Raw genomic sequence first — 72089 nt, 5'->3', positions numbered from 1 at the left:
TACTTAGACCCAGGATTGTTAGCATACAATACCACCCGACCTATACCCCCTCCCAACACACACACACACGCACACACACACACACACACACACACACACACACACACGCACACACACATACACACACACACACACACACACACACACACACACACATTCACTAAAGGCACCCCTAGAAATGACAAACCCCAAGAATTACCTGGTGCGGCCTTGAGAGTGCCAGGTAACAGCACCTGCTTTAAGTAGATTTGTCAATATTTGGCGCATTCATGTTGTGGAAAAACGAAGGAAGGAGAATTTCGACTAGATTCGAGAGAGTTTCGCCATCGTATTATCATAATCTTATCCCAGTCGAATGTACGGGAGCGATGAGAGGATGTTGATCACCGGTCCTTTGTACAAGATTATTCATTTATTTCAAAGAAAGTTTTACTATTAAAGGCATTTTTTTTTAACCAGAAATAGCTGAGGTTTTTTTTTTTCAAATGCAAACAATTTGCAAGAAAGCAACATTGAAAATTATGTCAAAATCGGATTAAAAATAAGGAAGTTATAAAAATGTTAAATGATATATGTATCCCTTCACAGTTTTCCATTGATCAAGTAAAAAAACAACAAGAAAAAACAATAACTGACGAACTTTAAATTCAGTTTTCTGCTATAAACGTGTTAAGCCTTTTATTCCAGGTTGAATATTTTCAAAATCACTATGAAAATTCGGATATCATCTAAGGCTGTTGCATAATTAAATTACAAAACAACAATTACAAAAATTTCAGGATATTTTACAAACTATTGATACGTGGATTAAGACAAGTTATGAAGTGATGATATCATCATCATTTACATTTACATTTTCAGAAGTTTCATGTTGGCAATAATGACCGGTGTATTAAACTACGTTTCAGAATGTCTTCTTTCTCGTTCTTTTTGATACATGAATTAAGGAGAATGATTCTCTACCGCATCATTTGAGACAGGGAAAGATGACTATTGATTAGTAGACCTATAGATGTGCATTTAACATTTTGATTTATGTTTTGTTGAAAACGAAGAAAACGAAGAAATAGAAATAGATGAGTATATTTGATTTTGTTGGTGGTTAGAGCGCCGACCATGCCGACAATCTCTCATGCAGGCTCGTGTGTTCTATACCGATATGAGATATTTATCTTTTCTGAAATAAATGTTTAATTTTTCGCTCTTATATATGTTTGTGTGTGTGCGTGTGTGTGTGCGTGTGTGTGTGTGTGTGTGTGTGTGTGTGTGTGTGTGTGTGTGTGTGTCTTAATTGCATTGAAGTTGCTACTATCTGGATTCTTACTGTGAACCCTCTTCAAAGTCAACCATGCAGGAAACACAAAGCATAGCAAAATTAAAAAAATATATACGAGATGTTTGGTATTATTATCATTATACTATATTGAAGTACATGAATGTATAAGTATTAATGTTGCTCGTATTCTCACAAGACCCAGATCAACTAAAAGTCTTCACTACCTGCAGATTCTTATTATGTCATATTATCAATACAACCTCGTCAAGTCACGCATAATCATGGGTCCTTCAACTCAAGAAATCGCACTCTTTCTTGAGAAGCAAAAGGCCGTAAATGTCATAGACTTTGTCTCATAGCTGTATGTATTTTCCCTCACGAAGAATCATTGTCAAACCTGTTGGTAAACAAACATGAGATTTGCTATCGATTTCTATCTCCGGGTTGATGTCTGCTTGATATATTAATCCCAGGTATGTTCCGTATGGGATGGCACTGATAGATAATTTGCTAAGATGATTTATTCAAAGTCCGTATGCATGTACTAGACTATTTTGCCTTCGACTTGCCCTATAAACAATGATTTATTTAGATGAATAAACTGAAAGTCAAGGTGATGGATATGCACGGTTGTTTTGTAGCTCGTATAATCATCACAGTATCAGAATAATGAGTTCCGACAATTATAAAAATAGAAGTGATCATGCGGTAATGCATGTATAGTCGTATTATCATTATCGTTATGATTTTCATGGTAGCAGAATAAGAGAAGTAGCATGATTAGCAGCATGTACTATGATTAATGATGATGTGGGTTATGTATTGTATGTTTAAAGCTTATCAGTTATATAAGGTGATTACAGAACTGCTGGTCAATATATTAGGCCTATAATCATTACTGAACAACACACCAAGATGAACAGAAGACAAGTCGTAAATGACCCAGGCCATGTGGTGATGTGCCATTTTAGAGAGAAGGGACCGCGCGTCATATTATGATATTATATATCATATATATTATATATTATCTATCATATTGTATACTATATATTATATAAAAGATTATACTATATATTTTGTATTACATACGCCATGTGCTTTAATTTGCTTCTCGTTGTGAACTTTTCTACTGCATGATAATAATATACCCATGATATTAATTTATATATATATATATATTTGGTCTATAATAAGTGCCACTCTGATAGTTGATAGTGGAAATCTTCCCTCATACAAAGAGATAAAACCAAATTCATGCGAAATCATAATATTTTGTTCATTGATATTCATGTTTGTGTTATGCAAAGTAGTTTGGGATTTTTTTTCATTCAGATAATTTTTTTCCTGTTAAGTTTGAGAAATGATTTTATTAAAATTTATTTTGCCATTTTTTTCTTATGGAAATTGCTATAGAATTATTATAAACGACTACTTGAAAAGCAGCTAGCTTTTACACTTACAAACCTAAAAACCGCCCCCAAAACAAGCTTTCAAAGATCCACACGCATGTTTGCTACCTATTATATCTTATGCCATGTATTTTGTTCCTACCTGTTATAATATCTTACGCCATGTATTTTGGTTAGCAGATGTCAGCTGATTTCAACCGAATCAGGGTCAACTTACATAAGAAGACTAAACAACTTCAGGAATGACATGCTTCAAACTGTTTGCCTATAGCAAAGAAAAAAAAAGTGATGAGAACGACAATTTCCTTAATTGACAATATCAGTGTCTGTATTTGTATTTGAACTGTGATTAACTTGTCATGAGTAAACAGGCGGCTTGGTTTACGGTGTGTCTGATGTTCAAAACCATAGAGTACACTGTGATTGCCTTGTACTATTTTAGTATATTCTGTTACGACACGGGGCTCTCTGTATGCGTGTGCGTGTGTGTGCGTCCACGAGGGCAAGTTCATATATTATCAGATTCTGGCAGGTTACTAACACTAGTGTTTATTCGCCACATGTACGTGATCCACTGGCTAATCAGACATCATTCTTTGGCGGTGTCACCTCTGTGAGCAAATCAGTGTTGAGCATGCATGCGACTTTATCGCCTAATATATCACGCGGAGAAGTCATGATTTTTTTTTTCTGTCGTTTTTTTTTTCTTTCCGTTGTTCTGTTTTGTTTGACAGTCATACCAAAAGGTTATTTTGATAGATCGTCTGCCGGAGTTCGAGTATGTTTATGAGCTTACTTACATCAGTCAATGCCATGTATTTGATGTTTGTGGTATGTATATTGAAAGGAGCGATAAGTATATCGCTCCTCGATACCTGATGTCCCATCCACGTTTGCTATTGATCATCCATCGATTATCATCTTCATATCACGTGTTGGTGAGATACAAGACGTAAGTTGGAACAATGGAGGGTTGATAGTTCACTTTTGGTTACATCTTGGGCATGATGTTGGGTGATTCTATCAAGTGGTGAACTCATCTGATGACGATTCATGGTGGCCTCATCTTCGAAAGGAAAACAAAAGTAAACAAAAACAAACCAACAAACAAACATCGTCGTGGGTCTTTTAATAGGAGTTTACTCGTCCTATAAATACGTCATAATATGCATTATTATATAGACATATCATAATTATTAATGGCAATGTGGAGAAGGTAATGGGACGTCCTTTAAGTCAGTGGTTATCATGAAGTATGTATAACAAAATCAAATGTAATCACTACATTGGAATAAGTAAGTTTTCTTATCCCATTGGAAGTCAACTTAAAAGAGATTTGAATGCTATAAAAATACATAGAAAGGAAAGAAATACATTTCAGCTTTGATATTGAGCATGCAAATGGTTTCAGCTTTAAGTCTCCCTCACAGCATATGCCTTCTGGTTCCACTAACGCTACACACGAAGCCAAGAGCAGTTATAAGTAACAGATGTGGGTTTTTATTCTATTTTATTTTGTATTTATCGGTTTGATTGGTTGGTTGGGTGTTTTGTTTTTGTTTTTGTTTTGTTTTCTTTTGGGGGGCATTTGCAACCATGTAATGAAACTTGGCTTTTGCGCCTCCACAGAATTGGTTTCTCCTCGGCTTGCTCCTCCGTCCAGATGTAGCAAAAGAGTGGAGTAGCAGCATTCTAAATGTATCGCATAGTAAGTGTTGTAATACTGCTTGTTATTTTGGTGATAGTAGTAGTATAGACATAGTGGTAGTAGTGATAAAAGTACTTCAGTTAAGTTCAGTTTATTTCTGCATTCCGTTTTCAATAGGATATGTAACAGAATAAAATTGTCATCAATTGTATGAATTGTTGTACAATCATGCATCAATATTGTATGGAGTACAATCGTATAAAAGAACACATAAATAAAGAGGAAAAAATATAAAGTAATGTCAATTATAAAAGTACTGCACCATATACGAGAGGGAACACTTCGAATTAAGTTTTGGGAGAAAAGGAATATATTGTCATCAGTTCAAAACATCTGCTGTCTTGACTGGTTGTCAGTCAAAAATCGTTTGAAAAAATACCTCATTAGATAATGAATTCGCACCTGGCTGTCTGCCAGAGTACATTTCAGAACATGGTAAAAAAAGAAAAACAATATCGACAGTATACAAACAAGGGGGATGTCTGTCAATTACGCTGGAAGATATTATATCATTATGCACAGATGTACCGTTATAGCATAAGACAAGTAGCATAAAGCAATTCGATTGTTCAAATATGGTACCTATAAGCGACTGTCTCGACCAAATATTGTTTACATTGTGGTGTAATGAATCAGTATCAGATATCATCTTGTTCATAAGTTATGAATATCTGGAAGCGTAATCGCAGTATCAAATTCTTGACATATTAAGAATGCTGATAATTATTATCATTTGTGTGTGTGTGTATATCGTTATGGTGGTTCCAACGATTATACTTATGGGCTGCAAATCCAAGTTCTGAACGCAATGTGTGCCCATGCACATTTTGATAATTCGTCTATTATACGAATGATGATATCCAATATGACACATACCTAATTATAATGATCATGTGCATGTTTGTCTGTATGTTAGTACCACATGTTCTTTTTATTTGTGTGAACGAACATACACTCGAATATTAATATTTATTGCTTGGCCAAGTACCACTGTGCATATAATCCTTCAAACATCAACAACAGTTGCCAATTCACTCTATGAAAAAAAAAAATAGGTTCAACTTCGCACCTTTACGTGTGACACAATAATTATTGTAGCACCTTCGAGTTGCACCTTTGAAGGCGCTCACTGGTCTGAAAGGTGCAAAGTTGCACCCATAAAGGTGCTTCACTTTTGTGTCACAAGTAAAGGTGCAAAGTTGAACCCCTTTTTTTTTAGTATGCGTTTTTTTCTCTCGGCAGCTTAACGTCATGATTCTTTCATTGAATGTAAATACGATGAAGAGAATCATGATGTAACCGTTTAACCCTCTCACTACCGAAGGCAATTTACTTGTGTTCAATGTCAATGACTTCTGGTATAATGGTCTTCCTGAGACAGCTGTGAGGGGATTTTAAGTGCAATTCCACTCCATGTTCAAGTTGACTAAAGGTAATAGAGTTCAGCAGGCGATATACTTCGGCATGGTATGGCGAATGATAGTAACACTTTTTGCGGATATTGAATACTTTCATACACAAAATCATAGACCAGTAAAGTTCCCCAACCTAGCTAAAATTGACTAAGTGCAAGAAATTCTTTGCAAGAAAAGTTTTTACTCTTACAGTAAACACACGGCACTTACACGTGTTACAGTGCATTTTGGAACTCGATCATGATTGACCCAACATTTCAATTACACTGGAATATATTGTAGTCGCATATAGACTATGATGAGGACTCATACTGAAATGTCATCATGCATGTTATCATGCATGCATACATGCATGGTTAAAGTTTTAAAAAAAATGTACAAGAAATAAATTAAGAACTTTATGGAACCGTAAATTTCACGTTTTCACCCATTGATATACGGGCAGCGATGAGAACATCACCAGTCCTCATAATTTCTTTCATTGGTTTGTATCATGCAAACTATTTATGAAACCTATACTTTAATCATGCTTAATGGTCGATGATTTAGCATCGCACTTAAAGAGTGTGTACAGTTCTGGTCGAGGAGAGAATTTAGCTTTTAACATTTTGCGAGATATTCAGAAATCACTCTATGATATGAGATGCCAAAGAGCATGCAATTCTAAGGGGTATCAAAAGTTTATTTGATTGGAATCGGTTTTGAAGTGGCCGAAATATCCAAAAACAAGGTTAAACAAAGAGATCCTGATAAAGTTGTGGCATGTAGTCTTTTATTATTGTCACTTTTTTTGATATCTCAGCCATTTGAAAATCGATTTTCATCAAATAAACGTTGAATCCTTCTTAAAGTTACATACTCTTTCATATTTCAAAAGAGGTTTCTCATTATCTCACTTAAGATTGTAAAAAAACATGAATCCCCACCTCAACCAGTACTGTACAGCTCCTTTAATGTTCATGCGAGGAGTTTACCGATGCTATCCAGCTAGGCCAAGAAAAATGCTTAACTTCGAATTAAAGGACAAGTTCACCATCATATACATGTGGATTGAGTGAAAGCAACAATATTAGTTGAACACATCAGTGAAAGTTTGGGGAAAATCCGACAATCCGTTCAAAAGTTATGAATCTTTAAAGTATCTGTGCAATCACTGCTGGAGGAGAAGACTACTACAGTGTATGATGTCACATGCGTACAACAATATAAGGAAAATAAAAAGAGAATTTCACAAAACTTGACTTTTTGAATAAAGTGCACATTTCTTCGACATGTTACTGACGTATGTTAGGGGTAATATTATTTCCCCTGACATCTGAAAGAGAGAAGTCGAGTGTTCTTTTATAATGTGAGAAAAGTGAGAATATCTTGAATTTTCTTTATACTTGTCTTTCTTTATATAGTAAAACTTGTACTCATATGACATCACAAGCTATAGTAGTCTTCTCATCCAGCCGTGACTTATGAGCAGAAACTTCAAAAATTCATAACTTTTGAACGGATTGTCCGATTTTCCTCAAACTCTTATCGATGTGTTCTACTAATATTGCTGCATTCACTCAACCCACATGTCTATGAAGGTGAACTTGTCCTTTAAACAGTTTTACTCATCTGCAGGGCTTCACGATTCAAGATACTGTACCGTACATGGCTCGGAAGAATCATGCGACACACGCATGCGCACAACGTTACGCACGAATTTGTGGATTTGGGACTCGTGCGAGCCTCTGGAACGCATCTTTTCTGGAAGACAAAATTAATGTGATCATTGGAGAGGGATGTTTTACAGAAAAATAAGTGCAATAAAGTCGTTCGTAAGTCCCCAAAACATCCGCAACTCCCAAAATCGTGCGTATATTTTGTGCACAACTTTAAATCCTGTTTCCCAGAGCTCCAAGTCCTGACATGCGTAAGTCTCACAAGTCATGCTTAACTTTACGCATGGTCTATTATCTTACTTAAAGTTTATAATTACATAAGTCAGTCTATAAAGGCTAAGATTAACTTTGTAAAACACATTCTAGTAAGCCGATTTTAAGCTATAGGATTGACTAGCGCTATAAGTCGCACTTACCAAGTGCGATCTTTTTATGTAAGTGAAACAGGCCCAAAGGCTTTGTTATCAACTTACAAACTCCTCCATCATGAGAGGAGCAGTACTTGTTGAAATAACAATCATACAACAACCCCTTGCAGTAGTACCTTGCCACCGCTGCAAGACTACCCATAAATTCTCAATACAGATGCATGTCTATAAGCGGCATCTTCTTTTCTCGTTTTCTCCCATCGTTATGAGTCTTAGAGGTCCTGAGTTCGAATTCCGTTCGTTGAGTTATAGGGCCTGAAAAATATTGAATAACGTGTTTATCAATATTGGCCATTAATTAACTTTCTTGTGAGCACATGGATTGCGTTGGCTATTCCCCTGCAGGGGACCTTGTAACTGTATAAATAAGCTGATATCTCATTTACGCTCTTATCCTGGACATGCACTTTTCAATGTAGATATACACTCGGTACCTGAATAATCAAGTTCGCATACATAGGGCCCTATTCCAGCTGTTGCTGATTCGGACAAGCGTCGGGATGTCAGTCTGTACATAGCAAACTATCTTGCACGATATTGGGAACCACCTTTTTTAGGTATAAAGATATGCATATCTATTTGATATTTTTATGGTATAAAACAATCTAAATACTATGCTGCTGCTTATAGTGTCCACTCTCAGATGAAATATGGGAGAGGAACTGATGCATAAGGGTACTGCAGTTACATACAAGTAATGACATAGGACCCTTCAACAGCAGTGCTAACTTCTAAAGAGACTCTCCCTTTAAAGGCCCTCAAATCGTAATTATTCATTTACCTTTATCCATCTATATGCTCCATATGTATAAACAGTGTGTTTTGACATCATCATAAAGCGTACTCAATTGCAAAATTTTCTTTCAAAATGTGACGCAATAATGATGATTTCAGTTTGTTTTATTTGTCCACTTGTACAACTTAAAGAAAAAATGATTGATAAATCACAAATTAACAGTACATAAGTAATTACAAAGTCAGTGATAACTAAATTCACTCATTTATAGACTCGCCCCATGCATTAAACAAAAGTAATGGATAAAGGTCAATTTAACTATTTTCTATAAGTAATAACAAAGTCGGCGATAACTATACAGTAAACTTACTACAACATACAAACATTATGGAACATGAAAGAAACATTTACGTATTTTGAGGAACATGGTTGAGGAGACCATCATCATTGAGCACAAGTGACAATGCTTGATGAGGATGATGGCCTCGGAGTAAAATAGTGTATAAGAAAACTAAAAATTCTAATTGGAACTGAAGAAGCAATGGCAATGATTGAAAATGACGAATGCTTGTATCTAAAGACACTGTGTAGATATACCAAGCTTGCAAAATGGTACACTTTGACACGCAAAGTTTATATAAAACAGCATTGCATAATAAGCCCTTATACTTTGATCGATCCAACACTAGAAACCTTGAATTATTTGCACATTACTTAATGGGCTTTAGTCGCCACATTGTTTCCTAGAAGGGGGCTCACACCGAATTAATGGTTAAAGGCTCTTTATTGCATAATGTATAATATCTCCCGAAGCCATAATTATATATTATCATATCCCATCAAACATGCCATGCAGTTGGTTTCTTTCTTTATCACTGATAATTCAAAAGTGGGGCGAGGCATATTGTCTACGAAAGAAAGACGAAAGAAACTTATAGTATCATGCAGAGACCAGCAACAGCATTATGACCTTGCCACATTGTATGTCTGTAGGGTCCTACTATATGTAAGTGGATAACCTGTAAGTGTCCCCCTGTTGGCACTTCAAAAATCAAATTAACAATAAAACATTTAGAAACACGATAAATTCAGTGTCAAAATGAAAATTGTTAACCGTTTTCTTTATGAACGTCGTATGTCACAGAACAATTTAATAAATGGCACTTATTGTGATAGGAACACTCACGCACACACACACACACACACACACACACAAACACACAAATCATAAACAATAAGGTTTAAATCTTGAAAAAAAGAATCCACAGTAAGTAAGGTGTAACGGGCGTCGGGAATCAACTCAAACAAGCGAGATTTGACAATTGTATATACGCATTATACCATAAACCAAATGCCGCGACTTCTTTTTGATTCGATCAAAACAATTCTCTATTACAAACATGGACCACTAAAATGTTTCCTAATTTTGAACATGTCCAAAATGAAAAACGGCTTCAGCGTATCTCTGCGAATCCCTACGAATAGCTGATAAATATACACATAACGTCAAATATGTTACAAACTATATTCTATCATAACGGATGCGAACATAATTATCTTCACATTTTCAGTTCGTTCCGCATTCGTGGCTCGATACGCTCTAATGTGACGGGGCCTTTAAATTCACTGAGATAAGATGATGTAATGATTACAGTATTTATTAATCCTTATAAATGGTGCTTGCTTCAATCCACGTGACAGCGAGCCTGGTATTTGGCAATGTATAATAGAGTTGAGTTGAGTTGAGTTGAGTTGAGTTGAGTTGAGTTTATTAATATAACATACATGTGAATATGATAACATGATAACATGAAATTCCATAGGGTAAGATACAATAACATGAATATTTTGTATGAGAATACAATGATTTTGTACAAAGTTCTTACAGCTATGCAAGCATATTATTTTACATACTTATATTCATCTTACATAAGAATACATGTGGTATAATAGATTTAGTTTCGTTGTGATACATTTATCACTGAAAAGGCAAAGAGTATGAATAAGTATATGTAATGTAGACATATGCATAGACAAAGGTTCTGAAAAAAAAATAGAAAAACATAGAAAAACAGGAGATAATGTTGTTAAAGGGGGAACCAAAAGTTAGCACAAGTGCTAGTCGAGAATGGTTCTCCCATTATAAACTGCTTATTGCAAGGTCTCCTCTTTTAAAGTAACTGTACTATAAAAGTACATTAAACTAAACACTGAATATTCTTTTCATTGTTAAACTTCATTTAACAAGTGATTTTTTAGGCTTCTTCGAAATGAAGATCTTGTTCTTTCCTCTTGCACGTTTTTGGGCAAACTATTCCAAAACTTTGACCCCACAAAAGATATAGAAAATGTACCATGTGTCGTTTTACATTCAATAGAAAAATGTTGTTAAAGTGCATTCGATATAAAACAATGAAACGTTTGCCCTGCCGAAAAAGGTCACCTGGTCTAATACAGAAGTTCATTCTTTGTTTTGACATGAATTCCATAAATATATTGGGACGCCGGACAAGCTTATGCATTATGCCGCTTTAAAAACTTGTGAAGTGTCTCTCCTAACCAACTGTGGTAAAGGTCATTATTTTGTACCAAGATGAACACATAAACTGGCTCATAGTTGTCCAACCACGTCGCAGTATAAGATGATGGCGCTGTTGAACAGAGCTAACCAGAGCCTTCAGGGGCTAACACGAGCTTTCTGCTTTGACACAACGAACCAACGAACAAAGTTCCCGAGCAAAAGAAACGGATTCACTCTTCGTGCATACTAGTCTAGCGGGCGACGTAATTTTAGCCTAAATCAGTGATTGGCAGTCAATAGAGGGCGCGACGATGTGGAAGTCAAGTTGGCTAAAAATCCGTCTAGTAAGAAACCTCCGAATAGAGGCGTGGAACCGGGTGTGGCAAGACAGTTGTCAGTCGTCAACTCTCGAAGTTTTATTGGCTGAGCATCGGATGTCAATCAAAACACGTCGCAGAGCCCGAAGAAATGCTAGTCTACTCTCCTAGGTATACTACAGATAATCTTTCAATAAAAATACAGTTTGCCTGTCTCTTTCAGCTTACTACAGTATTTTTTCACTCTTCTCCATTCTTTTTAAGGTGTATTACATCTTACCTTACTTCAAATAGAAAAGAATTATGGTAATCAGTGCAACTGACTTCAGTTGTAAATCTATAAGGGTTTTGCATGTGGAAACTACACCCAAATTACTGCCGAGTGCAAACCTTCAATTATTGGAATAAAGTCTACTTGATATTTACTTTAATTGTACGTTTCGGAAATGTGTTTGACATCACTACTCTCCTTTGTTATTTTTAACCTTGAGTTATCATATATTTTTGTATTAAACTTTGTATAATATTTGTTTAACATGAATAACACTGCCGTCAAGACATCAATATCTATATCGGAGCACCGTAGACTTTAAACAGGCATTTTCTGTCGTGTTCACGCGTGATCACACTGTCACGGAAGAACTCGTCCGCGGTATATGGGCGTCCAAGGAGAAAACAAAGAGCAGCTGCGACACAAAAAGATTCCTGCAAAGCCAAAGGCACAGGTGGAATATGGTGCATTCTTTGCAATCATGAAATTACGAGATGCCATCTATGTGGTCCTGGCAACAAGTAAGGAGAAACCGATTCAATCTGCTTCACATTTCTTTACACATGCAAATGATGACATCTTTCTGACCATTTCGAATGCATGCCAATGCAGCAAATTAAGGTAATCAATGTGGTTGATGCATATACACACACACGCAAAGGAAAAAAAAGAAAGCACGACCTACTTTACGAAACTGAAGCATAACACGCACGATATGTGACCATGGCCAAAGCGCCGGAAAAGACAAGTGATGGTAATTTTTGATCCAAGTTCACGGTTGTCAAATCAAACATCCACGAATAATTTTTATACATGCTTATATAGTTGGTAGCTCATGGTAATTCCTTTACCTTATTTTCCTGGTTTTCATAGTCTCAGAAAGTGCTTCGAGGGACGTTATACATTGGTTGAAAAGTTAAAGTATTATTTCCAGGTGTACAGCAGGTCAACGTGGTATCACAAAGTATAGACATTAGGTAAATGTTTGGAAATGCGCGAGCGCCAGCGGTATTTTTTTTATATTTTTGTTGAAAGTGTGAAATATGACTAGGAAGTATAGGCGTAAATGGGTAAAGCATACTCTTTAAATATGGATGCACCTCGAGTGAGCATGAGGACATCTGAATTGGAATTTTCAAAATTGTTGCTCTGAATGCAGTGACGAACGATTTCAGATAGAAACTTCGCTTGCATGTGGAGATTCACCATTCTCACTCCGTAGATGTTAAACACGATACCGCTTTTACGCTTCGTGAAAGACCCTCTTTTCTCTTTTATCAGCACACTAACTGTTATAGTTTTCTTATCAAGCTTTATCCACCATGATTTTCTGCATCTATTCAACCAAATATCTGTATAAATAACTTGCGTTAGTGGTCAGCGCACGAAAGCCAGAATTTTTATTGCTTTGATGTACGTTTGCCTGAAAAAAAGACACTTTTCACAATGTCCAATTCAGCTGACAAAGAAAGTGACTTTGTTCGAATAGCGAAACATGGAAATGCGATCCTCTCTAAAGCTATAGATTCTGTCCAGCGACACATACATCACCAGTCATGATGGAATTGCCTCAATAGAGTAAGAACTTATCGAGTAATAGATATGAAGTGAAACCTTGCATTCTATATGTGTGCAAATAGACCGACAACTTATCTCAACGACTACTGTAAAACATGCTGTCATAAAACGCCAAGAGTCGTTTAATGACTATGGAGAAATAGCATCAACGATTTATATTATGATCATGGTGAAAATGACTTAAGTCTATGAGAATCATTATAACATATCAATTTGGGAGATGAATATATTTGTAATTTATGGATAAATGATGGAAATTTGTGACAGAGGCGCTGAAATGCTTTCTGTATTGCCCTTCTTTTGAGAAAATAAGGTTGCCTGTGACAAGTGCTTTTACCACCATAACGTGCAAGGCGAACGGGTCAGTATAATAATAACAGGACTACAGTCTAATTATCCATACAACAAATATTTCATCTCAAGTGGCCATGATATAGTCGAGATAGCATTTATATCAGAAAGCAAAGGGGATCAAAGTTATGTTGGCTTTGAGAAAAGCAATAAGGTTGTTCAATCTTGCTATTTTTGCTCATATTTTCTAAAGTGGAAATTTATGCCAATAGGCCTACATTTTCAAATAGGCCTATATTGTGTAAAACATGTTCACTCACGTGAACTAAATTCGGTTTGCAGTTCAGTCATACTACACATAACAGTGTGATTAGTTAGTTTTAATTCTACCAGTGGGTTGCAGTTTGCTCCAGTGCGCTGGCCTTGAGTATTGAAGTGCATTGTGATCATAATTCATAATAATGTTGCTTATATTCCCTTCAAAAACAAGAAGACCAATTAAACACGGTTTTTATTAAGATGCGAGCGAACCTTGACGATAAGAGCAGATGATTTGAAAGGAGTCCTTAAAATTATAGAAAATGTTATCGAAATGCTGTGTATCCAAGACAAAGAGATGGATGTTGTGCACAAGACGAAATACTTATTAGTAACAGTAAAAAACATTTAACGAGGCAATGTAGATTATCAAAGGCATTGTTTACCATTGAGAGTAGTGATTTAAAAATGTTCAAATTATCATGTCAATTTTGATGCTGTGCATAAAAAAGCCCCAACCAATAAAGCCTTTCTCAATAAACTATAACTTAACACGGTTTAGTCTAGCTAAATTTTTTATCATAACTATTGTACCCAATTTGTATATTCAACAATACATAGTACTTAATTTTTACATTTGTCGTTTCTATCCTTAATTCAAATTTTAGGGCTATTTTGAAGCACTTAAGCTGGGTTTTTGTTTCATCTGGACATGGTAAGTAATGCCTTTAATTCAGTAAAGTTTCTTGAACTTGATCTACTCCCGTATCTAGTCATCATCACTGTCACTATTCCCTTCTTGTGCATCAGCATACTCGTTCATAGGCCAAACATCTGAGCCATCTTCAGACATGAGATCATCAAGTTCAATGTACTCTGTTGATAAAAGCTCAGTTTCACTTCTTCCCAGACAAGTGTAATGAGGTGTCCATGTATACTTCGCTATATCAGCACATGAAAAGTGATACCTCCTGAGAAATTCATTCTTGGTCATATGTACATTGCATTCAGTGATAATTTTGTCTATGATGGCCTGGGGCAAGTATGAGGATTTGTCGTCAGTGCTCATAACTTGGCATTTGCCACCATTGAGCCTCATTCTCCAGTCGGATGCCCATTTTTTTTTTCAGTTGAAATAAATCTTGTAACTTGAGATAATCGCGCTGAGACTTGACTTTTTTTAAATTGGTAGTTATCTACCAAAAGGCGTAATGAGTTGGGACTTGAAGGTATTTGGTAGGTCGTTTATTCAACACAAACATAGTAACCGCCTGAGAACTGTTCGGTAACGTATCGAAAGCTTTGAAGACATCCAAAAAGATGGTGTCAGTCTGGATCTTCTTGCCCTGGGCAAGAAAAAGATCATACATTGTTGTGAGGAGCTGGGCAATTGTTCAATCACTATTCTAAAACCATAATTAAAGGGCGACGGGATGTTGTGATTCTCCAAATGTTGCAAGAATGCTTACATATCATCTGCTCATGTTTTTAACACATCACGGATGTCAGGGAGACAGGTCTGTAATTTCCTGGTTGATGTGTATCTCCTTTCCTCAACACTGGTGTGACATGAGCAGACCTCCAGTTAGATAACAAGTTGCCTGTATCTACTGACAACTGAAGAGAAAGATACTCCCCAGCACTGGAGCCAGCTCCTTTGCACATTCTTTTTGCACTGTGTTAGGTAATGGGTCGGGACCTGTGGCTTCGAAACCTCTATTCTCCCGAACAGGGTTTCCACACCGTTGACTGTGTAGCGGTGCGCTGTTCATGGAGGGTAGAGTAACTATGTCTGGTATCAGATAAGACACTCTCGTGGAGAAGGACTTGAACTCTTTAAGTAACATCTGAGCCTTAGTTTTGCTGTCATGAATTCGGTCTTCCTATTTGTTTGAATGGGGATGCTGGTTCTGTCCTGACGTTTCAATGAAATATGTCTCCAAAAGGGTTGAGGATGTTTTATTTACCTCTGTATGGTGTATTTGAGCCCTCAAATGCAAGCACATGTCTCTCGGAGAAACCTTCTTGATGTAACAAATTGAGACGGATGTAACTCTTGAAAAAGTGGTATTTAACGATTTAATTTGTTATTTAGGCATATTGTTGACTGAATCGATTTCGTCATCGTGGCTGTCTTTTCTCTTCACTCTTTATTGACAACCTCAGCATGTATTTGAACCGTCTAATCCGATTAAAGCACCTATCTCTTTGAGAAAACGTCTTGATTAAGCATTGTAAGAAGTATGCAGCACTCAGCAAAGTGGTACAAAGAGTTGACGTATAACTTCAGCAGATTGTGGGCCGAATAGATTTTGTCAACGTTGATGCTTTTTTTTTTCGTCACCATGTATTCTATTTACAACTGACTGATAAATTTGAGAACTCAAATGTAAAGTACATGTCTCTGGGAGAAAACTTTCTGCTAAAGCACACTAAGGAGCATGCTACTTTCAGCAAAGTGGTATAACGATTTGATTTATCATTTAAGCATATTGTTGCCTCAATCGATTTCGTCACCTCTGCTGCTTATTTTCGTCACCCTTTACTTGCACCTCATCATGTAGTATAGCCTCTAATCCACAGCACATGTCTCTTGCAGAAAAAGTCTTGATATAGCGTATTGGAAACCAGGCACCTCTCAGCAAAGTGATACAGTACAACGGTTTGATGTATTACCCAACCTCATTGATTCATTGATAAACACTGCAATTTCGTCACTGTTGCTGCGTTTTTCGTAACCTTTTATGTACAACGGTCCTATGCCCTTGAGTCGTCTTATCTAAAGCACATGTCACTTTGAGAATAATTCTTGACACGCTCACTGAGATCCATGCACCTCTAAATACTGTGATATAATAATTCGATGCATGTAAGCATATCGTTTGCTGAATCGATTTCTTCACGGTAGTTGCCTCTTTCGTCACCCTTTATATACAACTTTCTCATGTTTTGGATCTCTCGAATGCAAAGCATAATATATATCTCTGGGTGAAAACTTCTTGTAGCACATTGAGAAGCATGTAGCTCTCCAAAAAGTTACATAGTGATTTGATGCTTAGTTTTTGCATAATGTTGGCTGAATCAATTCCGTCACCGTGCCGCCTTTTTGGCCATCCTTTATTTACAACTATCTCATGCGTGTCCTTCAAATCCAAAGCATTTGTAATTTGGAGAAAACTTTTATACATAACGATTTAGTGGATCATTTAAGCATATTGTGGGCTGAATCGATTTTGTCACTGTTGCCTCTCATTTTCGTCACCCTATATGTACAACTGTCTCATGTATTTAAAGGACAAGTTCACCTTCATAGACATGTGGGTTAAGTGAATGCAGCAATATTAGCAGAGCACATTAGTGATAATTTGAGGAAAACCGGACAATCCGTTCAAAAGTTATGAATTTTTGAAGTTATTGCTCAGTCATGGCTGGATGACAAGACTACTATGGCTTGTGATGTCACATGTGTACAACAATACAAAAAAGTATGAAGAAAATCAAACATATTTCCACTTTTCTCGCATAACAAAAGAACAATCGACTTCTCTATTTCAGAGGCGAGGGGGATAGTGTTACTCATATAACATACGTCAGTAACAAGTCCAGAAAATATGCACTTTATTCAAGAAGCGAAGTTTTATGAAATTCTCTTATTATTTTCGTCATAATTATGGTTCTATGCATATGACATCATAGTCTCCTCATGTAGCAGTGATTGTGCAGATAATTTACAAATTCATAACTGTTAAACGGATTGTCAAGTTTTCCTCAAATGTTCTCTGATGTGTTCTACTAATATTGTTGCATTCACTGATCCCTCATGTCTATGAAGGTGATCTTGTCCTTTAAATACATGAAACAGTTGTACATAGACCTATAGGGTGACGAAAATGAGAGGCAACAGTGACAAAATTGCAGTGTTTATCAATGAATCAATGAGGTTGGGTAATACATCAAATCGTTGTATCATTTTGCTGAGAGGTGCCTGGTTTCCAATACGCTATATCAAGACGTTTTCTCCAAGAGACATGTGCTGTGGATTAGAGGCTATACTACATGATGAGGTGCAAATAAAGCGTGACGAAAATAAGCAGCAGAGGTAACAAAATCGACTGAGGCAACAATATGCTTAAATAATATTATGCATAAATATAAATGCATTCACTCAATCCACATGTCTAGTAAGGTGAACTTGTCCTTGAAGAACTCGAATGCAAAGCATATATCTCTGCGACAAAAACGTTTTGAAATAGTTCATTGAGAATCATGTCTGTCTAAACGACTTGGTGTAACGATTTGATGTAATATTTTAGCATATTGTTGGTTTAATCCATTTCGTCACCGCTGTTGCCCTTTTTCGTCACCCTTTATTCACTTCGTCATCATGTATTTGAGCCTATAATCTAGAACACTTGTCTCTTGGAAAAAAACATTGATTTAGAGCATTTGGAAGCCTGCAACTCTCAGCAAAGTGATATTACGAGTTGATGCATTACCTACACTTCGGGGCTTGATTAAATTTCATCACCGTTACTGCCTTTTTTCGTCATCCTGTCTGGTTCTGGATGTAGTACGGTGCAGGACCTTGCGTTATAAGGCACCGGGTGAGAGAGGGCACGTTGGGAGCGTTGGTAGTCAAAGTGAAGAAGACTTGCTCCATCTTTGCTTTGAAAACCTCCTATACTGTTAACGACTTCAGCTGGAAGTTAATTCCAAACCAGGATCGGTTTCACAAAAGAAAAAAAGAGTGAAACTCGGTCGGTATACTGATGTGTTACAGTGCCTTACTGTGTAACATTTAGTTTGATTTATAACGTAATTTTCGACATTTTTTTCTTACGTTACATTCTTTATATTTCTTTGCTGTAATAGTTCGCTTGGGTCTTACTTTAGTGAAAACAGTTTCAGAATGTAGGGCTGGGACCAACCCCTCTACCACTTTGAAGAATGATTTTAATCTCCGGATCTGGCATCCCAAGGTAAGAGTTGGCAAGTTCAGTTTCTCCCTCATGCACGTTGTACAGTCTGGATCGCGGAAAATGTAGTCACTGCATATGAACCTTACAGCTCTTCGTTGTGGGGTTTTCCCCTGTCTGTCAACTCTTTGATATACTTGAGCCATATATTCCAAAACACTTTTCTCTTTGATATAACGTCTTGATATCGCACGTTGAGAAGTATACAAGTCTCAGTAAAGCGGCATAACGAGTTGATGTACAAGTAATAAAGAATATTGTTGGCTGATTCGATTCCGTCACCGCTGCTGCCTGTTTTCGTCACTCGTTATTTACAACTATCTGATGCGTTTGAACCCTCTAATCCAAGCCCACATGCCTTGAATAAAATGTCTTCATAAAGCACAATAAGAAGCACACAGCTCTCAGTAAAGTGATATGACGAGTTTATTTATTTATTACTTGAGCAAAATGTGGGCTGATTCGATTCCGTCACCGCTGTTGCCTGTTTCCGTCACCATTTATCTACAAATGGCTGATGCATTTGATCCCTGTAATCCAAAGGATACATCTCTTGGATATAACATCTCGACAAAGCACATTGAGAAGCATGCATATCTCAATAAAGTGATACGACGAGTTGACTTATTGCTTGAGCAAAATGTGGGCTGATTCGATTTCGTCACTGTTGCTGCCTGTTTTTGTCACTATTTATTTACAACTGTCTTATACATTTAAGCCCTCTAATCCAAAGCATACGTCTCTTGGATAAAACGTATTGATTTAGCAAACTGAGAACCATGCAACTCCCAAGCAAGTGGCGTGACGAGCTGATATATCACGTAACCACATTTTGATCTCATTTGATTTCGTCAAAGTTGGTGAATTTTTCGTCAACCTTTACGTACAACTTTCTGATGCATTTCAGTTGTCTAATCCAAAGCTCATGCCACTTGAAAAAAATATTGATAAAGTACATTGTGATATACAATTCTGTAAAAAAAAATGGTATAACAATTTGATGAATTAGCTAATCATATCCAGGACTAAATCGATTTCGTCGCCGTTGTCGCCTTTTTCGTAACCCTTCGTGTACAACGGCATCATGTATTCAAGACCTCGAATGCAAAGATCATGTCTCTGGGAGAAAATGTCTTGATGTAGCACATTGAGAAGAATGGAACACTAAGTAATTTGGTATAACAATTTGAAGCATCATTTAGACACATTGTTTGCTTCCGTCACCCTGATTGCCTTTTTCGTCACCCTTTATTTACAACCTCATCATGTATTTTCGACCCCTCTAATATAAACACGTCTCTTTTATAAATTTCTTGATATAGCACATTGAGAAGCATGCAGCCCTGTAATCCAAAGTACATTCGTCTTGGATAAAAACGCCTTGATAAAGCATGATACGAACCATTCGGCTCTCTGTAGAAAGGTATAAAGAGTAGTACTAGAGTAAATTTTGGTCCAAATCGATGTCGTCACCGTTGCTGTCTGTTTTCGTCACTCTTTATTTTCATCTTCCTGATACAATTGAGCCCTCTAATCTAAAGCACATACCTCTTGGAGAAGACGTCTTGCTGTAGCACAATGAGAACCATGCAACTCCCAACAAAGTGGTATGACGAGTTGATATATTACCTAACCACATTTCGGATTAGTTAAATTTTCTCACAGTTGCTGCCTTATCTTCATCCTTTATGTACAACTTTCTGATGCATTTGATCCCCCATATCAAAAGCTCATTGGGATACATGCAACTCTGAACAAAATGAACAATTCGACGTATTAGCTAATCATATCGTGGACTGAATCGATTTAGACACCGTTGCTGCCTTATTTCACCACCCTTCATGTACAATTAGTTTCATGTACATGTATTTGAGCCCTAGAATGCAAAGCACACGTCACTGGGGGAAAACTTCTTGATGCACTGTAAAGCACACTGAGAAGCATGCAACTCCGATCATAGTCGTAAAACGATGTGATGTATTATTCAAGCGTATTGTTGCCTGAATCGATTTCGTCAGCGTTCTCCTTTTCTTCGCCCTTTATTTACAACCTCCTCATGTACAGTATATTAGCCCTCTAATCGAAACCACATGTATCCTGAAAAAGAATATTTTTGATATAGTACATTGAGAGGCATGTAACCCTTAGCAAATTGGTATGATACTGTATTACCATAGCACATTGTAGGTTGATTCGATTTTGTCACCGTTGCTGCCTTTTTTCGTCACCCTTTCTGTATATTTGTCTGATGCATTTCAGCCCTCTAATTCAAAGCTCATGCCACTTGGAGAGATATTCTTGATACAGCACATTGAGAAGCATACAATTCTAATCAAAGTTGCAGAATGATTTGATGTCTTCGCTAAGCATATTGTTGGCTGAATCAATTTTGTCACCCTGCTGCCATATTTCGTCATCCTGTATTTACAACGTCTTTAAGTATTTGAGCCTCTAATCCAAAGGGCACGTCTCTTGGATGAAATGTCTTGATTTGGCTCGTTGAGAAGCATGCAACTCTCAGCAATGTTGAATTACGAGTTGATGGATTATTTAAAAATATTGTGGCTGAATCGATTTCGTTACCGTTGCCGCCTTCTTTCGTCACCCCTTATTTACAACTGTCTGAGGTATTTGACCCCTGCAATCCAAAGCAAGTGTGTCTTGGACAAAACGTCTTGATAAACCACATTCAGAAGCGTGCTACTCTAAGCAAAGTGGAAAATAAGTTGAGGTATTAGCTAAGCACATTGTGGGCTGATTTAATTTCGTCACCGTTGCTGCCTTTTTCTGTCATCCTTGGTTTACAACTGCATGTCTGATGCATTTGAGTTATGGGAGTGGGAAGGGGCTGATCTATGATTTGGGCCGTATTTCAAAGGGGATTATCAGCACAATCATATACGAGTGCTTTATTTTTGACCTTTTTAGTTTGTGTATGTTTGTCATTATACTTGTCTTTGTGTGTGTCAATGCGTGTGTGTGCACGTGTGTAGGCATGAATACGTGTGCGTGTTTTAATTCAATTTTTACTGCATAATATTCAACCTTTTTATCATTGCTGTCACATCGACGTATTTTGTAACTAAAAGAAGAATATTTCGTTTTCGGAATAACGAACCTGATTCTATTATCAGATTAACGATCCTTGGGCGATGAATCCCAGAAAGGACATGAAGGAATATAATCATTTCTGAAATCTTGTCAGAAAATACGAGTGTAATTCATTTCTGACAGGTCGAATCAAGTGAATGTTATTTTAACAACCACAATGGTACAAGACTATAGCAGAGCCGCACGTGTCACTTCTAGCGATTTGGACATGGACACAACTCTTGCATGTTGTGCCTCAGTTGCGTAATACGTCTTGTGTGTGTGTGTATGTGTGCGTGCGTGTTTGTATGTGTATTTTGCCACAGTTGTTCGCTTGTTGATGATACTCAATTTAGCCATACATATGCATACAGAATGGCCACAAAGATGTCCTCATATGCATTTGTAATGAAATGTGAATCAGAATTGGTTTATCATTACTTGTTGCCAGGACCACATAGATGGCATCTCGCAATTTCGTGATTGCAAAGAATGCACCATATTTCCCCTGGGCTTTTGGCTTTGCAGGAATCTTTTTGTGTCGCAGCTCCTCTTTGTTTTCCCCTTGGACGCCCGTGTTACCGCGGACGAGTTCTTCCGTGACAGTGTGATCACGCGTGAACGCGACAGAAAATGCCTGTCTAAAGTCTACGGTGCTCCGATATAGGGGTTGATGTATTGACGGCAGCTTTATTCATGTTAAGCAAATATCATTCAAAGTTTAATACAAAAATATATGGTAACTCAAAGTTAAAAATAACAAAGGGGAGTGGTGATATCATATACATTTCCGAAACGTACAATTGAAGTAAATATCAAGTAGACTTTACTCCATTAATTGCAGGTTTGCATTCGGCAGTAATTTGGGAGTAGTTTCCACGTGTAAAACCCTCATAGATTTACAACTGATGTCAGTTGCACTGATTACCATAATTCTTTTCTATTTGAAGTAAGGTAAGATGTAATACACCTTAAAAAGAATAGAGAAGAGTGAAAAAATACTGTAGTAAGCTGAAAGAGACAGGCAAACTGTATTTTTATTGAAAGATTATCTGTAGTATACCTAGGAGAGTAGACTAGCATTTCTTCGGGCTCTGCGACGTGTTTTGATTGACATCCGATGCTCAGCCAATAAAACTTCGAGAGTTGACGACTGACAACTGTCTTGCCACACCCGGTTCCACGCCTCTATTCGGAGGTTTCTTACTAGACGGATTTTTAGCCAACTTGACTTCCACATCGTCGCGCCCTCTATTGACTGCCAATCACTGATTTAGGCTGAAATTACGTCGCCCGCTAGACTACGTGCATACGAGCATGAAGCTCCAGGAACATATTACATTTTCGTGTAGTGAGTGATGTTTTCCAATTAAAGTAAATATTCCTTTAAAAAAAATGACCCCAACTGGGTATTTAGTTTTTCCATGATTTAACATTTGCAAATCACATAAATAAATCATCAAAAATGACCCCCACCAAAAAGTGAGAAAAGTACTCTTTCACACACACACACACACACACACACACACACACACACACACTAAAAATGTGTTATCTTTTTTTTTAATATATTCATTGAAAACGATTCCCAAATCAGGAATGAGCCTGTGATAGTTTTCTCGCTGGAATTTCAAATGAACATTTGACCAAATTATGACTTACAAACCAATGGTATAGGCCTAATCTGCATTCAAAATTCTAGACATTGTTTTATTCAGATCTATAAACATAATAGATAATTATGAAAATGATATGTCAAGAAACCGCCTTATCTATACATATATTTTATGTGTGTGCGTGTGTGTAAAAAAAAAAAATAGGCAACGACAAACTTGTATTGATTGATAAATAATGTTCGATAAAGTTTCATGCGAATCATCAGACTGACATGTTTGAAAATGTTTTTGTTCCAAACACAAATCGTATTTTTATTTTTTACGTATGACGTTGGTGATAATGGTTTGAAAAAAATATATATATATGTACGATGATAATAAGGATGATGATGCCATACTCCAACTGCTACTACATGTATAACAGCCGAAACCAAGCAGCCGAGCGGGGGCCCTGATTTTGTGGCAGCCGCTGCACCGCGATTGTGGAACAATCTACGCGGTTCGTCCGCATTTCCCCATCCCTTGATGACTTCAAGAAGAATCTTAAGACTTTTCTTTTTATTGCTTATCTGTGACTGAATTTTGTTGTGAAGTGCTGTGAAACCTAGTCATTAACTGTGTAAGAGCGCTATATAAATGATCCGATTGTATTGTATTGTATTGTATTGTATTGTATTGTATTGTATTGTATTGTATTGTATTGTATTGTATTGTATGGTGAAAATAATGGTGTATATTGATGATGATTTTAAAAAATGTTTTTGTCAGTACCATAATTGCTATTTTCAGGTGTTTTTACATTTTCAGACCTTAAATTCAGCGATCTGGTGCAAACTTTTGGTGCAATACTTGGAATTTTTTCGAGCTCCCCCCCCCCCAAAAAAAAATAATGGAAATAATTAGGTTTTTTTTCTCCAGGGAAGTGTTGATAGCAAAATCACGGAATTTAGCTCTTATCCGAGTATATGCATCATCTCTGTGTATGTACAAAGTCTAGTGAGGTAGAGCTTAGGGGAAGGTGTGGGAGAGGGATGCCCCTCCCTATCGACGGAGCTTTGTGTTTTTAAGATTGAAATAAAGCGGTCTGAAGCACTTTTTTTGTGGGAAATTCGGAAATTGTCATTCCCCAAAGTATACTAAGTCAATATATAGAGGGGACCAATCAATGGGAGGGTGGCAAGATATACCCCTCCCATATTCGAGGGAGTTTTTTTTTTCCATTTTAGAACTGAAATTCAAGTTGGGTACTTTTCTGTTGGAATATCTGGAAATGTGTCAATTAGAGAAGTGCAAGTCTTTGGGAGGAGACATAGCAGGAGGATATGGGAGGGGACAAGCCAGGGCTATTCCCCCTCCTACGTGAGGGAGAGTCTCACCATTTTCTGATTGCAGTCAACGTTTTGGTGCACACATTTTGTGGCATATATTTGGAGAACTCAAAGTGTAGCCATCGTCTACTTGTATGCACTGGGCGGGGGGAGGGGGGCCGAGGGAGGGGGGCCGGGGGGGGGGGGGGGGGGCAACCTGGGAGAAAGCGTGTGAGAGTGCTATCCCCACCCTTCCCGTACGAGGGAGCTTTTGCCTTTTTAAAGTTGAAATTGAGATATCTTGTTTTTACGCATATTTGATGGAATATTCGGGAAATTATCCGCACAAAAAAAAAATGATCGGGGGAACTGAGAGAGGAAAAGGTTGATCAAAAGGGGATATTTTCCTTGTACATGAGGGAACTATTGATTGGAATGTATGGTGCTTAGACGGGAACTTTATGTAAGGGAGGAATCTTGGGAAATTCAAATTTAAGTGGGCGTTGTGATTTTTTTCCCCAATTTTCCCCCTTTTTTCTTCCTTTTCCCCTTTTTTTCCACGAACCAAAAGTGTGTGTGTGTGTGTGGGGGGGGGGGGGGGCTGCAGCCCCCCAGCCCCCCCCCCCCCCAGTTCCGCGGCCCCTGAACAACGCGACCTAAAAACAACAAACAAACAAAACACGTTGCTGTGATGTGTTGCATGCGGTACTCTGATGAAATCTCAAGTCTTGGCACTAGTTCTTCGTATAACACTCTTATGACCGAAGTGCAATTTCAGACGTCCTTGTGAAGGACACACAAAAATCCCATGCAAGGAGTAAAGGTCCTTTATTGTAAGATAACATGAATAGTTACTGTGCATTATACATTTTATTTCCATCTGTTCTTTGTTTAACATGCTTTGTTCGAAAAGATTTTTAATCCATAAATTTCACTCCTGCTATTTACATTACTTCCACCCGCACAGTTTGAATGCAGTTGTCTCGAGATTTCTTATGTTGATATCAGTATTCATGTAAAGCAGACCTTGGGTTGAGAAAAGCAGATCTAAAATGATTTCTGCCAAAGAGAAGTTGTCTTATAGAGCCTCAGCCCCAAACATGGAGGTCACTCGGTGTTCTCCGTGCACCTTTTCTCTGTCTCTGGCTTCGTTTCAATCTTCTCCTTCTCCTCCTCCTCCTCCTTCTTTTCTTCTTCTTCTTCCTGTTCTTCTTCAGTTCTCATCTTCTCTGCCTTGACCCCTCTGTATTTCCACTTTGCATTCTTGCTTTCCTCACGGCTATTGTTTGCAACACAATACTTTCCGTCGTCCAGTCAAGCGCGACTGTTCGTTCCCTCGCACCACCGGGCCATTTAGGGTATTGTCTCGCTGTTCACGATACTCGCTCCACGAGACGGTCACACGAGGTTGCTATGGTAATCACCCTGGCAACTGGCAACAAAGCTCACAGCGAGAGCCCAGCCTGCCTCGCTCGCCGGCTGTACGTGTCTTGTGTATGAGTTCGAGAGATAAACATTCACACAGCTAGGATAGGACTGCACATGTGTGTAGTGTACGTGTATCACACTCAGTTATTCATTGGATTTGCGTGTGTAAGCACACTGACTGCATAGCAAGGATTTTCACCGAAGTAAAAGTAGACTTAGAAGGTGAGTAAATCTGCAGTTTTTTAGTTTTCGTGTGAGTCACTGCCAATATACCGGTAGATTTTGGTTGCAGTTGCAATTTTCAGCCATCATTTCTACGTAAATTTCTTTCTAAAAAGTCTTTCTTTCGACTGCTTGCATCACGATGCACGACGACCATGCCCATGGCCATTGGCATTGCATTGCAACTGTGTGACACTGCTGCAAGCCAAAGCCCCAAAAAGGGAGAAGTGTTTTGTAAATACATATTGACTTGGTGGGTTAGATCTAATTGTAGAGAGGCAGGAACTTACCATGGTCTTACCAATTTTACCATGGTCTATGGAATCAAATTTTGATCCTCGATGTGAATTACTTGCATGTACCAAGAGGAGTGACCCTTTCAGGTCTAGATTCCACTGCACTAGACTAGAGTTTCTAATGCTGACACTTGATCATTGTCGTTTGTCTTTAATATTTGCCACTCTTTACTACAACTTCACATGTCTCATCCATTCATTACTGGTATCTGTAGCAAAAATGTGCAGTTGCCAGTGCACAGTGCAGACAGTTTAGAGTTTAGTACCAACTACCCAACAGGTAAACTCAGCCACTAGCGCCCTCATTAAAACTAAAGTAAATTTACTCTAGCCAAGTTTACCTGCTAGGCTGAGTTTACCCACTAGGCCAAGTTTACCCGCTAGGCCAAGTTTACGCATAACTACTTGTCACACTCTTTTACACTGTGTAGACATGTCGGTCAGTCCCAGCAGAGCAATGCCAATGGTCATGTGTGTAACGACTATTAAATGTGCCAGTTTCTGCACAATGACAAAATGCATCCATTTCAGCTTGTCTAAGTAAGTCAAAGAATGGATTTCCAAACACTTGTGTTATAGACCTCTATTTTTCAAGTGGTGGGTCTGCTGATATTTACAATGTATACATAAACTTTGTTTCCTTTTTTGTTACCTTTTAACTCCTTTTGTATTAGTTTTAATTGTCTTCATATTCATAAGTGTCTATCATGAGACACTGTCCTAATGTACTGGAATGGAATGGATGCAAGATAGTATGACATCTGTTTTCATTCTCGGCTAAAATAAATCAATGATCAGATCATAAATACCATACTAGAGTCTATGCTTAATGGCATATGTGATGCAGAGTACAGCTGTACATGCTTCTCTTTTCTTTTCCCCACAGATCACATTAGTACTACCCAACCCAAAACTTGATAACTACAATCATGGATGCTGGTGCAACTCTTCTGTCAAAGACTTATTCGCCGACGGTACCGGTCTACCCGACAGCGAACACAGTTGGCACAAAGACGGACCAGGCCCTCTCTCAAGAGCTTGCAAAGATGAGCGGCCTGGGAGAAACGGGCGTCCTGGGAGTCCCAACGGGCGCACCCGCCGCCCAGGGATTCCGCTCGGGAAAGCACACAACACAGGAATGGCATGAGTCCAACTATGGCAAGTACTTCCAGAGCTTCTCCGACCGCGATAACGCCGAGAGGCTGCGCCACGAGTCCAAGCAGCTCTCCAACGAGACGGCAGCCCTGACACAGCGCACACAGGCAGATGTGACCAAGAAGCTCGGAGAGCGCATGAATGACATCAACTTCTGGAAGTTTGAGCTGAACCGCGAGATTGAGGAGATGATCGAGGAGACGGACTTGCTGTGTGCACAGAAGAAACGCCTGGAGAATGCCCTCGATGCCACTGAAGTGCCACTTAAGATCTCGCGTGACAACCTCAGCTGTCGATCCAGGAGACAGGACATTGACCTTGTTGGTGACAGAGTGGAAATGGCTCTGAATAAGGTGAGATCAGATTAAGTTTGTTAGTTGCAACATTTACTGGTAAACAAAAAAAAAAGGAACCCACTAACGTTGTATTTCAGAGATGCACATATAAACTTAAAATGGAAGTGAAGTAGAAATGTTTAAACATGTTTGCCGAACTGACAAAATGAAATGTGATAGCATCTCCAATTGTTATGGTATATATGTCATGCAATTTATGATTAAATGGTCTCATCCATCAAGTTAATTTTAATAATGACCACGAGTGAATGGTCTGATCTATCCATATTGCAAGACTGTATAACCGTATGAGGTGTGGCATTTCTTTCTTAGGCCGCGTTTATAAGATTTTGCGTGCCTAGAATCACTGTTTTGAAACACTGTTTCAAATCACAATTTCGTCAGGAGAGCGTTTATACAATTTTTTCTCCGAGCGTGTTGGGGCTCTCGCTCAGACTGTGCCATTGCACAACTCGCTCTGTGCAGTTTTTCCTCTGCAAAGGGTCAAACAGGGTGCGCGCAAGGCATTGTGACGTCACTTAAACAGTGTTTGAGATCGCGGATGCGTTTATAAGATTTTTGAAACACTGTTTTGAAATGCACTATTTTGTGCGATTTGAAACAGTGTTTCAAAACACTGTTTCAAATCACGGTTAGCATTTATAAGATTTTTTTTTTCGAGCCAGAAACACTGTTTGGCCAGAAACAGTGTTTTAAAACACTGTTTCTGGCCAGAAGAAAAATCTTATAAACGCATTCTTAGGAGATCTCTTGCAACGATTTTGATTAATTTTTTTTTCTTTGCAAAATTTTGAATGTCATTCTCATGGCTGTCTCTCACAAGATTGATATCTTGATTTAGTGGCAACAACAAAAATGGACCACTTCAGGCTTTCCTTGTCATGCCCCATAGATCATCATTTGTATCTGTTTTCTGTCTTCATGTTACAGGAGGTAGAAATCATCACAAAAGTGCAAGATTTGTTGAAGAGGACGATAGAGCAAGCTGACAGACAAATCAAGTAAGTGTTCTAGACCATTAGTGCATTAAAAAAAAACAAAAAACTAATTCACTGTAGATAGAGTGTTTTTTCCTTCATATTTGCATGTTCTGGTTAAGACTGTTGATAAGAAGTTGTTGAGTACTTATGGATCTATTTTTTTTAATGTTGTCTTTTATATCATGTGATATTATTATTCACTGCTTTACATACAGTTTGATTTGATACAATGTTGTTTAGAGTTTCAGAGAATAGTTGAGTACAATTAATCTCAGTAATTACTAAAAGTATTTCTGAATTGTATATAAGAATAACATTTTGAGTGATGCATTATTAATGTTACTCATCATTTTCTCACCCTCAGGCTGAACAGGGGTTCCAAGCACAAGCTGACGATGGACTGGTCAGACAAACTTTCGGCTTTCAAGATTGACGAGAAGTGCACGGGCCTCAACAACAATTCCACTGAGATCCAGTACAAGGAAGGATCAGCCAAATTCGAAGCAGTGTAAGTAGTCAGAGCAGGCAGTTGTAAAGTTAATGAATAGCCCAATGTGTCTGATATCTTGGTGATGTTTTGTGTGCTATTTTTGTACCTGCTGTTCGTAGCTATAGCTGTTAAACAAGTCAAACCACATGCAGTACAACGTGCTAGTTCTGTGGAAACGACATAAGTCAAGTATTAATCATCCCTTAAAATGCTTGGTGTGTCTAAGTGAAATTATTAACCAATATACATGTAGGACATTGGCAAATAGAACACGAAAGACATGTTTCCTTATTTTAAAGGGATGGCTAATTACTAAGTGTAAAAAATGTACACCATAAAAACTTGAAAAAAAAACCCAAACAACCTTATATGTATAATAAACTGTGCTCTGACATGTTTTGTATTGTCCAATGTCCAATGCAGTCAGACAAATCCTCAGTCCTGGGCAGAATTCTCACACGACAACATCGTCCGCGCCGAGCACGAGCGCCTCGCCTCCCAGCAACTCCGCAAACTGATCGACCAGATCCTCACTGACACGTCCAACGACATGCGAGAGCAGTGCAACACGGTCAACACAGAGTTTGCCCGCCGCATCGAGGAGATGAACGACGCCAAGACGAAGATGGAGAACCATCTACTCAAGGTATGGTGTCAATATTATTTTGCTTTGCTTCTCGAAGTATACCTCATCTGATGTGATAGTGGGGAAAACAAGGGCACCCAGAGGTCATTGCCTTTTTTCACCCGAAAAGGAAAGCACACATAAATTATCAATGTAAAATGCAAGAAATGTGGACCTGGATTTCCCATGAATTTCAAAGAGAGCCAATGTAAACATCTTTATGGTTGTTGATGGACAATGTACAAAATATAGATAAAGTCTTATAAAGATGTATACCATGAGATGTATGAATGGTTTTATTTTTGGCTACATATGTATGCCTCGTAGTTTAAAAATGTTAAAGAAAAATTTTGCTCATTTTTTTTTATTCACTTGTTTGAAACATGGAAGTCGTAACTAGAAAGGTAGAATTTTCAAAGAATTTCCATTCAGCTTTCAATAACGTTGTCATGTTTTTCTCACACTGATTAGACTGTGGAGGAGATTGCTGCCATGGAGAAGAATATCAAAGACCTGACCCAGGCTGTGAAGGACAAAGAAGCACCAATGAAGGTTGCACAGACAAGGCTAGACCACAGGACTTACAGGCCCAATGTGGAACTGTGCAGGGACCCTTCCCAGTACAGGTAAGCATCATATTACCGTAGCAGGAGGTGCTCGATCCCAGAGTTGTATGAAATCATCTTAAGCTACCATAGCAAAAAAATAATAAAAATAAAAAAAATAAAAATATGCAACTGAAAATACTTTTTCACTGAATGGTTTCTGTCAGCTGCCACTGTGAAAAGTTGTAATTATTGTCTGTTCCAATTTTTGAGAAGTGCTTTATGAAACACAGTTCGGGTACGCCTATTCTGTACTACTTTGCTTTAGCCAGTTATGAATAGTACGTGGGAAGTCCTTCCCTTTTAATCTTTCATAAGCTAAGTTTGGCCTCAAGCTTTACTTATCATCTGGTAGCTTTCCTAAATATGGTTTCTTAACGTGTGCACTGTTTCATTTCATGTATTAAAAAAATGAAATTAAGATTGTAAATTTCTGCTTGTTGTTGTTGTTTTTAGTTCCACATTTTGGTAGCAATCTCACACTGTGTATGTAAGCATGTACTATGATAGAAAGAAAAAGAGAGATTATGACAATGAGGATTTTTGGTATTTAAGGCATGAAGAAATCATGAATTGGAGAGAAAGAAAAAAACAATAGGGTATCCTTTGTAACCATCAGTAAATCAATAACTGACAGACATTTTACTGCAATAATTACATGAATTTAAAGATTAGAGAAATCACATAGCCTTTAATAAGCAGATGTAATAGCAATCTCCTCCTTTTCTTCCTCAATTTCTTCAGCCTTGTCCAGGAGGTTGGCCAGATCCAGGACTCCATCGACAAGCTCCAGCAGAAACTGGCCGAGTCCCAGGCCTCCCTCAAGGATCTCATGGACACTCGCATGGCGCTGGAGAAGGAGATTGCCCTCAAGAAGAACAGCATCTTTGTCGACCGCGACAAGTGCCTCAAGTTCCGCACCCGCTACCCGTCTACCTCCAAGCTGGTCGGCTACCAGTAAACTCTGAGTTACATCTGATGTTTTACAACTTCTGTCTTCTTCTTAAATGGCACGTTGCGAATGCAGCCTTGAATCTGGACTGTATTATTATCATTTTTTAAATATTTGTTAGGAAAGCAAGGGGAAGGGCTATCGCAGCCAAAGTGATACAACGCAAGGGGGTACCAAGTCGTTCCTTTTAACTGTGTAACTTGCAATGGTCCAATTGGTTATTTGAACTGTGCAGCGAAAAGAGTGGTGTCTGTTACTTTTAAGTTACATCCACAGCCCTGTTTTACACTCAACATCAGGGGATTGAAAAGTGGCAATACGTGATAAGAATCAATGCCTTGGTAAACATCCATTCAGGCATCTATCGTACGTACCTTCTGCATCCTACTCCAATTCTTTGAGTGAATTTGAATTTGAGCAACTGCACAGAACTGGACTTGGGGGTAGGGGTTGTTTTTTATGGCTCCATATTATAGCTGGCCATTAAAGCAGCTTGTTTGCATGCAACAATGGGTAAAAAGGAAGAGAAAAAAATCTTAAAGTTCCTGCCAGGCCAATGCGAAAAGGTGAACCAACCTGTCGTCTACTTCCCATATACTTGAGGCATGAAACAAATGTGATATTAAATTGGGCGTGACCAACTTGACAGCTATTTGTATTGCCCGCCATCTTTCTTTGCCTTGTGATGCAATCTCAATGCTCCCGATACAACAATACTATAGCAAGGCTTACTGTTGAAATAGTATGCAGGTTCCTCAGAATAGTTCACAAAGTGTGGATATATCAGTGTTTCCGTCCTGAATAGAAATTTGTGTATCTTGACCGTTACCAGCTATGTCCTTTGCATCAACATCTTTGGTGTAAAGTCATTGTGCAACATTTATTATTATTTTTTTTTGTTAGTATTTACTTGTGCCCATAAGGACCTTTCATTCTTAGCAAAATATAACATATTCACTATTCATCCACACATGGTAGTCTTAATGCTAGCTGCAATTTTCAACTTGCAATAACATCAGTTATATTTTGTGTGACAGTAGCATCAAGTCTATCCTTAGTTGAAATCATTGATATATATATATATTTTCTGCCATGTATTATATTGTAATATATATTGTCAACTATGTCAACCTTGATTACTTTGAATTATGGTGAAAGTAAATGCATGAACTTGCACAGAGCAGAAATTAAAAAAACAATGCCTTGAAAATGAGTGAAAATATTGAATAAAATGCAGTTAACTTATATTGTGCAAAGACATTTTGTGTCCCACCAGTGTCTGTACCAATGTCTTACTAAAGCAGCGTTGTTTGAAAACAAGAACAAAAACTGAATCATTGGACAGAGTAATTAATACATGGGTTAAGGGGAGAGAGATGGAGAGGGGATATGAGAAGCGATGGGAGAGAGGGAGAGAAAGGCAGTGTCACACAGCATACACATGTTTAACGAGCAGGGAGTGAGCATTCCGTAAAGGGTTCAGAGAATAACTTGTTGAACGTTGTATCCAATGGCAACCATCAAGCAACTGCGTCACTGAGATGATGCTTGAGGCTGAACACAACCAGGGTTAAAAAAGAAAAAGTGAATCAAATCTAAATGCAGTTTTACTGTGTAATGATCATTGAAATGTGTAGATAGTTAAAAAATACAATGGAAATTTGGTATGAATACATGTAGGTTCGTTTTGTTCACCAAATCAGGGATTGTGGTATATCACTGACACAAAAAAGAAGAAGAAAAAGATAAAAACAACTCCTGTGCAACCAGGAACATTTGCAGCATGAAACTTTCATGTATTGGAGCTAACAGCCTTTTTTCATGGCAAAAAAGTTAAAGGAATTGCCGCTGGCTTTCAACATATAGTATGGAAGAAAAAATCACATGCATTTTACTTTCATGAATCTTACATGTAGCTCCTCACAAAATTTGCAAAAGCTTTATGCATACGACAAATTCTGGTTTTACAGTGGAACTATTCCACTGCAATGAAAGAGAAGAGTTTGTTAGATCAGATATTTTGTTATGCCAAATCTATGAAAACCATGAATCCATTGTAAACTGATAAGGATTGCAGTGTGACAGATAAGCTGTGTGAGAACATGTGCTGTCAATATTGTGTGTGTGTGTGTGTGTGTGTGTGCGCGTGTGTGTATGTGTGTTTGTGTGTTTGTGTGTGTTTGTGTGTGTATGTGTGTGTGTGTGTGTGTGTACAGGTAACTCGTATTGTAACAAAGTCCTCGGGACTGGCAGTTTTCTTTCGTTACACTGAAATTTCTTATGGCCAAACAGTTCAGTACTTAAAGATATACATAGATGATAATTTGGGGACGCAGATTTTCACTTTGTTGTAACAATAATGTATACTAATCACAAGGACCAAATTTCACGCACACACACACCCTCACACACAAACCTCATGCACTTAAGATATGTTCCTTGTTTCCAATTGCTTCGCTCCCCCTCTGTCAGTCTTGCATTCTTACACACAGACGGCATTCAAAGAAACCTTAAACTTACAATACCAAAACCTAGCATATGAGTGTCCAGTTTTTGTACTGGAAGAACTTTCACTGGCACACAGAACCATCTCAAGGTCATCAAAGAATCATGAATCATCGATCATTGATTCTGAGATGCAAGTGCACACAATACACTGTACTTGTCTCCAAGGCACATCTAGGTACTTTGGTGGAAAGTTTTCACTTGAGTTAAAGCCAAAACATCCTTGCTTATTCTTCCTTGAGAAGGTATCTACTGGGCATTGTAAGAGAGAAAGGAAATTGTTTCATGTCTGAGCTTCACACTGCATTCGTCTGTCTTGGGATACAAATGTCAATGTGAACCACACATTTGAGAATGGCACTGTAAAAATTGGAAAAAAAAAAGAAGCTTCTAATGAAAGGGACGCAGTCCTCACGAAATTTAAAAAAATATGTTGTTGTTGGTACCTCAAATGAACTACTTTCATCAAAAACAAGCTTTCAAATCACCAAATAAGCACGTACATTTCGGTTTAAAAAGTGTGACTCTGCAAATGAGCAAGTCTTGGCGGAGAGTCATATGAGTATATGAATATAAGAACGACCCAAGTCCAATTTTTGGCCAAATTCAGTTTGACATGGGAAATTGTAGCTTATGCATGGACTCATCTTGTGTGCAAATGATAAATCCTAATTACCCCCGGAAGTGCCTGAAATGAATGAGTTAAATCTTATATTAATGTAAGAATGAAGGACTTGGGTCATTCTTACATTCATATAATAGTGCCCTCTCTCATCCTTCTCCCATCTCTATAGCAGAATATCATGTATATGAATCAAAGAACGACCCAAGTCCACCACACAAAATGGCCTCTCCACAATTAATGTAAATGTTAATTGTCATAATAATATATGTTCTAATTTGTATCTACGATGTTGCCTTCCCATCACAGTTAAATAGAATATTATTGGACAAATAAAAAAGATATGAAGTTTTTTTTAGTTTACTCGAAATGATCTTCCATGGACTTGGGTCGTTCTTATATTCATATACTCATATGTCATCGATGCACAACTCTTTCCAGCGGTGTTCTGTTCGTCATGCGTACGCTCCCTAGTTATTTATAAATACATGTTTACTATTTATTTTTATATTAATTGTATACATAAATAAGCTTGAAATATTTTGTTTGAAATAATAAAACCACATATTGTCACATTTTATGAAAAAATCAGATATGATCATTTTGAACACTTAAATTGGTTTTCTGAGGCACGGCTGTCAACTTGAGAGTAGGGCATCAATGACGTTGCACCTTTTGGCAAACTCTTACACGATCGCTTGCAGGAATTATTTTTTAAAAATCGCTTTCGGAGACAATTTTTGATGTCCACGCGTATAAATTGGTGAAAGGTTATATTTTTTACTCTTTTTAATTATCAGTACAGTGAAAATCTCAGGACTGCTTCCCTTGAATGTTTGCAATGCTCTATCAAAGCTCTCAGGGCCTCTCACTTTAGATATTACGATTTACGTATCTTTGGGAATCTCCTCTGCTAGCATTTCTGAACAACCAAAGAAACATCAACACTAGTGTTTTCATTTGATTTTTTTTTTCTTTTTTATTTCAATATTCAACAAATCTTTCTTGATTTGCATCTTTTAATATACAAACTTCACGTGTGAAGTAGTAAGAGGGCATCACATGGATGACATCATCTCCCTGACATCAAGTCGAAGTGGGAGGATGGGGTCAAGGGAGGTGTACCAGGCAATGTGTCTGTTAGCAAACAGTCTGCATCAGTACATAAGTACTTGCAGATGTTAACGATGATGGGAGAGGAGTCTGCAGCAACAAAGAACAAGTCTTTCATTCAACTGCTGCCAAAATATCACATAGTGGGGATGAAAAATTCTGCTCATCATGCAGGCCTTCAAATTTTTGTTCCATCTGTGATTTCTTCTGTCAGGCTACTGGGCTCATAAAGAATGTATGTGAGGACTTCTTCACCACAAAATATTTGGCCCATACAAAACAGTGTCTCTTGTACAGCTACGCGGCAGATGCTTAACAAAAAATTAAATACAGATGTACTGTATTACAAAGGGATAGGTTCCCCTCTGTTGCAGGTATGATGATTTGAGGAAAATGCGTCATTTGTGTTCCATACAACATTGTGCAATAACCAACATTCTGGATCAAAGACTGCACTCTGTATTTTGTAGAATCAAATGAAGTGAAATCTCAATACACAATAATATAACAGCACAGTGACATAGGATATTATGAGTGATACCATTGCATTATACATAGCTTGTGTACGCAGGTAGTGTCGGCACAGGGCATCACAGCTTTCATCTTTGACAACAGTCACACACAGTTCATATGAAGAGATTGTGTATTGCCATGTGTGAACTTGCAGTCATGATCAGTAAAAGACTGCCATACACCACATTTAATACTTACTGAAAGCAAAATGAGAGGTTTAGTGGAAGTACACACAAGTAGCTCTTATCTGCACATCATGAATGCCTCAGACAGGTGATGGCTGAAGATAGCTGTAGCTCTAACGGCAGATGAATCACAGATTTCACCACATGTTGATAGTAAAACATCTACTCTATCACGCACACCTTTTTATATCATGGTAAATAGAAGACCACCTTCAGCCTTCCAATAAAAGAGAAGGAAATCAAGGATATAATCACTTTCATTTGTCACACAGTAATGTACGAATTCTTTGAGCTGAATTGTGACATATGCAGCTTACAAGTTGTCTTCCTCAGCTTTTGCTGGAATATGAGATACTTTGCAAAAAGGCTACTTCTTATATATGACACATAGATTTCAACTCCAGAAAGCAAACAAAGTGATGGTCAGTCTTCCCTGCTTCTAAAACATATTGGCATCACTCATAGAATCCCATGTCACATTCTAATCATAACTCATACTATACATTATCATTTTAATTCTATGCTTCTTTTCCCTGTTGCCTGGCTTTCTTCCTTTCTTCCATCAGTCTTGCCTTCTGCTTCATCATACATCTCACTGCATTTCCTGTGCCGCCAAGATCACCATCTGGAGAGAGAAAAAAAAAACATAAAAATGGACAGCTCATCAAGTTTAAAGCTTAAAATTTAACTGTTAAACATGTTAAACACACATGCACAGTAAAAGCCAAAATACAAGGACCAGTAAAAACAGGAGATCTGCAAGTCTAGCCTTAACCTGAGAAGTGCACTTCACCTTCATAGCACTCTGCATGAAGCAAACTAGTTCAAAAATCTCAGGAGGCAGGAATTGCTGCAGGCAGCTAAGGAAACACCCTCATAATTTGGGGAATTGGGCCCCACCCTCAGGATCCATGGGCTACCACAACCAATTGTACAAACTATAATCCCTCCACCCCAATCAATGATTCCTGGCAAAATTGGGTTAAAAATCCAGCCACCCAGTTTTCCCAAAGAACAGCCAAGAACTAGACATGCAAGATTTTTAAGTTGAGTTCTGAATTTGTCTTGACAAGACTGAAAGCTTCACAAAAATGAGCATAACCCTACATGAAACTCATGCTAACATCAAATGTATTGTCTTGGTTTTAGTTGCATGACATTTTGTTCTGAGGGCCTGCAAAATCCAGGCATGATGGCCGGACTCACATTTTGTGTAGTATCCATGAGCGGCCTCTTCATACTCTGCCAGCTGGGCCCTGCAGGCTTGGTGGGCATTCGGTCCTTCCTCAAACCGGCAATCAGCCAGGGTCTTCTGCAGCAGCTTCAGAATCTCCATATCAACCAACCTGGCCAATGTGAGATACAGTAACAATATTCAAACTGAGATGTGTCTCTATGGATGACTTTAAAGCACATGTTTGTTTGGGTTTTTTTAAGGTAGAAACATAGTCTTGAAACCATGCTTGTTTGTTTTTTGGTGTAAATTTTGCTTTCAAACTGTAGTCATTATTACAAACAAAGTTTTGAAACATGGTTTTGAAAAGCAAGGCTTAAAGGTATTAGCCCACATTTGTAAACCTGCAGCAATTGGTCTCATAGTTAGCATGGAGTTTGGGTATGATTGCAGTAACACCTGTGCAAAATTTCGTTCCAATTAGTCCATTACTTTCATAAAAATAAATGAAAATGCACCGTATGCATGCGTATAACGCTCGCTAACTCCGGTCCACGTACGTACTACATGCATGCGATACATGTGTATTAAGTTACATGTACGTAGCTAGCCCGCGCTCGTAATTCGATTTTGGGTCGGGTTGACCCGGTTTGAAAATTGATTTTAAAACGATGATTTTCTCTCTTTTATTGAATGGTATAGACAAAGAGCAACAGGTGAGGTATGTTACTGTTATAACTTGTACTTGAAGTCATATTGGACCTGTTTTAGGCAGTTTTGATTTTCGTGGGTTTGCAAATGTGGGCTAATACCTTTAAGGGAAATTGTGGTTACCATGGCAATGCTTTCCTTGACAAACACAAAAAACATGTCTTGCACATCTACACCTTAATGTCATTATGTACCCTAAGTTTCATCTTAATTGCTTCAAAACTGCAGGAGTTCACGATGCAAGATTGCAACGGACCGCCCGAACAACCATCCGCCAAACCGACCACACCCTGATTCCTATATAACCCCTTATAAACTTTGTGTATACAGGGGTATGAAAATTAAGAGCATAATTTCGCACATTAGGACATGGCCAGCACATTTTTAAAGTGGGGGGGGGGGGGGGGAGGGGCAGTTTATATTTCTGGTGCCACTTAAAGGTTCTTTCTGCTAACTTTATGAGTTGACAAGCAAAAAAATAAAAAATAAAAAATAAAAGGGTCTTACGAGCACCAAAATCGCTTTGGTACAACTTGCAATAGGCAAAAGCTTAATCACATTTCATTTTGTTCTGGTGCCACTTCCGGCCCGCCCTGTAAGAAAACACAGCTATGCACACACACTATCACACACACAAAACCAAAACATGCACTTCTCCCAGTTCAAGCTGCTGAATGCATGTATTTATTACTTGAAGCGACTTGCTAATAAAATTCATTTGCACGTACCTGTCTCGCTTGTACTGCATGTTGGCTTCATACATGCAGACAAAATCATCCACAGCACAATCTTCAATGGATGTGACCCTGGGAAATCTCTCATGGTAATAGTAGAATTGGTTCCGCTTTTGTTGAGCTTCCACAAAGTCTGCAAATTAAACCAAAAGCAAAGCAAAAAAAAAAAAAAGTTGACACTGCTGTCCACTTCATTCTAAATAACATGTTTGATTGTTTCCCTATGGACAAAAAGATCTCCTTGACTAGCGCAATGTGAATAGTCCAGACTCTTGTGATTACTATTTCTTTTTTCATTTTAAAAAAAAAGGCAAAACAAAACAACCCACAAATCAGTGGAACTACTCATCTCAGTATAAAGGGCCTTATTCCTTTTGCATTACCTTGTATGCTAGTTTCTTTGAGCTGATAATGCCACACATAAAATGTATAACAAGGCAATACATACACTGTACATGAATGTATATTTTTATGAATGAGGTTACAGACATTTTTGTGAGACGTTGTTTTCGCGAATTGACACCTATTGTAAATGCACTACATGTATCACCCTAGTCCATAGCGATATTTTTGCGCGTTGTTAAATTACGGATCATATACAGTTTTGACCTTGAAATTACTCTAGTTGATACCTTTTGTTATAGAATTATATTCTCACATGTTCCAGCTTCCCTACGATGTCATTACAATGCAACTTTGACCAGAAATAAAATTATAAATGATTGAAATAAACACTGCCAAGTGCGTGCACACAGAATGGATACCAGTTTGAGATTTGCTTCCTAAATTGTCGCATAATGATACTCATCATAGCTTCATGTTTGGGCTATAGATGTAAAGATTTGGTGTCTCGTACTGTATAGGGGCTTTGCCCAGGAAATTCAACATTAAAATTTGATTTAGGTGCCTAACAAATTTAGATACAAACAACAGGTGTAGTTTATATATATCCAGTATACTCAGTATAGCCTCAAACTATGATTTGTATGAATTGTGGACAATGTTGTGGTTGAATTATGGGTGGTTTGCATTATTTCAATTGGTCAAAACTTGTGCTGTGCAATTTGGTTCCTCCAGTAAACAAGAAGAAGTTTAGAGTTGGACATACATGTCTCATTGTCTGGATATTGATGATGTAGAAATCAACCTTTTGCTTGCGCTTGTCTGTCCAAATTGATCTTGTTCAAGTTGTTGATGATTTTTCTTGATTGGGTATTGTAAACCAGTCTGTTTAAGTACAATAATGTATGTAGGGGCGGATCCAGGAATTCCGTAAAGAGGGGGCGCGTTTACAAAACTAAAGGGGGCGCATGAACCCCTCCCATTTTTTCTTTTTATTTCTTTTGTTTCAACAAAAAAATAGGGGGGGGGGGGCGTGCGCCGGTTGCGGTCCTCCCTGGATCCGCCACTGGTATGTATGTGACTATGACAACAAATGCACTTGAAGGATTTGGATCCTGTGCGCATATACATGCACTGACTAAAAATCAGATCAGCTTAAAGGGATGGTACAGTATTGGTGGAGGCGAGGATTGGGCTTTTAACTTTTGCGAGATAAGTTTACCAAGATTAAGAAACCACTTCTGAAATAGAACAGAGCATACCATTCTAAGACAAATTCAGAGTTTATTTGATGAAAATCAGTTTTGGAATGGCTGAGACATCCAAAATTAGAAAAACAAAGTAAAATAAATCGATCAAAATAAAACGTGGCCTGGGTCCCACCTCTTGATAGGATTAATTTACTCTGCTCTGTTTTAGGTAAATCATCTCTTCACTCAGCCGTTTCAAAACTAATTTTCATCAAATAATTTAAATCAAATGTTGAATTCCTCTTAGAATTTAGACTTAGAGTAATGAGCCCATGATTGGTACAGTCTAGTATTCTTTGACACACTAAAGCTAATAAATACTTCTTAGCCAACGCTAGCCTTGTATGTATGTATAACATGTTTGAAAGATGCAGCCTGTTTACTCTTTAAATAAACAGTAAACAGGGCAGCTAGCAAAGACCAGTAAAGCTTCACAAAAAGTTTTTGATCTTCGTGACCTCTTGCCAAACTAGATTTCTGGCTGGAAATTAGCTGGTGAGATAAGACGCGGTCCTCATTTTGGACCGCTATTTACCAGTTGTTGTGCACTGAATGGTGAATAGTCATCTTTTGTGTAAGTGAAGTTAGTCATGATGTTCAGTCAACAGCAGCCAGATTACAAATGACTAGTGAGCTCATAGAGATATTTACATTAATTATACTGTCAGCCTTACCTCCAGACAGCGCAGTGCCATGATTGGTACAGCTACATGATTCTTATGGGTGATAATATTGATGTGTGCAAATGAATCAAGTTGTATTTACAGCACATACAAATCATGTGTGTGTACCAATCAAGGACGAGGTGTGCCAATTATAGCTATAGCACCAAAGACGGTAACATAAGCTTAATGATAAAAACCATTTTTTTTGCAAAATTCCTTATATGATTTTTATATCTTAAATGCATTTAGAATGTCATTATATTGACACACAATGTTCCAAAAGATACACTCAAGACCATCTATTTTGGAACTATAGCACAAAAAAAAAAAAATGTTTTTGTTGAAGTGTACCAAACTTGGGCATGTTTACTCTTGGTTTAATTATACACAGCCCTGTCGCTGTACACAAGTGTAAGTCGCGACACGGCTGTACCGTGTGGACACTACGTAATCTTATAATTCCGGGCCAAGTCCCCGACAAGCTGGGCGTATTTGCATAGAAATCCCCGGCCAAGTCCCGACCCTAAAGGCCCGGTCACACTGCCCAAAAGTCGCGTAAGTTTGCATGAATCACGCAAGAAATTTGTTTGTGCGTGCTTTTCCGTTGAGAATTTTCGCTGATTTACGCGATGAAAATCACCGATGAAATGCGCAAGAACTACGGAAATATCACATTAAAAAAAATCACTAAACCACGCCCTTTCAGCGCATAGGCACGCAAAGGCCCCAAATAGGGCGAATTCGTGGTTGTGCGCGACGACTGAGGTCCACAGAAAATCACGCATAAGCTGCGCTTTATCACAATGAATTGCGTATGAATCGTGCATGATTCGCACATGAACGTGATAAGCGGCAACATTTTCGAAAACGATCACTGATATTCCGCGCATATTTCGTGCATTTTTCGCGTAAGAAAAGCGTAGTTTTCCACGCATATTCTGCGTAAGAACAACGCAAACTACGAAAAAATTACGTAAAACAGTGCAATACTGCCTAAACTTTTATGCGAAGCCGAGTTTTGAGCTGGAAACCTGGCCTTTGAGGACCTGTCACACTGCCCAAAAGTCGCGTAAACGCATGAATCACATAAGAAATTCAAGCCTTATTTACGCGATACATGCGCGATTTGCGCATTTCATGAGTTTGTCTACAATGTGGATCGACCTTCGTAGTTGTCAGCTGATGTCAGCTGGATCGGCGCTTTACGCAATTCCGGGTTTTGAGGAGCTCAAAACTTGGCTTCGCATAAAAGTTTATGCATTATTGCGCTGTTTAACATAATTTTTGCGTAGTTCTTACGCGAACAATGCGCGAAATGTGCGTGGAATATCAGCGATTGTTCGCGAAAATGTTGCCGCTATCGCGTTCACTAACGACTCTTTACTGACTATTAGCAAACATAAATAATGACGCATGTTTCGCGCTTGTAACACCTACGTATCACTGAAAATCACTGAAAAAAAATATTGGCGTAGGCGCGTTTCGTTCATTAGTGAATGAACGAAAGTCTCCATACTCAGTCGCCACGTCTGCACTCAAGCATTGCCGCGCCGCCGCGCCTGGCGACACTCACGCCAGTAATCGCTCGCATTTCAGCATTCGCATGGGTCGTTTGACATCGCATTTAAATCCATGATTTTAGATATGATGCCTCGAACCGATTTTGCTCAAATTTCGTAACTAGGAAACTTGTGAAGCTTTATGGACATAATCAAGCGAATTGCCGCAGTCCTTTCATTTTCGCGTTGCATTGCAAAAAAGTGTGGAGACTCCTTATAAGGGGTGCCCGGGGGTTACTTATAAGGGGGACGGGGTTACTTAAGGGGGACGGGTTACTTTAAAGGGAAGATAAACCCCAATAGCAATGTGGATTGAGTGAAAGCAGCAACATTAGTAGAACACATCAGCGAAAGTTTGAAGAAAATCGGACAATCGATGCAAAAGTTATGAATTTTTAAAGCTTTGGTGTTGGAACCGCTGGATGAGGAGACTACTAGAGGTTATGACGTATGAGTGGACAACAATACCAAGAGAATATAAAGAAAATTCTACAAAAATCCATTTTTCATGAAAATTACAAATTCCATCTACTTGATATTGACATATGTTAAGGGTAGCAATTATTCCCCCTGCTTTCTGAAAGAGGTTGGTCCATTGCTCTTTCATAATTCAAGAAAAGTGAATTTTTGTTGAATTTCCTTTATATTTTCTTTGTATTGTTGTCCACTCATACGTCATATCCTCTAGTAGTCTCCTCATCCAGCGGTTCCGACACCAAAACTTTAAAAATTCATAACTTTTGCATCGATTGTCGGATTTTCCTCAAACTTTCACTGATGTGTTCTACTAATATTGCTGCTTTCACTCAATCCACATTGCTCTTTGGGTTTACCTTCCCTTTAAGGAGGGGCCCCCCTTGTGAGTGGGTTTCCCGAACTGAGGTAAATTACACAGTGTAGGTGAGTGAGAGTGGTAAAAATAATCTTACTCTTAAAATCAAACAAAATAAAAGGCATTTTATGTGATTTTGCCGTCAATAATGACGATCGTTTACAACGTTTAAACACTAATAGACAGACCGCTGTGCTTCGCACAGCGGTCTGGTCAGGCTAGCGTAGAACCCGAGCTACTCGTACACACACAATGGAAAGGGAACATCCAGCTTAGTCCCATATACTGAATACCACGAAAGTTAGCATCTTATCAATCACTTACCTCGTACAAGAGTGACTGGTGCGTCTATAGTGTAATAAAACGCATTTGTGATGAATTCTTCCAACACACCCATTTTGAATTAGACGACAAAGTTCATTAAGGACGGAAGAGAGGATCGAAAGGACAACAAATGAGGCAATCTGTAAACGCTTGTGTTCAGCTGACAGGTCGACCTTTGATGACCATGATTCCAGCTGGCTCGTTCATGATTGGCGAAAAGTCGAATTACATTTGTTTTTCTTATCTGGAAACATAATTATAAAATCAGTGATCAATTAATCTAAAAAGAATAAATATCGGTTATTATATATCAATCGAATATTTTAACAACTAATCATCATTTTTTTACATGTTCTGAGAATGAACGAGCTCAATAGACGATGTGTCAAATTGACTTGCACAGTCTTCCTCTTTTCACGACTACGAGTCACAATGGTACGAATGCCTTCTGACGCACTCATAAAAATCTTGTTATATTTCACCTATGACTTGTCATCCTTGCCCGGGAATCAAATATTATGATCTGATAATGCTAGAAAGACCGAATGTTAAAGTATTTGTAATTTTATTGGAAAACGTATGGATTTAAGTTGATAAAATCCACTCGATGTTGGCCGGTGAAAACCTTAGAGTAGAACACACACGCGTACACGTCTACGGTGGACAGTTAGAGTGGGGCCTTATGGGGCACTTCTAAGTTCCAGCGTGTATTCAGTGACTGTGTAGAGTAAAATATCCCGTTTGCGGCAGTTTAAGCATTGGTAAGGGATTTTCCAACTTGTAAACAAATCAGGCAAATTATTTTCAACCATTTCATAGAGTAACTGCGTCAGTAAGCGGCCGTGCAGCCGTTCGCGGCAGGTACAACATACACGGTAATTAACTGCGACAGCCGCCACACGCAGTGTGTGCGTGTGGCGGCTGCGCCGTGCTCCCATAAAAGATCTTCATGTTGAACAAACGGGTGCCTTTGCGGCGCTATATTTCCTTAATTTTTCAACAGAAACTACTAGGAATACTTACATGGGTCGACGAAACCTAAATGACTATCATCGGCGACTGTTTGATGCATTTCATTGCTTGTGATGCACAAAATGATGTCTTATAAGCAGCTCACCGATGTTCACAGAATTCACAATCACTTGCACAAGCGCACAGAACTAACATAAGCGAAACTGCGGGGAAGCCGCCAGGACCGCGCCTCGCGGCGCGGTCTCCGGGGCTAACACGGTAATATACCACAAAACACAGCACTGCACTGTTACATGCACACTACACATATACTAACACACTAGCAATCAACAAAAACCAACTGATAAAATGGGCACAATCTCTGACGAAAGTGAAATTTTCTCACCGAAATGACAACATATCGCATCCAAAATGAAATTTTCGGTACTTCTTAACATAACAGTTAAGAAACAATGGTCCAAGAAACTGGATTTTTTGTCGTTTTCTCGATGTTCATGGATTTTGAAAACACATCCTCACGTAAAATAGAACTTTCGCGAGCCGATGTGGGCCGCCATTTTTTTCGGAAAGTGGATGTTACCATCGAAAAAAACGGGAAAAACACGAGAAAGACATCAACAACACCGCCAGAATCGCGATCTTGTTTGCGGCCAATGCATGTGCGCACGCTATTTTCACGTGCTTTCGCAATGGGAATTGGCGCTTACGCAATGTTTGCGAGACATGTGAAGGCGTTTCAGCTAAAGATCGCGGAGCACGCGCGTATTGCATAGGGATTGTACATCGTGCCGCAAGCAGAAATACTACGTCGCATATCGCCCTTATCCGCGAAAATTGTGCCGGGTTTTGCCCTGGTAAATCATGAAAACTGCGTTGGTCAATGGTTAATTTATTTTACGAAAACAATTGCGTTAATGAATAATCTTGTCTATGATATATGAAATGGTTGAAAATAATTTGCCTGATTTGTTTACAAGTTGGAAAAACCCTTAACAATGCTTAAACTGCCGCAAACGGGATATTTTACTCTATATCATAGACAAGATTATTCATTAACGCAATTGTTTTCATAAAAGAAATTTACCATTGGCATTGACCCAACGCAGCTCAGTTTTCATGATTTACCAGGGCAAAACCAGGCACAATTTTCGCCAAGAAGGGGCGATATGCGACGTAGTATTTCTGCTTGCGGCACGATGTACAATCCCTGGCAATTGTGCACTTTACGGCCCTATATTATCGGTGCGAGATTTTACCCTAATCGAGCAGTGCGTGCGAATTCAAGTTCCTATCAGGCACCACGGTTCGACAGCGGGTCTTCCGGCACTGTACTGTGTACATGTGTGTGAGATTTCGTGTTTGGATGCATGCAGTGTGTGTGAATGTGTCAACGTGCGTGTGCGTGATGAAAGATCTTACAGTACGCCACATGGTTGCTCTAACGCCCTTCTCTGCTGCCTGTGCGGCGCGGCGTCATCGAGCACGAGTTGTGCATTGATTGGCACACAACTGGAACGCAACGATTGGTAAACTTCCGTGCTTCAATCATGATTTTAAATGAATGAATTTTGTGTGATATTTTAAGCAGGGTATCACTAATTAAACCTATTGCGGAGGGCATATGTCAGCTGCGGCCTTGGCGGAATTATTCTGGAAAATAATAATTAAAAGAACACAAAATCTTATCTCGATTCATCAGTCTGTTAGTGTTTATTTCGTCTACACAGTCTACCAGACGCCGTGCGAAGTGTGTATAGCTACCGATTTACGGGCAGCCACTACATGGACACACACACACACACACTAGCGCAAGCCTCGCACGCGTGGCCCGTGGTTGGTTTGCGCGATCAGCTAGCTCCGCAGAAGCGCCGTAAGTGAGGCGGGCTTTTAGTGACCTTATATAACTTGTCAAACGGCGTTCCATACAGCAAGAGAAGCTCGCCAGCTACTCAGTGCGGAATGGTTTATGGGATATCACTTTAGCACACGGCGAATGAGGTACCGATAATATAGGGCCATAAAGTGCACAATTGCCCAATCCCTATGCAATACGCGCGTGCTCCGCGATCTTTAGCTGAACGCCTTCACATGTCTCGCGAACATTGCGTAAGTGCCAATTCCCATTGTGAAAGCACATGAAAATAGCGGGTGCACATGCACATGCGGTGTTGTTGATATCTTTCTTGTGTTTTTCTCAATTTTTTAGATGGTAACATCCACTTTCCGAACAAATATGGTGGCCCACATCGGCTCGTGAAAGTTCTATTTTATGTGAGGATATGTTTTCAAAATCCATGAGCATCGGGAAAACGACAAAAAAATCAAGTTTCTTGGACCATTATTTCTTAATTGAAATTGAAAAGTACCGAAAATTTTATTTTGGATGCGATATGTTGTCATTTAGGTGAGAAAATTTCACTTTCGTCAGAGATTGTGCCCATTTTATCGGTTGGTTTTTGTTGATTGCTAGTGTGTTAGTATATGGGTAGTGTGCGTGTAACAGTGCAATGCTGTGTTTAGCGGTATATTACCGTGTATGTTGTACCTGCCGCGAACGGCTGCACGGCCGCTTACTGACGCAGTTACTCTATACTGTATGTGATACGTGTGAGCAGGTGTGTGCGATGCCTACTTACACACAATAAAAGTAGTATCAAAACACAGATAAATTCATTTAAAAATATTACGAGAATAACATGTACGACCAAAACTACTCCTGTGATTCACAAATTGCTGGAAAATTCCACAAGAAAGGGCGAAATTACAAGGAAAATTAGCCACAGAGGCGTATGGTTGGTTGTCCAACACATAGACACCTTCAACGTTTTTCTACCAATAAAATTTTACAATAGAAATTTGGATTATCTCGCAATTTGCCTGAAATTTTACTCACATGTGGAGAAAATACTCTGGATTCACAAGCGTGCACTGAAAATGCGATCTGAGATACACTTTGTACGTGCTCTAGATCTAGTAGATGGCGGCTTCGAACGCGTGGGGTGTAATTTTTTTCCGCACACAGTTGCCCTGTTAGGCCTGTACATTGAAACCAACAACCCCTGCCCTCTATTGACAATATGTATAAAGCCCATGTAAATTCGATTTTGCTAAATTTAGGTAATTCAGAGCGAATAACGTTACTTGTTTTGCCTCATTTGACTTGGTAGTGTAGCCCAGTGAAGAATTGAACACCATTGTGCATAGTCCCATGCGTACATTTTTGTTGGGTACGCGCAATGCTGTAAATATAGGGTGGTCGGTTTCATTGCACAGTGTTGATGTGTTGGACACCTACTATACTTGGTATCAACATAAAGCTTATGAATGGAAGAAAGCGATTATGTCAGTTTTGAAAGGCATTGTGCTAGAAGTGGTGAGTGGTGGAGCGGCGGGCATTCTCGGTGGGTTCTTAGGCGACATGATCAATGAATTATGCATGCTAGGGATCCACACTTGTGCTGTGTTGACTGAAGCGCTGCTTAAACTGTGTGTACATGGTGTACGGCAGGCAAACCGTAGTGCACTATGATTCGCACTGCCGCCTGACCAAAAAGGGAAAACCTTTCATAGTTAAAAGCGATAGCAAATGGATCATCAACCGATACTGTAGCTTGTCATCGTCTGCTGTGATAGGGATAAACGGCATGGTGTGTGCAGTGTACTGAGCAAGACATAATGTGCGAACCGTAGTGCATAGGCAGCGTAATCACATTAGTGTCAGTATAGTGAGCCATAGCACTATCCGTTGCACATATTTTTGCTTGGATCTGAATTCGGCCTGTCAAATGAAGAGAATCTTGGCCAATATAGGGCTCTAAGGATTGTGCGCTTGCACAATTAATATTGCTTCACATCAAATATAAATGACAGACAATTCTTCATATTTCATTTGCACCCCATGGTTGAGGATAGAATGTTCTACTTCCAGACACTCTAATCTCTACAAATAAATATTATTCTCATATCTTGTTATTAAAAACTCTCCTAAGCTGTCATTCGAACCCTTCTTTGGTTACTCATAATGACATTGCATAAACCTTGCCGGAGGCTTACGAAGTGCATAACATGTTGGTGCAGGCTCACTAATTGCAGTCTGTTAGGTCATTGTTCTGCTGATAATTAACAATTTAATGCATAAACCAACTTTTGGTGTCCTTTAGTAATATACCAGTCAATATGGTTGGTTTGTTAGTTCTTTAATTTGGAAAGCACGCACTATACTTGAACTCATCTACAGCTAGTATTAGTACAGAGAAGTGAGAACGGGCCATTCCTGTAACTTTCTCCTGTTTTTGAATGCTTGAGATGTGTCACAAACATTGGCAGATTGTCATATTTTTGTTTGTTTTCCTTTCTTGCCCTTGGCTTGACGTAGTCGCACAGAAAGTTCTCGGCACCCAGGCACGGCTCCTTGGGCTTTCTGCCCCGAAAGCGCAGCAGGCGCCACCGTGGAAAGGCCAAGGCCTTCCCCAAGGATGACAAGAGCAAGCCTGTCCACCTGACCTGCTTCCTTGGCTACAAGGCAGGCATGACCCATATTGTGCGAGATGTGGACCGACCTGGATCAAGTGAGTATTTTTTTATGCGTTATATTTCCTGCGTGACCAACCACACACACATTTTTTTTTTTTTTTTGATTTGAAGTCTCTTGCTACTTGCTTTTGTGGATGCATTGTTGTCTACTGTATTTTTTTTTCCCACTATGCTAAATTACTTGGCACATTGAATTGTGCTTCAGTAAAAACATCTTTGCAGTAGTCAATCAGCTGTGGAGGTAGTGGTTGCTGTGGTAGCTGACACCATTTCAACACAATGAAGATACATTCTTGAGTTGTATGCCTCATGCAAAATGTTTTGTATTTGACTACTGCCTTTGTTCTAGAGAGGGTCTGCTGTATATTCACACATCAGCAAACAGGTTTGTGGGCTTTTGTTAGGGGGTCATAGCTTCAAGGTCAGTATAGTATGTGATGGAATATTACTGTCCTTATTATGCAATCAAAGATGGGCAGACTGAACAGATCAAACTGAATGGATTGCATTGAGCGTGCAGACAGAAGCATGGCTACATATGTGCTGATTTTATGTTTTCAAATTCAGTGTTTGAAAATTTATGTCAATGTGTCCATAATGCAGTGATTGCATAGAATCTGAAGCTTACACCTGGTGCACTGCAGTTCCTTTGATGGAAATTTGACTATTTTCTTGTTACATCGCATTTACAGAGGTGAACAAGAAGGAAGTGGTAGAAGCAGTGAGCATCATCGAGACGCCTCCCATGATCATTGTGGGCTTGGTTGGGTACATTGAGACGCCCGCTGGCCTCCGCGCCCTCAAGACCGTCTGGGCTGAGCATCTCAGCGATGAATGCAAACGTCGATTCTACAAGAACTGGTGAGTAAGGTGGGAGAAGAATTGATGGTTTGTAGATTCATGGACGTTATCATGTGTACAGAAATGAGTACACTGGAGAATGATGTTTTTCTCGTGAATATTATCAAAATGAATCATTTGTAACATTCTGTAACCTGAAGGGACATGGTTCTGTTGGAATGTTTCCCAGTAATATTGTACATATGAATTTTTGACAGTTTTCAATGATTTACCAAGGTAATATTTATTCTTTTATACAGGGTTATTAATGATGAGGATGGAAAACTTTGCAATAAGGGTGCGGGAGGCAATTTGTACATTTCACCTTTTGTTTAGAAGGAATTGAAAATCACAGGCATGAATTATGATGAGATGAACTGTTGAGGTTGTTCAAGAACTCTTTCATGATTTATTTAAGAAGGAAGACATTGATGTAAAGTATAATTCTCTATGAGCCTGGCTCCGCTCTGCTCTCTGTGCAGAAGAGCCTTTTGCATTGTTGTAATAATCTTTTTGCCCCACGATTAGATGTCCTTGAGACCCACCAGCTCCTCTCTTTGCATTAGCATAGATGAGCTGTCACCACTTCTCGGGAGTATCCTCCATGCCCCCCCTCCCCCCCCCCCCCCCCCCTTGTGAGCTCCGCTCTGAGCACCGTGAATGGGCACTGATGAGCCACTATAGGGCCTCCGCTCTTGCCCCTCGTGTGGGCATGATGAGGCCCTCCCATTTGCCCCCATTTTGAGCGTCCCCCTCTCTTTTCTGTCTGTCTTCCCTGTGTGTGTGTGTGTGTGTGTGTGTGTTGTGGATGACTCTTTATACAGGTACCGCTCTAAGAAGAAGGCTTTCACCAAGTCCTCCAAGAAGTGGGCCGACGAGATGGGCAAGAAGGAGATTGAGAAAGACCTTGCCATCATGAAGAAGTATTGCACCGTCATCCGCGTCATTGCACACACTCAAGTAAGCCAAATAGATTTCCCTTTGCAACCCCTCTCCCTCTTATCACCTTTTTGGTAAATGGCATCGACTTCTTAAGAAATTATGCCAAGCGTGTCATGAATTTAGTTTCAACAATGAGATACTGTCATTATGTGTTTTGTGATATGCCGTACAGATAGTAAAAATTCATTCTCCACTGGCATTGTTCAAGTAACAGCATTACTTGCAAGAAAGCAACTCTGTGTGTCAGACATGTTATGTTGAATTGATTTTGGACTGTTTGTGTGGACTTGGATGACGATAAACCATGGGATGTGCTAATGTAGCACTCTGACTCACAGGCTGTTGAAATCCCATGCTGCCTTCCTTCTGACTTTGTCCACTTTCAGTGCCATGCAGTTGCCTTTCTCGTATTACCAAGATATGATCATAAGTTAATGATCAATGAAACTGAACTCTTCATGATCTTTTTTTTTGGGGGGGGGGAATGAGGATGGGAATGGTCTTTCTTTTACATTATTACTGTTTTGAATTGTACCATATTTTAGGGGAGAAACTTTCTCTAGTAAGCTTCTTTTCTTTTCTCAGGAAATGTTAATGTCAAAAGCACTTGAAAGAGCTCAAACCTATCAAAATATACCTGCATTTGATTGATGATTATGACTAGTTATGTAAGTGAATACCCAGTGTGAAATTATAACAGAAAGATGCTCCCAGGCAAATAAATCTAGGACATATATTTCATTATATTAGAAGTAAGAGTGTAAACCAGAGGGCTGTGATACCAGTACAAACTGGTGTATTGAGCCCATCCCCAAGATGAAATGTTTCCTGCCCAGTTGATTGAATGAAGATGACTGCCAGATTTTAGCCATTTGAGTTAGGATCTGTCTTGATGTCAATTTACACTCGTGATGTGTCATGCATCTTTGGTACAAAAGCCACACCAGTTGTGTCTATGCTACAGATAACTGTTGGTACAGTGTGTGTGAAAATAGGAAAGTTAACACACTGATAAATGAGTTGGGGAGTTACAAAGCTCTTTTTGCGTAGATAGTGTCTCATCAGTTGAAATGTCAATGTTTGTTCCAGATGAAACTGATGAACCAGCGCCAGAAGAAGGCCCATGTGATGGAGATCCAACTGAATGGAGGCAGCATCGCAGACAAGGTTGAGTGGGCTAAGGAGAGGCTGGAGAAGCCCATGCCAGTGTCAGAGGTCTTCGGACAGGACGAGATGATCGACATCATCGGTGTCACCAAGGGACACGGGTTCAAGGGTGAGATTGAAGCTACAGTCATTGTGTGTGACCGAGGCAATATTTCATTATAATGAATAGTGTTATTTTTTTATAAACGAGATTTGTGAGTGCTTGAATTGGTACTGTAAAATGTTATTGATTTCATTATAGTTTACAGTCATGAAGTGTACTTTTGATTTTTGCACTGGGAATCTCTGTAGCCTAGTTATATAACTGTTATAAATGCAATTTACCTGCTACAACAAATATATGCACTTCAAAAGCATAATTAACTCTCCTGCAATTCTATTTCTGCAAAACCGAAGACCAAGGTGAAAAAAAATTTAACTTGGACCAATTATGCGTACAGTATGTTGTGCACATCATCTAGTATAGTGCATTTGAGGCTTACACTTTAGGTCTTGCACAATTTATCATGGCAATGTTCTCTTACAACCTGGAGTTACCTGCAGGTAATTGTCTGATGTGGACACATGACGATAAACCATGGGATGTGCTGTCGTAGCACTCTGAATTAAAAGTTCTGTTGAAATCCCATGCTGCCTTCCTTCTGATGTCTACATAATGGTGTGAATTCTTCCCTAGCTTGCACCATTAATGAATAGTGTGAAGGGTGCAAGCCCGACTGCCACTGGTGCATGCCATGGAATCTCTCGAATAATCACTGATTCTCAAAATAATGACAGGTCCATGTCACATTCTCCTTCATGTGGTGTTTACAGCAAAGACATACAAGCACAAACAAAAATCTTGGCAGATTTAGAAAAAAAGGGAGGACACGTCTATTCTGTGGCACAGCTTATTTTGAACTCAGCAGATTTTCAAGTAACAGATAGTTTAGCCTTAAATGACTTGTGTTGCTCCTGTTCCAAGTTGTTTGTGAATGGGGATATTTGTAAATGATCAAAACGAAGCTAGAACATAAGTAATTTTATTGCAGGGAGCTGGGAGAAGAAGTTATTCTATGCAATAACAATTGTGTATGCATATCACAGGTGTGACCTCCCGTTGGGGAACCAAGAAGCTGCCCCGCAAGACCCACAAGGGTCTGCGCAAGGTCGCCTGTATCGGTGCCTGGCATCCGGCCCGCGTCGGCTACGGCGTGGCCCGTGCCGGTCAAAAGGGCTACCACCACCGCACTGAGATCAACAAGAAGGTGTACCGCGTTGGCAAGGGTTACCACATGGATGGTGGCAAGCTCGTCAAGAACAACGGTGCCACCGAGCATGACATCACAGACAAGAGCATCAACCCCATGGTGAGTGTCTTCTTGCCTGCCTTCCCACTGTTCACTTGCCAAAGTAAATATAAAGTTGTCAGCTTGCAAGTTTTTGGGGATTGCTGAAAGAGCGGTTTGTATTGCATTTGAAATCTAGTTTAGGCAAAATCTTGGATTTTGTGAGTGTGTGAGTGGTGGAATAGGAGATAGTATGCATTTGAATGAAGGGGCCCTTGAAAAGATTACATGCCACATATACAATTCTTCTCCTTAATACGATGGGGTATATACTGCAACCTAAGATCTTGAGAGGTATGGCCAGAATGGGAAGAATCTGACACTGTTTCCAACCCCCATGCAGACAGTTTTTTGTTTTGTTTTGTTTTGTTTTGAGATAAGTCATAAAAGAAACTGCATTCTTCATATTATGCACTGAAAGTTTATTGATCTGAATAAGCCAGGCTTCAGAACACAGATGACTATTGAGCAAAATTGGACTGATGTATATGTTCCAAGAGGGAGAGCAGACTGCAGTTCTGATTCGGATTTGTTTGTTTAGTGACATGTGATGAGAAACCATGGGATGTGCTTTAGTAGCACTCTGAAACTTTCACCTGTTGAAATCCCATGCTGCCTTCCTTCTGAGTATGTCATGTATGAATGAGAATCTGAAGAGGGTTTTTTTCATTTTTTTTTTCCCATATGAGGATCACAAATTTCTGTTCAAAAAGAAAACTCAAAATGTTGGGCTTGTGTCATGGGGTTGACTTGTTAGCATGATAGATCTCAATCCTAATGTTGTGAAAGCCTTTCTGAAGTTTTGTTTGTTTGTTTGTTTGGTTGGGTTTTTTTTACCACCGAAGTGTGTTCTTCATATTTTGAATGACCAAGAAAAAGGTGATTGGTGCAATACAACAATCCTAAATGTCTAATAAAGCAAATTCAAAGCTTGACCTCCAAATCCAGTGGGCCAGGCACAGAATATGTCCCTCAAAGAGAGATTGTTATACATACATGTGTGTTGGCCCGGTAATGACAAGAGAATTCTGATGTGTAGTCATGTGTCATCTCTGTGTATTCTCACAACAGGGAGGCTTCCCCCACTATGGTGAGGTGAAAAACGACTTCCTGATGATCAAGGGCTGTGTCGTCGGACCAAAGAAGAGGGTCATCACTCTCCGAAAGGTTAGTTCCCAATGATATCATGGGACTCTTCAGTAGTCATGAAGATGGTTTAGTGGCACAAAATTTTGAAATGTTTTATCTGTCACAGAAGAATGTCATGACAATGTTTAGCCAAAAACTATTGTTGACGATACAACTACATGTTAAGTTTGTCCATAGAATACCAACATGTACGCTGATACCATGTTTTCATCAGTGAGCAATGTCCGTCATTTTCCCATTCATTTTGAATGCCTGATTTCTAAAAGTAGGTGCCAACATCTCTCTCTGAAAAGAAGACAGTTGTAGCCCAAGAACAGAATTTTGTAACACTTGCAGTCCGTGTGGCTAGCAAATTTCCAGGTTCCAAACCCGTACTGCAGACTAACTCAATTTATGGTTCCATTGGACAATATAACTAGCATGTTCGCACAGCTGTTCATACCCCAAGATATCGTTTGTGTTGAACAGATGATTTTAAAAGTGATGCCACAACTGCATTTGCAAAAAAAAAAAAAAAAGAGGAAACACAAATTAGTTTGATTATTCTGTGGTTGCATATGTTAGCTCTGATGAGGTTGTTCATAGAAATTTGACTAAGATGGTGGAGCAGCAATTTTACTATGCAACTTTGAACACATGGAACATTAATTATTGTGGGTACAGATCAAAGATATTGCGTTGATGCATTACATGTAGACTAGTAGATGGTTTTGATAAGAGTGATTGCAGAAGATGTGTTTAGTGCAACCTAGTGAACCACAGTGGGAATATTGAAATGAAAACCGCTATTTGTCAGTGGTGGAAGTTTACTGGTGCAATTTTCTGATCGTAATTTCCCCATGCAGTCTCTGCTGGTACATACCAAGCGTGTGGCCCTGGAGAAGATCAACCTGAAGCTCATCGACACCACCTCCAAGTTTGGTCACGGTCGCTTCCAGACCCATGCCGAGAAGAAGGCATTCATGGTGAGTAGAGCGCCATCTTAATGCCCAAGAAGATCTCTATACCTAAGCCACCTATACATGTTACCGATGTTTTATGATGCTTGACATTTTCACTGAACTGCGATGTGACAATCCTCTCTTTGCTTTATGTACACTTCAAATAAAGGTGACTTTGTTTGCTTTTCCTAGACCAAGATCCCCCCCCCCCCAAAAAAAAGAGAGTAACAACTCTTGCTAGGCATGTTGCATTTCTGACAGTATGAACGACTCATTACATTTCTTCTTTTTTTTCGGGAGGGGGGGGGGGGGGGGGAGGATGGGGTGGGAAGGAAGAAAGGGAAAAAAAGTTGTCACTGCCACTAATACTGAGCAGAATGTTGTCTTTCTGGTGGTACTGGGAGAAAACATTACATCCCATCCACTCTCAGAAAATTAAAGTCACTTTGTAGACTGCCTCAGTGGTATTCTCTGTTTTTATAACTGTCGGTCTCATTTGTATCGGTCACATACCAGTAGATGTATTGTTTTGCCAGTGTCCTTTGGCTTCAGGCTTACAGACAAATATCCAGAATGGTTGATGTTTGATGCAAAGAGTACTGTAAAACGAGGAATTTTCGCGTGCATTTTAATTTCGCAAATTTCGTGAGCGCCAAAATTCGCGAAATTAAAATGCACGCGAAAGTTTTTGTCTACTCTACATGCATTGAACGCCAGTGGCAATTCTTTAAAATTTCATGCCACGAAAAAGGCTGTCGGCTCCAATTTGCAAAAATTTCATGCCGCGAATATGTCATGTTTTACAGTAGTCTTTAAGAAGTAGCAGGACAGTGGACCATGTTATGTTATGGCCATAATAGTTATCAAGAGGATGTCTTGTGCCAGATTTCCAACTTTGCCCCCAGTTTAGAGCGCATTATATTGAGACACTATTTTATCTGCACTTTTTCCATTTGTGGGCTTTTTTTATGCCTCCGCCACGAAGTGGTGCCGGAGGCATTATGTTTTCGGGTTGTCCGTCCGTCCGTCCGTCCTTCCGTCCGTCCGTCCGTCCGTCCTTCCGTCCGTCCTTCCGTCCGTCCTTCCGTCCGTCCGTAATGAATTTTGTGGACAAGGTAACTATCAAAAGCTGTTGAGGTATCCTGATGAAACTTGGCATGTATGTGTATTAGGGGGTGAAGTTGTGCCTATCAACTTTTGGGTGCATGTGCTCAAGGTCAAAGGTCAAAAGGTCAAGGTCAAATACATAAAATTTCACTATTTCCACCATATCTATGCAATGCCAGAAGATATTTTCTTGAAACTTAGTGTATACATGTATTACCCAATTTAGATTCTCTGGTGAAAGTTTGGGTCATGAGGTCAAAGGTCAAAGGTCAAAAGGTCGAGTAAAAGTATTAAAACTTCTTTTTTTTCTCTGTAAATTGGAAAATTGTTCAAGGTATCTTCATGGAACATAGTATATATACATGTACTGACTGGCAGTGATTATCTAGAGAATGTAGGGTTCATGGGGTCAAAGGTCAGGGGTCAAAGGTCAAGTGCAACACTTCAAAATTTTACTATTTCCCTCATGTTCATGCAATGCCAGCAGGATTAGTATTTTTTTTTTTACACTTGGTGTATGCATGTGTAACCTAATAGAAATTCTCTGGAGAGTTTTTTTTTTCTTTTTTTATTGCCTCAAAGGTCAAAAGGTCAAAGATCAAGTGAAAGTGCTGAACTAACTTTTTCCTCCATATCTCGGAAGTGGCTCAATTTATCGTGAAACCTACTGCATATCTATGCATGTTCTACCTGAAAGTGATTATCTTATGAATTTTAGGGTCTAAGGCCAGATGAACATGGTAACAATTTACTATTCAGTACAGAAATTGCACTTTTTCTCCATACCGGTACCATGAAAATTACTCAATGCATAAATGTATGAATGGGTCAAAGTCAAGTTAAAGTCCTTAAATCCCCAAATACGTGCTCTCCTATTCATCCAATTAAACCAAGTTCAAGGAAGGTGAACATTTAACACATTTCTGACAAACTTGTCATTTCAATATTTTGCCAGTTTTGTGAAAATGTAATCACACATTGTCCACATGGACTATCTAGACCTATTAGGAGAATCATGCATTATGGCGGAGGCATACCAGTCGCCATAGCGACATTTCTAGTTTTTTTTTTTGCTCTGTTGTATTTTGTTTTAAAGTATGGAAGGATCCCAGATTTCATTTTGATTGTGCTCTCTCTTGTTCTCCCACGTGCAGGGTCCCCTCAAGAAGGATCTGAAGAAGGAAGCATCCGCCTCCAGCTAAATGGATGGCATCCTCATCGCCAAAATCTGGAAGGCCTTACAATTTTTCAAACAAACATAGTTAACCCATTCTGCAAAAGTCTTATGTCGGAAGTTGCCATGCTGATTCTGAACTTCACCTCAACAACCTGTCATGTGACACGACGTCTCGTAGTAGACATAACACCTGTCTAGATTACACACAAATTTTCCAGATTGATTAAATGGATGTATGCATAAAACATTCAGTTGCTCTCTCTTTGTATTTGTGTCTGAGATGAAGTAATATTAATTTCTTGCTGTGGAAAGGGTAATGTCCATTGCTGTGGTAAATGTGAATGTGTGTGAAAGTTTTGTCAGGATTTTGAGCCAGAAAGGCATTGCATTTCATCCACCTCTATACAAAGTCTTTCTGCCTCTCAACGGGCAAAGTGTTACCAGCATTGCCATGTAAATGTTACTCTGTGTGTGTGCGTGTGTGCGTGTTTGTGTGTGTGTTTGTGATGTAAAGTAGTTGAAGGACAACGAATATCTGTGTAGTGCCTTTTGGAAATTGGCAGAACAGTATTACCCCACAAGGATGAAAACACGCAACTGTACACAATTAACAAACATCAACAAGTCCTTAGGTCACTGCAAATGCAACCATCATTCCCATTAGAATGTTAAAGCCCGGTCCCACTGACATTTAGGAAGATTTGTGTATCAATTGCGCACGAAATTGGTTTATAGTGTATTCACTGAACATCCACAATATTTGTGAAACATAATGCGTGTATGAGTCAGCTGACATCTGCGCATGTCTGCACTTATCTGCAGAAGCACATTTTCCAGTTGCCAGGATTTTTGAGCTGTACACAATTTGGGTTGTGGATGTTTAGCGAATATAAAAAAAAAATTGTGCGCATTTCATATGCAAATCTCCTAAACGCCAGTTGGACCAGGCCCTTAATTAAGTTTGATAAGTTTTATGTGTACATTTGTACATGTATTTTCTGTCGGTAGTTTAATTGATCTTTCATGCCTTTTGACAGATGTTGGGGGGGGGGGGTATTGCAGTGCTGCTACAAATGCAGTGACTCGAGTGTGATAGTGTTCATGCATCTAACTTGGGGTTTTTGATTTTGTTTATTTGTTTTGTTTTGTTTTTGCTACAGAATATGATAGCAGACAAACATATATTGGTTGTCCCACAATGCCAGCAACCAACATTTTTGCAATGTCTGTCTGGGCTCTTCCCAGGTATCATTCTGGGGAAAACAGGATGTGGGTCATTAGTGTCGCTGTCTCAACTTTTGCCAAACTTGCCTTTCTTGCTCCCCTCGCAAACTTAACCCACACCCTCGCCCAATTTTCCATTATTCTAAATTTGCAACACTTGGCGGCCTTGCTAGCTCTGTGGTGTAAGTCCTCTGAAGCACAAACACTGGTGCAGCTGAGATACAACATACATGTATCACACTTATGTCATCAAAATGAGCACAAAAAAAAAAAAAGAAAATCGTGAATTGAATGTTTCTGGTTGTGATGGAGTAGCAATTTAGATGAGAGCCTCTCCCATCCCGATTTCATTTTACTGTAAGTAAAATTAGTACCAATCATGGAAAGCTGCAAAACATTGACTGCTAAATTAGGGTGCAACTGACGAACATGTACATACATAGTAGACAGTGTACAAGATTTATGGTGGGTCATATTGGCACAATGTGACAATCATTGAGATTGTTATACAGTGGCTCATTGTCGTGAACCTTTTTGTGTGTGTGTGTGTGTGATTTGGGAAATCTCTCGATTTTCAAATTGATAATCAACATTAAAAATACCTAAATACATGCAATACACTTTATTATAGTGCAATGGTACATGCACTTTCATCTGGACTTTCATGCACCATTCTACCCAATACATGTATACACACTCCAAATGCACAATCTGCCTTCGTGCAATTCTACTCCACCGCGACCTACAGCCTCGGTGAAATAAAACTGCACTTGGACTGATTATGTATTTGTCGTGCACATAATCTTGTACACAGGGTATTCAAAATCATGTACATGTACCACTTATACCGGCACATACATACATACACACATACTGTACATACATTGTACATACAAACCATTACATACACATACAAGCCAAAGACGTGGAAGATATACAACTACATGTACTACCAGATGACAATATTTTCCTTTAACTTTCTTGAATAGATTATAAAATTCCACTTTGCTTTGTTTTGGTTACTACACAATAATCTACGAAATCTAGTGTGGACGAGACCCGGCAACGAAGCAACTTGTTCCTAATTGAATTCCTGTCAGAGTAATTTCAACGCTCATGACAAAATAGTGATTTCGGTAGTATCGAAACAGAAAGACACAGCCAGGTTCTGAAAGGAACCAGACTAGATCCCTCTATTTCCGAATGGAATAAACCACCACAACAAATTTCATAGTTGGTGATACAGTGTACTTGACTATCGACAGCCCTTATTCGTGATTTCATGTTATGACATTTTGTTTTACGTACTGGGTTTATTATTGTCCAAGTCCCGTTTGAAAGTCGTCGTGGAATCTATCATAAAAAGAGCAGATCACCCACAAATACCGTTCATTAAATCCACAGGTAATCATATTGATATGAAAGAATATCAGCTACCTAGGAATGATAAAAATCACGTATAGCAAGAGTCAACATACGTCAACTCAACCGATGTGTTATAGTGTATACAAAATATGAAATATGATCATGAAACATATTATATGACTTTTATATTCCTCTGCCCCCATTCATTCATTCATTCATTCATTCATTCATTCATTCATTCATTCATTCATTCATTCATTCATTCATTCATTCATTCATTCATTCATTCATTCATTCATTCATTCATTCATTTTATTTCCACACGGTCTCTTGTTTCAGCCACAAGCTGTTCTTCAACAAGTCCGTGCATCTTAAAAAACAACCAGTTACAACACATGATACAGAAACATAATACACAAAATCATACTGAAGAGGAAGAAGAAGAAGAAGAAGAAAGAAAGAAAGAAAGAAATCATTAAAACCCCTTCTGTGCCAGTGAGTCAACTGTGCACAAAGTTCACACACATACCTATGGACAAGTGTGTGGCAGGCAGAGGGTTGAATTAGTCTCCTGAACTATAATTATATACATGTACACTGTACAATCAGGAGAATTTGGGCAAAGATTCGATCTGAACTTAGACTTATTATGTTTATAAGTCCCTCTATAAAATGATGGAACACATCACCATCACCATAGACAGAAAGCGACAATGATGAGAAGTTTCTCGTCATCTTAGAATCAAATATCCCCATATCAAATGACATCGAGTATTCCGAGTAACATCTGAAGACAAGGCGAGAAAAGCATTCAAATCATGACAAGAAGAATTGGCAGTCCTGTATTCTGATGTCATGCTCTCTCTCGTAATTGTTGACGTCAAGTCATTATTTTTTACCCTTTGGCTGCAGCATTTATGTATATAAAATAACTATACTTATTTACAGAAGCCTGTCTTGATTTAATACAAGCGTTGTATGTTAAAATCTTACTTACGGTAGGAAAACTTCCGTTAAAAATCATACAATTAATAAGTTAAGAGGTTATAATAATTTTAAATGTATTAACTGCAAGGGCCATTTGGTTGCAAATGATTAAGGTGAGGAGAAACCCAGCTCCATTTTCAACCTGTCTTCCATATGGAAAAAGTCGGAATTACTAACAGCAAGCACAGTTTCACATGCTGCCACAAAATTGCATCCTGTTGGTTACATTCGCGTATGCATCAACACATTATGTGCACCTTCGTCGAGGCAAATCAAAGGAAGAAATTGTGTCAAATCGTTCCAAGAGTTGTGCTTGACTTGTTGCTGAATATGAGGCAAAACTGCTATCATGTAAATTGTGAAGGTAAAAAGCAATAAGAAGCCTGTGAGGTAATGCCATGGTAATGATGCTCACCCCATGCTCAGATCATCGTTTCAATATACGACGCTTATCCATTATACGATGCAGCAACAGACGGCATTCAGAACCACAAAAATTGATAGAAACGTCGTAAGTCCATGCGTCATAATATAGTACCCACAAGTTGTATACTGAGTATACCTACCCCGCATGATCAGTAAGTCCTATACATGTAATAGGTATAAGAGATCAGAAAGCAATATGGTCCAGGGGAGTTTTAAATTGGGTTTGCGGCTTATTTCAAGAGTCGTGATGCAACAACTCCGATCATTATTCCCATACTAGCTGCAGCGCCAATGGCTGATACGGCAATGGGCAATCCAATGCGAGATGGGTCCTCCCTCCTCGCCCTGTACTCCCGGATGTCGGCTTGCCAATCGTCTGGTAAGGTGTTTTCTCTCCTGTAGACATGACGACATGAGGGCATGGATCATGTTGGCCAACTTTATTCTTGTTGTACAAGAATAATGAAATTGCAAAGACATTATATGAAAGTAAGAAGGAGTCTATAATTGCAGTTCTATAGTTTATAGTAAGAGTAATAACAATGACACTCCAGAAAGATAATTAAGATCTGAATATAGAAATGATTCATGAGTAACATAGACGAAGATTTATATTGGCTGTAATAATATACGAGTTATATTACACATCATACAGTTATATTAAGATAACGGCATTTTATTATCATTATTAATGATACTCCTAACATTTTCAAACACGCCACAAGAGTGCATTCTTTGCACATAGAGCCTACCCCTCCCCCCCCCCTCACCACACACACACACACACACACACGTCAATACGCCTACTCACACTCCTGAGCTTATGTAAAGGTATCCGTCTTCGTTCTGTCGAATGACACACACAGATTCGACGTCCTGTTCGACGGCAGCGAGCTGCATTTCGTTCTCACGGTTCCTAGCGCGGACGGGGCCGTTGCTCACCACGCGAAGTAGGTATCTTCCGCGCGGCGCGGTAACCCCCTGAATGTGGCCGGCTGAAATTGTAATTTGTCTGACCACGTGGATCTCGTCGAGGTGTGAATATTCGATGACAACATCCAACTCCGACTCGTTACCAATAAAAGAATGACGACTCGTGTTCTCCATTCCTTTTTTCCGAAGTGATTTTAATTCTTAGCAGAAGTGCACAATATCAGGACAACACTGCTTGGTATCCATCCATGAGCTGTTCCTCGGGTGCAACATGCTTGTAAGCCGAGTAGATTCGGTGAACTGCGTTGTTCAGTGTCATGTACGGAAATGACTTGCTATTGTTCTTGTTAATGACACCAAGTATATATTTTTGCCATTTTTTTTTTTTCAATGTAGTGGACGTCTTTGCCATACACATGCACAGTACTATTGCAACATGAACCAACATGGTACGAACACTACTTAGTAATCAGTCAATTTTCTACCAAAGAAGAATTGCAACTATATTATGCCTACTTTTCGTGTTTAACGTCATGTACTTTCTTTGCTGCATACATGGTGTTTTGTTTTGTTTTCCATTTGTACGAACGTCTGCCTTACACATTCACAGTACTCTTGCAACATGAACCAACATGGCATGGACAATACTCAGTAATCAGTCAATTTGCTAGTAAAGAAGAATTGCAACTTTCTCTTTTCGTGTTTAACAAGGAGCAATATCTCAGAGTTTGGTTGGTCAGCGACTTTTTCGTTGGCAAACATTCAGTTCTCTTGACGGGCGCAAAGAATTGCCGACTTTAAAAAAGAAAAGAAAAAAGAAAAGGAAACCACCAATACCTCTCAAATACAAATGTTTTCCTTTCTCCTTTCCTCTCTAAACCCAGAATGTACAGAATTTCGAACCATGACGCGATGAAACTAGGCTGTTTCCGCTTATTGATAACATCACGATACAGTCCCTAAACACACACACAAAAATGTACATTAGACAACTTTGGACCGTTGCACAATCGCAGCCCCTGTGCCGTTGCTGTTGCGCAAGAATCACCTAACTGCCTATATCCTTTGCTCAGTATCTCCTGCCTTGGTGTGTTGTCTATACATCAGTGAATCATGGATGAGGTCGATCGGTACAAGCATACAAAATGTAATTTCTTTCCCACAATGTTTATACGTTGACAACATGCACGACATGCACCGTACTGTCTGAGTTCACTTTATGTATATGAAACATGAACATAGGCCGTAAATGTCGAAAAAACAAACAAACAAACAAACAAACAAACAGATGACGTGAACAAAAGAAAAGAAAAATAACGAGAGGAAAGAAAGTGAACAAGATACAGTAAATTTGCCAAATATCATATGAGAGCATTGTAAAGACAATGATGATTATAATTACTCAAAAGATGTCTAGACTCCTTTCAGCCACAATGAGTCTCGTTTTAAACAAGTGGACTGAAAACATTAGCCAAACAAACTACAAGAGCATACTCTGTGCATGGATACATAATAATTGAACAAACAAAGACGGTGTTGGTTGCCTTTGATAGAACAGAATAAACGTCAAAGTTTACTCGAAATTATTATGAATATAGCTCCGTGACATCCGAGTTCACTCAAGAAGATCAAAATATTAAAGGGATCTGGTTTGATTCCTAATATCTCAACCTGTGTCATTCAGTTTCGGTATATACTGCAGAAATCACTCTGCAATTTGTCACTTAATTATTGCATCAGGAAGTCAGGTATGATTGGTATAACTCCTAATCCTCTCCGTATCTTCTTGAATACCATTATCATTATTTTTTATTTATATGTTTTATTGATTTCAACTATTGGCATGCAAACAGAAATCATTTCTAATTATTATGATAGGAAACCTGAACAGGTGGCTCGAACGCCGCCCTTGATAGACCAGTATTAATGACCACAGTATGACACAATAAAAAAAAAAAAAAAACCAACAACAACAACAACAACAACTAATGAAGTGGAATCAGGAATTATCTCACTTAGTTAACTAAAATACGGTCATGGATTATACCTCCTTGATTGCAGTGTATATATATGATTCAAGAAAGAAGGAAGTCGTGCGATTACAGACCACCATGATACATTCATGTACGTGGTAAGGAGCTGTACCAGGCGGGGGCGCACCGGGCGCGGGCCCCTTTCATATTTTGTTAATACAAAAGAAATAAAAAGAAAGAAATTGGGGGTGGGGTGCGTTTATAGAGGAGATCCAGAAAGGAAAACATTTGTATTTGAGAGGCATTTGTGATTTTTTTTTTTAGTTGCCAACACTTTGCTCCCGTCAGGACAACTGCATAATAGTCAATGAAATCAGTCAATAACAAACCAAACTCAGAGAATCCGTTCTTTCTTGTCATGGCAATTCTTTTTCAATTGAAAATTGAATGAATTGTACTGGTTCATTGGTTCATTGAATATACAACAACGTGTATAACAGACATCCATACGCGAAAAAACCCCAACAACAATGACGTCATCAACAAGAACAATACCTGGTCATTTACATGCAAGAGACCAATCAACGCAGTTCACCAAATCTGTCTAATTGGCTTCCAAGCATCTATTGTAATCAAGCAACCGAGGAATGAAAACTAGCCCATATACGATTTATACCAGTTTGGTGCAATTTTGCTATAGTAATTGACATTTAGAAAAAACAAACAAACATGGAATTCAGGAGGTACAAGAACTGTCACTCTTTCATCTGCAACGAGTCTGGTGTGGATGTTGTGATTGAATATTTCCTTGAAGACGAGATCCACTCGGTCAGGCAAATTTCGATTTCAGCCGGCCTCGTCCTCGCTAAGAGCCCCGAGAGCGAAATTGAACTCCAGATCGTTGCCGTCCAACAGGACGTCGAATCTGTGTCCGTCATTCGAAGGAGCAGGGACGGATACCTTTACATAAGCACAGGAGTGTGAGTAGGGCTTAATATTGTTAAGGTAAGGTATAATCTTGCACAAAGAATTCGCTCTTATGTCACGATCTCAGTATTATATCAGAAAGAGATCCTACTATTCCTCGCTTGCCTATTTACCAACAATTCCTATATTTAATGTCATCAGATTCACTGTGCTGTCAAGTAGCCAGTTTTGCCAAACTTATTTTAAAGTGCCGTAACAATTAATTATATTCCCACAACTGAATATCACTTTCATGTATTACTTAGCCAACCATATTCTCTCTCTTGCTGTGTTAAATTATTTGTCATTGTCTGTATGTATTACATGATATTTATATATTTTGTATTACTTTCTATGTTTGATGTATATTTATCACTCATAGGCCTCCTTAGACCAGCTGTCCGTGTGACGAGTGTGATTTTTTAATAAAGAAATAAACTAAATGAAATAAACTAAACTAAACAAAACTAAATTAAATTATCTCAAATGTTAGGCCCTATAATTATTAATGGTATGGACATCATCAACTAAAGAACATTTTCTTAATCCCAATGAGTGTTTATAACTCGTCTCATCAGTACACGTCAACAAGCATGCGAACCTAACAGTGTTTTTAATTGAGTTATCGTCATTATCAAGGCAGTCATGTCTTGATAAAAGAAAACAAAATCGATAGATTATATACAATATATTCATTATCATTATTGTTGTTATACGTAGGTCCCCTATACTGCTGCTATATATACTCCCGTATATCCCTGATTTTCTTCGTTGCAATACTATATCCATTTTCATCATCATCATATCATTATTGTTATTTGGTCGACATCACCCTTACCGTCCTGTCGTCATGTTTACAGAAAGAAGGACACCATAGGAGACAGCTGGCAGATCTTCATCCAGGAGTTCAGGAAGACCAGGAAGGAGGTCATTCTTCCCCCAGAACTTATACTGCTCTTCGCATTGGCCATTATCGTGGTTTTCTTAAGCGCTATCCTTGTCTGTATTCTTAATATAGAATGCGCGGACTAGGACTAATGGCGTTTATGGTGTTATGATTGCACGTGACATCATCACGCCACTTAATTCACATATGAATACACGCGTGAGTGGCGGTCATAATGATTGTGTGTTAAGTATGTGACATTGTCACATTTGATATTTTAAATGACATTATTCACTGTTCTGTTATGGTGTATTTCATGTCATAATCAAAAGGAATCAATCATTGTAAGGACAATATATTATATGCATGGAGCGAGGTTTCGCACCTCACCTCAACAATTTGCATTAGAGATGCACTTTTTGTATGTAAGCCAACATTATTATTATTTTGAAAGATTTAGAAAATTATGTCGTCAATTGAGTTACACGTTTTAAAGAAATATTGATTATGGTATAATGGTTATTTATTGAATGTTTTAACAATTTTGCATTTTTTTAAACTGTTTGTATTGGTTTTTGTTTTGTTTTGTTTTGTTCTTTTAAATGATTTTTCTTCTTTGGTTCCATTAACCCCTATTATGGTATTTTAAACTCAGTTTTATATTTTTGGTGTGTCATTACAGTAATTTCTATTACACAGGTTTTTTTTTTTTTTTAAATAATACATTTTGTTTATGCCGAATTCAGAATACATTTTAAGTCAGTCTCCATGGCCTAAAGTATCTCTTAAAGCTTGTATTGTTTTGTGTATATGTGTTACTCTTGTATATGTTTTTTTTTTATGAAGTCTATTGTAATCCAATGTTTTTATCATGTAAATGTACACAGGGCTCCCCTGGAAAGCAGTTGTAAAACTGAGGGGACTACCCTGTTTAAATATGACGGAATAAATAAATAAATAAATAAATAAATAAATAAAATTATTTCTACAATCATTATGCATATTTATAGAAAAAAAAATTAGGGACGTAAATGACCCGGCACGACCTTTCTGTTTTAAAGATATGCATCCAGCCTTCTACTGCCAGGAAAAGATGAATCATTATTATCGTATTCTGGTATATAACTCCTATCCGACTTTGGTTCATAGCGGTACTCCATTTCTCTCACCATTTTTTTTTTTTTTTTTTTTTTGGCGTTCAGTTACCCAACACAATACCTGTAACGACTCAATTAGGATCACTAAAATGAAGAGATTGTATGAAGGAAAATTGAGGTAATAATAAGACACAGGAAAAAACAGTCATGATTACTTATAGATGTAGTCATTGCAAGTCAATATCGATCAATACTCCATAAATCACCAGATTGTGTTAACGTACAGGTGTATATATCCATGAATCATGAAAATTGTGTTGAAATGGGCGGGGCTTAAAAAAAAAAGCTGCTAGTAAACTTTGACGATAGTGAAAGAATTGATGAAAGTGTTATCTCAGTTCAGCAGAATGTATCTCCTCTTTTTAATTGACATCAGTGCGATGCCATGCCCTCCATATTTTTATATACTGAAATACATCTCACTACAAAATTGTTTCTGCATGCTCAAAAGTTATCTGCAGAAAATGAAATGTCAAGTCGAGAGATATGTGATGATAAGTATCTTACTTATTTTTGCCAATGTAGGGTAGTGCTGCACGGTCTAGATTTCCGTCTAACGATCTTTTTCCGGAAAAAAATTTCTTGACCAGTCCTTATGAAAATTCAAATGAGAGAGTTGATGATGTCACGCCCTCACAATTTTTCATGTATGCTATTTTTATGACATTCTTAAAAATTGTTATTTTTAGCTAATACAGGCAAAGCATATTCCCACACAACTTATATCCAGAGTTAACATTTTATTTTGTTCTTGTTATTCTGGGGGTTTTAAGGCAAGTTTTATATTCATACAGCTGAGATGTGAGATTTTTGTCATTTCTGTATTTGAAATGAATAAGAAATTGTGAGAGAACGACATCATCAACTTGCTGATTAAATTTTGAATATTCATAATGACTGATCAAGAAGTGTTTTCCGAAAATTTTTGAAATTTCAAAATGTCATAACTTCCTTATTTCTTATCCGATTTTGATAATTTTTGCACTGTTCTGCAGGAATTTTTTCTCTTTCTTACGAAATCTATATAATTTTGAAGTGGACTTCTATAAGGTGGAATGTTTGGAGCAGAAAATGAGTATGGAACATTCAAAATAATGACATTGTCGCAAACATAGCGTGATTAATAAAGACTAGTATGAGATACGTGAAGATTTCATTTGTCATGATTCTTTTTTAATATCATTTGTGCGTATACTTTATACTGTATTCGACGAACTGTCCTTATCAGATGAATGAAAGTCAAATGGACAACTTGTACTGCTTTGAATCATGTTTTCTTGTTCTTCTTTGATGGAAATGAATAAACAATTGCAGGGGCCGAGGAACGTTTTTCAGTTGGGGGAGGGGGAGGGGTGTATCAAGGTCAACACCCCCCCCCCCCCCCCCCCCCCCCCGCTTAGACGCACCGGCGTAGCCTGGATAATGATCTTGTGATCTTGGGAGGGCGGCGGTACTATGCGAGGGAGCCAAGCGACCGAGCCCGAGCGAGCGGAGGGAACGGGGGGTGGGGGGGGGGGGGTGGGAGGGGGATGTTCCCCCTTCCCACGGGGAGAACTTTTTGCATTTTGATGTTGTAAATGGTGCAATTTGATGCATCTTTTTGCGTCTTTTATCGACTTGAACCCCCCCCCCCCCCTTAGACGCACCGGCGCGCGTAGCCTGGATAATGATCTTGTGATATTGGGAGGGCGGTGGTTACTACTAGTATGCGAGGGAGCGAAGCGACAGAGCCCGAGCGAGCGAAGGGAACGGGGAGGGGGGAGGGTGTGGGAGGGGGTGTTCCCCCTCCCACGGTGAGAACTCTTTGCATTTTTATGTTGTAAAAGGTGCAATTTGATGCACGTCTTTTATCGACTTGAAACGGCCCCACTTGTTTAAGGTAGCAGGATATTTGGATGTGGATTATTATTGAACAATTTGCCTATAAAGTGGTAGCATTTAAATAAACTTCTTGTATTAATCTATTGTTACAATTAATTTCATGAACGTTGTCTGTTAAGCAATCAAACAGAAAAGGCATGCTCACGAGTGGTGTATATACAAAAGGGATATTTCTCCTCCCACACGAAGGTGATTTTACATTTTCAGACCTGAAATTCAGCAATCTGGTGCAAACTTTTGGTGCAATACTTGGAGCTCCCCCACCCCCCCCCCCCCCCAAAAAAAAAAATTATGGAAATTTGGACTTTTTTTGTTCAGGAAAGTGTTGATAGCAAAATCTCGGCATTTAGCTCTTATTCCGCGTGTGCATTATCTGTGTGTACAAAGTCTAATGAGGTAGAGGGGGAGGGTGTGGGAGGGGATGCCCCCTCCCACTCGACGGAGCTTTTGCGTTTTTAAAATCTAGATAAAGCGATCTGAAGCACACTTTTTGTGAGAAATTCGGGTAGTGCGATTTTCCCCCCGATTTTTCCCCTTTCTTTCTTTTTTTGTTCACGATCCAAAAGTGTGTGTGTGTGTGGGGGGGGGGGGGCTGCAGCCCCCCAGTCCCTCCGGTTCCGCGGCCCCTGAATTGAATGGAATTGAAAAAAAAAATATAAACAGTAACAGTTGGCAGTAGGTATCAATATAAAGGGATTTCAAGGTGATTTATCATGAAGCATTGTTCTATTTAAAAACATATTCAATCATTTCCTTTGATGTGTATATGACGCTCTCCAACTCCTCTCTTTTTGCTTTTCTTTCTTTCTCTCTCTCTCTCTCTCTCTCTCTTAAATATATATAATGAGAACACACACACACACGCCGATATAATGGCGATGTAAAAGAAATAACGTCTTGACGCCAACAATTACAAGTAATTTTGCTGCATTCTCTAAATCCACTTTTTATTTGGGTTTCATGCCCCTTTACTGACCACGCACAATATACCGAATAATATGACATATCACATGCAGTAAAGGCAACATCATGACCGTATAGCGGCAAGGAAATAGATCGGGTGTTTCATAAGGCTGTTCTTAAAGTTACGAATGACTTAAGAACGACTGGTGATCAGTTCTGATGTGCTATACTTATCACAATTTCAATAATTCAGCACAATAACTGATCACCAGCCGTTCTTATGTCGTTCGTAACTTTAAGAACAGCTTTTTGAAACACACCCCCAGATAGTTAACTAAAATGCGGTCATGGATTCCACAGTGTATTATCGAGAAAGAATTTATGCGCTTATACTGACCTCCATGATACATTCATGTTCATGATTATTGAGCTATTATGGGCAACGGAATTATACGCAGTTAGATGATACTTGCGCAATAGCAAAGGCAAAGGGATTGTGCTTGAGCAATCTAATGATAGTCCACAGTTTCCTAATGTATACATTTTTGTTTATGGTGATGTACCCACAAGCCAATGTCATCTAATTTCATCGCGTAATTTGGGTTACAAGTCTTTTACATTCTAAATTTATCATTGTCTGTAGAGGAAATTGAGCAAGGAAAACGTTTGCATTTGGGAGGCATTGGTGGTTTCCGTCTTTATATATATATATATATATATATATATATATATATATATA

The 72089-nt window shown here is 38.7% G+C and overlaps 3 protein-coding genes across 4 annotated transcripts; 2 read left to right on the top strand and 1 right to left on the bottom strand.

Annotated features, from left to right (window-relative positions):
* The first annotated feature begins 26375 nt into the window (after positions 1-26375).
* LOC139725140 (tektin-4-like) lies at positions 26376-32801 on the top strand. Of its 2 annotated transcripts, XM_071636226.1 has the most exons (7): positions 26376-26505; positions 27688-28309; positions 29243-29313; positions 29657-29800; positions 30206-30428; positions 30879-31033; positions 31757-32801. In XM_071636226.1, the coding sequence occupies exons 2-7, from the start codon at positions 27731-27733 to the stop codon at positions 31971-31973; spliced, it is 1389 nt and encodes a 462-aa protein (XP_071492327.1). In that variant the 5' UTR covers positions 26376-26505; positions 27688-27730; the 3' UTR covers positions 31974-32801. The 2 variants fall into 2 exon arrangements, with proteins under 2 accessions (XP_071492327.1, XP_071492328.1); XM_071636227.1 differs by lacking the exon at positions 26376-26505 and having other exon boundaries at positions 27461-28309.
* Positions 32802-36149: 3348 nt separating this feature from the next.
* On the bottom strand, positions 36150-44689 carry LOC139725139 (NADH dehydrogenase [ubiquinone] 1 beta subcomplex subunit 10-like). The gene is made up of 4 exons (XM_071636225.1): positions 44494-44689; positions 39516-39654; positions 38109-38248; positions 36150-37527 (listed from the first exon to the last, which is right to left on the bottom strand). The coding sequence occupies exons 1-4, from the start codon at positions 44564-44566 to the stop codon at positions 37421-37423; spliced, it is 459 nt and encodes a 152-aa protein (XP_071492326.1). The 5' UTR covers positions 44567-44689; the 3' UTR covers positions 36150-37420.
* A 218-nt stretch (positions 44690-44907) lies between these two features.
* On the top strand, positions 44908-58894 carry LOC139725149 (large ribosomal subunit protein uL3-like). Its single transcript, XM_071636239.1, has 9 exons — positions 44908-44928; positions 49841-50033; positions 50691-50859; positions 51663-51798; positions 52870-53056; positions 54034-54296; positions 55347-55442; positions 56270-56389; positions 58627-58894. Exons 1-9 carry the CDS (start codon positions 44926-44928, stop codon positions 58672-58674), a joined length of 1215 nt encoding a protein of 404 aa, XP_071492340.1. The 5' UTR covers positions 44908-44925; the 3' UTR covers positions 58675-58894.
* Positions 58895-72089: the final 13195 nt, after the last annotated feature.

Source organism: Diadema antillarum, unplaced genomic scaffold (assembly GCF_040938485.1).
Source record: "Diadema antillarum isolate AM-2024a unplaced genomic scaffold, OU_Dant_1.0 seq00000016_RagTag, whole genome shotgun sequence".
Lineage (NCBI taxonomy): Eukaryota > Metazoa > Echinodermata > Echinoidea > Diadematoida > Diadematidae > Diadema > Diadema antillarum.
Note: the sequence above shows the minus strand (reverse complement) of the source record. Positions and strands in the feature narration are given on the sequence as shown.

What these genes read in the sequence shown, in the direction of transcription:
- LOC139725140 (XM_071636226.1), top strand. Translation starts at nt 27,731, where the DNA reads ATGGATGCTGGTGCAACTCTTCTGTCAAAGACTTATTCGCCGACGGTA. An exon ending in CAAGCTGACAGACAAATCAA is followed by an intron (nt 29,314 to 29,656) that starts GTAAGTGTTCTA and finishes TCTCACCCTCAG; the next exon opens with GCTGAACAGGGGTTCCAAGC. An exon ending in TCAGCCAAATTCGAAGCAGT is followed by an intron (nt 29,801 to 30,205) that starts GTAAGTAGTCAG and finishes TGTCCAATGCAG; the next exon opens with TCAGACAAATCCTCAGTCCT.
- LOC139725139 (XM_071636225.1), bottom strand. Translation starts at nt 44,566, where the DNA reads ATGGGTGTGTTGGAAGAATTCATCACAAATGCGTTTTATTACACTATA. An exon ending in ATGCAGTACAAGCGAGACAG is followed by an intron (nt 38,249 to 39,515) that starts GTACGTGCAAAT and finishes CACATTGGCCAG; the next exon opens with GTTGGTTGATATGGAGATTC. An exon ending in TCATGGATACTACACAAAAT is followed by an intron (nt 37,528 to 38,108) that starts GTGAGTCCGGCC and finishes TTCTCTCTCCAG; the next exon opens with ATGGTGATCTTGGCGGCACA.
- LOC139725149 (XM_071636239.1), top strand. An exon ending in TGTGGACCGACCTGGATCAA is followed by an intron (nt 50,034 to 50,690) that starts GTGAGTATTTTT and finishes TCGCATTTACAG; the next exon opens with AGGTGAACAAGAAGGAAGTG. An exon ending in GGGTCATCACTCTCCGAAAG is followed by an intron (nt 55,443 to 56,269) that starts GTTAGTTCCCAA and finishes TTCCCCATGCAG; the next exon opens with TCTCTGCTGGTACATACCAA.